The sequence below is a fragment of the Scomber japonicus genome, chromosome 22 (genome assembly GCF_027409825.1).
Source record: "Scomber japonicus isolate fScoJap1 chromosome 22, fScoJap1.pri, whole genome shotgun sequence".
Classification (NCBI taxonomy): Eukaryota; Metazoa; Chordata; class Actinopteri; order Scombriformes; family Scombridae; genus Scomber; species Scomber japonicus.
Window position 1 is genome coordinate 28,861,653 of NC_070599.1, and position 71,034 is coordinate 28,932,686.

The 71,034-nt window shown below is 45.5% G+C and overlaps 3 protein-coding genes and 1 long non-coding RNA gene across 4 annotated transcripts; 1 reads left to right on the top strand and 3 right to left on the bottom strand.

Annotated features, from left to right (window-relative positions):
- Positions 1–11,074: 11,074 nt before the first annotated feature.
- LOC128384156 (erythroid membrane-associated protein-like) lies at positions 11,075–20,598 on the bottom strand. The gene is made up of 5 exons (XM_053343745.1): positions 20,427–20,598; positions 17,989–18,354; positions 17,256–17,384; positions 11,731–11,771; positions 11,075–11,652 (listed from the first exon to the last, which is right to left on the bottom strand). The coding sequence occupies exons 1-4, from the start codon at positions 20,461–20,463 to the stop codon at positions 11,749–11,751; spliced, it is 555 nt and encodes a 184-aa protein (XP_053199720.1). The 5' UTR covers positions 20,464–20,598; the 3' UTR covers positions 11,075–11,652; positions 11,731–11,748.
- Positions 20,599–25,403: 4,805 nt separating this feature from the next.
- On the bottom strand, positions 25,404–36,494 carry zgc:158659 (uncharacterized protein LOC791141 homolog). The gene is made up of 27 exons (XM_053343627.1): positions 36,410–36,494; positions 36,154–36,257; positions 35,914–36,076; positions 35,567–35,776; positions 33,051–33,118; positions 32,691–32,819; positions 32,549–32,602; positions 32,341–32,450; positions 32,110–32,251; positions 31,154–31,239; positions 30,792–30,897; positions 30,430–30,582; positions 30,204–30,335; positions 29,976–30,100; positions 29,743–29,824; positions 29,497–29,661; positions 28,822–28,925; positions 28,551–28,650; positions 28,219–28,290; positions 27,806–27,912; positions 27,259–27,380; positions 27,079–27,157; positions 26,832–27,002; positions 26,196–26,313; positions 25,968–26,119; positions 25,731–25,879; positions 25,404–25,528 (listed from the first exon to the last, which is right to left on the bottom strand). Exons 1-27 carry the CDS (start codon positions 36,492–36,494, stop codon positions 25,404–25,406), a joined length of 3,213 nt encoding a protein of 1,070 aa, XP_053199602.1.
- Positions 36,495–62,797: 26,303 nt separating this feature from the next.
- Positions 62,798–64,780, top strand: LOC128384184 (uncharacterized). The gene is made up of 6 exons (XR_008324056.1): positions 62,798–62,917; positions 63,582–63,656; positions 63,746–63,805; positions 64,282–64,347; positions 64,560–64,604; positions 64,706–64,780. It is a non-coding gene; the product is annotated as an uncharacterized LOC128384184 (long non-coding RNA).
- Positions 64,781–68,329: 3,549 nt separating this feature from the next.
- ppp1r35 (protein phosphatase 1, regulatory subunit 35) lies at positions 68,330–70,688 on the bottom strand. Its single transcript, XM_053343277.1, has 5 exons — positions 70,497–70,688; positions 70,311–70,413; positions 70,023–70,144; positions 68,914–69,004; positions 68,330–68,628 (listed from the first exon to the last, which is right to left on the bottom strand). Exons 1-5 carry the CDS (start codon positions 70,686–70,688, stop codon positions 68,330–68,332), a joined length of 807 nt encoding a protein of 268 aa, XP_053199252.1.
- Positions 70,689–71,034: the final 346 nt, after the last annotated feature.

The window sequence follows — 71,034 nt, forward strand, 5'->3', positions numbered from 1 at the left end:
TCTATACGACTACACCCACAACTACACCCACTACTACACCTTTACTGCTTCCTGTTCCTGTCTCTATACGACTACACCCACAACTACACCTTTACTGCTTCCTGTTCCTGTCTCTATACGACTACACCCGTCACTACACCCGTTACTACACCCACAACTACACCTTTACTGCTTCCTGTTCCTGTTTCTATACTACTACACCCACAACTACACCTTTACTGCTTCCTGTTCCTGTTTCTATACTACTACACCCACAACTACACCCGTTACTACACCCACAACTACACCTTTACTGCTTCCTGTTCCTGTTTCTATACGACTACACCCACAACTACACCCGTTACTACACCCACAACTACACCCGTTACTACACCCACAACTACACCCGTTACTACACCCACAACTACACCTTTACTGCTTCCTGTTCCTGTCTCTATACTACTACACCCACAACTACACCCGTTACTACACCCACAACTACAGGAAGGAAGGAAGGACAGAAGGACACAGTGCCAACAGCTGAGTCCTTTGCTTCAGCACTAAGGGGGGGGGGGTTCAGGTCTCTATACTGAGGGGGGGGGTTGAGGTCTCTATACTGAGGGGGGGGGGGCTCAGGTCTCTATACTGAGGGGGGGGGGGTTCAGGTCTCTATACTGAGGGGGGGGGTTGAGGTCTCTATACTGAGGGGGGGGGGGCTCAGGTCTCTATACTGAGGGGGGGGGGGGTTGAGGTCTCTATACTGAGGGGGGGGGGGCTCAGGTCTCTATACTGAGGGGGGGGGGTTGAGGTCTCTATACTGAGGGGGGGGGTTGAGGTCTCTATACTGAGGGGGGGGGGTTGAGGTCTCTATACTGAGGGGGGGGGGGCTCAGGTCTCTATACTGAGGGGGGGGCTCAGGTCTCTATACTGAGGGGGGGGGGGCTCAGGTATCTATACTGAGGGGGGGGGCTCAGGTCTCTATACTGAGGGGGGGGGGCTCAGGTCTCTATACTGAGGGGGGGGTTGAGGTCTCTATACTGAGGGGGGGGGGCTCAGGTCTCTATACTGAGGGGGGGGTTGAGGTCTCTATACTGAGGGGGGGTTCAGGTCTCTATACTGAGGGGGGGGGGGGCTCAGGTCTCTATACTGAGGGCGGGGGGGGGGCTCAGGTCTCTATACTGAGGGGGGGGGGTTGAGGTCTCTATACTGAGGGGGGGGGGGCTCAGGTCTCTATACTGACGGGGGGGTTGAGGTCTCTATACTAAGGGGGGGGGGGCTCAGGTCTCTATACTGAGGGGGGGGGGGCTCAGGTGTCTATACTGAGGGGGGGGGCTCAGGTCTCTATACTGAGGGGGGGGGGTTGAGGTCTCTATACTGAGGGGGGGGGCCTCAGGTCTCTATACTGAGGGGGGGGGTGAGGTCTCTATACTGAGGGGGGGGGGGTTGAGGTCTCTATACTGAGGGGGGGGGGGCTCAGGTCTCTATACTGAGGGGGGGGTGAGGTCTCTATACTGAGGGGGGGGGCTCAGGTCTCTATACTGAGGGGGGGGGCTCAGGTCTCTATACTGAGGGGGGGGGGCTCAGGTCTCTATACTGAGGGGGGGGCTCAGGTCTCTATACTGAGGGGGGGGGTTGAGGTCTCTATACTGAGGGGGGGGGGCTCAGGTCTCTATACTGAGGGGGGGGGGCTCAGGTCTCTATACTGAGGGGGGGGGCTCAGGTCTCTACACTGAGGGGGGGGGGGCTCAGGTCTCTATACTGAGGGGGGGGGCTCAGGTCTCTATACTGAGGGGGGGGGGGGGCTCAGGTCTCTATACTGAGGGGGGGGGCTCAGGTCTCTATACTGAGGGGGGGGGGGGTCGTCCTGGTCTAGCTTCAGGTCCTGGTCTAGCCTCAGGTCCTGGTCCTGGTCTAGCATCAGGTCCTGGTCCTGGTCTAGCTTCAGGTCCTGGTCCTGGTCTAGCCTCAGGTCCTGGTCTAGCATCAGGTCCTGGTCCTGGTCTAGCTTCAGGTCCTGGTCTAGCCTCAGGTCCTGGTCCTGGTCTAGCATCAGGTCCTGGTCCTGGTCTAGCTTCAGGTCCTGGTCCTGGTCTAGCCTCAGGTCCTGGTCTAGCATCAGGTCTTGGTCCTGGTCTGGCCTCAGGTCCTGGTCCTGGTCTAGCATCAGGTCCTGGTCCTGGTCTAGACTCAGGTCCTGGTCTAGCCTCAGGTCCTGGTCCTGGTCTAGCCTCAGGTCCTGGTCCTGGTCTAGACTCAGGTCCTGGTCCTGGTCTAGCTTCAGGTCCTGGTCCTGGTCTAGCCTCAGGTCCTGGTCCTGGTCTAGACTCAGGTCCTGGTCTAGCCTCAGGTCCTGGTCCTGGTCTAGCTTCAGGTCCTGGTCCTGGTCTAGCTTCAGGTCCTGGTCCTGGTCTAGCCTCAGGTCCTGGTCTAGCCTCAGGTCCAGGTCTAAGCTCAGGTCCTGGTCTAGCCTCAGGTCCTGGTCCTGGTCTAGTCTCAGGTCCTGGTCCTGGTCTAGCCTCAGGTCCTGGTCCTGGTCTAGACTCAGGTCCTGGTCTAGCCTCAGGTCCTGGTCCTGGTCCTGGTCCTGGTCTAGCCTCAGGTCCTGGTCCTGGTTTAGCCTCAAGTCCTGGTCCTGGTCCTGGTCCAGCCTCAGGTCCTGGTCCTGGTCCTGGTCTAGGCTCAGGTCCTGGTCCTGGTCTAGCCTCAGGTCCTGGTCTAGGCTCAGGTCCTGGTCCTGGTCCTGGTCTAGCCTCAAGTCCTGGTCCTGGTCCAGCCTCAGGTCCTGGTCCTGGTCCTGGTCTAGCCTCAGGTCCTGGTCCTGGTTCTGGTCCTGGTCTAGCCTCAGGTCCTGGTCCTGGTCTAGCCTCAGGTCCTGGTCTAGCCTCAGGTCCTGGTCCTGGTTCTGGTCCTGGTCTAGCCTCAGGTCCTGGATCTGGTCTAGCCTCAAGTCCTGGTCCTGGTCCAGCCTCAAGTCCTGGTCCTGGTCTAGCCTCAGGTCCTGGTCTAGCCTCAGGTCCTGGTCCTGGTCTAGCCTCAGGTCCTGGTCTAGCCTCAGGTCCTGGTCTAGCCTCAGGTCCTGGTCCTGGTCCAGCCTCAGGTCCTGGTCCAGCCTCAGGTCCTGGTCTAGCCTCAGGTCCTGGTCTAGCCTCAGGTCCTGGTCTAGCCTCAGGTCCTGGTCCAGCCTCAGGTCCTGGTCTAGCCTCAGGTCCTGGTCTAGCCTCAGGTCCTGGTCCTGGTCTAGCCTCAGGTCCTGGTCCTGGTCTAGCCTCAGGTCCTGGTCCTGGTCCTGGTGTAGCATCAGGTCCTGGTCCTGGTCTAGCTTCAGGTCCTGGTCTAGCCTCAGGTCCTGGTCTAGCCTCATGTCCTGGTCTAGGCTCAGGTCCTGGTCCTGGTCCAGCCTCAGGTCCTGGTCTAGCCTCAGGTCCTGGTCCTGGTCCTGGTGTAGCATCAGGTCCTGGTCCTGGTCTAGCTTCAGGTCCTGGTCTAGCCTCAGGTCCTGGTCTAGCCTCAGGTCCTGGTCCTGGTCCAGCCTCAGGTCCTGGTCTAGCCTCAGGTCCTGGTGTAGCATCAGGTCCTGGTCCTGGTCTAGCTTCAGGTCCTGGTCTAGCCTCAGGTCCTGGTCTAGCCTCAGGTCCTGGTCTAGGCTCAGGTCCTGGTCCAGCCTCAGGTCCTGGTCTAGCCTCAGGACCTGGTCCAGCCTCAGGTCCTGGTCTAGCCTCAGGTCCTGGTCCAGCCTCAGGTCCTGGTCCAGCCTCAGGTCCTGGTCCAGCCTCAGGTCCTGGTCTAGCCTCAGGTCCTGGTCCTGGTCTAGCCTCAGGTCCTGGTCTAGCCTCAGGTCCTGGTCCTGGTCCAGCCTCAGGTCCTGGTCTAGCCTCAGGTCCTGGTGTAGCATCAGGTCCTGGTCCTGGTCTAGCTTCAGGTCCTGGTCCAGCCTCAGGTCCTGGTCTAGCCTCAGGTCCTGGTCTAGGCTCAGGTCCTGGTCTAGGCTCAGGTCCTGGTCCAGCCTCAGGTCCTGGTCTAGCCTCAGGTCCTGGTCCAGCCTCAGGTCCTGGTGTAGCCTCAGGTCCTGGTCTAGCCTCAGGTCCTGGTCCTGGTCTAGCCTCAGGTCCTGGTCTAGCCTCAGGTCCTGGTCCTGGTCTAGCCTCAGGTCCTGGTCTAGCCTCAGGTCCTGGTCCTGGTCTAGCCTCAGGTCCTGGTCTAGCCTCAGGTCCTGGTCTAGCCTCAGGTCCTGGTCCTGGTCTAGCCTCAGGTCCTGGTCTAGCCTCAGGTCCTGGTCCTGGTCTAGCCTCAGGTCCTGGTCTAGCCTCAGGTCCTGGTCCTGGTCTAGCCTCAGGTCCTGGTCTAGCCTCAGGTCCTGGTCTAGCCTCAGGTCCTGGTCCTGGTCCAGCCTCAGGTCCTGGTCCAGCCTCAGGTCCTGGTCTAGCCTCAGGTCCTGGTCTAGCCTCAGGTCCTGGTCCTGGTCTAGCCTCAGGTCCTGGTCTAGCCTCAGGTCCTGGTCCTGGTCTAGCCTCAGGTCCTGGTCTAGCCTCAGGTCCTGGTCCTGGTCTAGCCTCAGGTCCTGGTCCTGGTCCTGGTGTAGCATCAGGTCCTGGTCCTGGTCTAGCTTCAGGTCCTGGTCTAGCCTCAGGTCCTGGTCTAGCCTCATGTCCTGGTCTAGGCTCAGGTCCTGGTCCTGGTCCAGCCTCAGGTCCTGGTCTAGCCTCAGGTCCTGGTCCTGGTCCTGGTGTAGCATCAGGTCCTGGTCCTGGTCTAGCTTCAGGTCCTGGTCTAGCCTCAGGTCCTGGTCTAGCCTCAGGTCCTGGTCCTGGTCCAGCCTCAGGTCCTGGTCTAGCCTCAGGTCCTGGTGTAGCATCAGGTCCTGGTCCTGGTCTAGCTTCAGGTCCTGGTCTAGCCTCAGGTCCTGGTCTAGCCTCAGGTCCTGGTCTAGGCTCAGGTCCTGGTCCAGCCTCAGGTCCTGGTCTAGCCTCAGGTCCTGGTCCAGCCTCAGGTCCTGGTCTAGCCTCAGGTCCTGGTCCAGCCTCAGGTCCTGGTCTAGCCTCAGGTCCTGGTCCTGGTCTAGCCTCAGGTCCTGGTCTAGCCTCAGGTCCTGGTCCTGGTCTAGCCTCAGGTCCTGGTCTAGCCTCAGGTCCTGGTCCTGGTCCAGCCTCAGGTCCTGGTCTAGCCTCAGGTCCTGGTGTAGCATCAGGTCCTGGTCCTGGTCTAGCTTCAGGTCCTGGTCTAGGCTCAGGTCCTGGTCTAGGCTCAGGTCCTGGTCCAGCCTCAGGTCCTGGTCCAGCCTCAGGTCCTGGTCTAGCCTCAGGTCCTGGTCCTGGTCTAGCCTCAGGTCCTGGTCTAGCCTCAGGTCCTGGTCCTGGTGTAGCATCAGGTCCTGGTCCTGGTCTAGCTTCAGGTCCTGGTCTAGCCTCAGGTCCTGGTCTAGCCTCAGGTCCTGGTCTAGGCTCAGGTCCTGGTCTAGGCTCAGGTCTTGGTCCAGCCTCAGGTCCTGGTCTACCCTCAGGTCCTGGTCCTGGTCTTGGTCCTGGTCCTGGTCTAGCCTCAGGTCCTGGTCCAGCCTCAGGTCCTGGTGTAGCCTCAGGTCCTGGTCCAGCCTCAGGTCCTGGTCCTGGTCTAGCCTCAGGTCCTGGTCTAGCTTCAGGTCCTGGTCCTGGTCTAGCCTCAGGTCCTGGTCTAGCCTCAGGTCTAGCCTCAGGTCCTGGTCCTGGTCTAGCCTCAGGTCCTGGTCCTGGTCCAGCCTCAGGTCCTGGTCCTGGTCTAGCCTCAGGTCCTGGTCCTGGTCTAGCCTCAGGTCCTGGTCCTGGTCCAGCCTCAGGTCCTGGTCCTGGTCTAGCATCAGGTTCTGGTCTAGCCTCAGGTCCTGGTCCTGGTCCAGCCTCAGGTCCTGGTCCAGCCTCAGGTCCTGGTCTAGCCTCAGGTCCTGGTCCTGGTCTAGCCTCAGGTCCTGGTCCTGGTCTAGCCTCAGGTCCTGGTCCTGGTCTATCCTCAGGTCCTGGTCTAGACTCAGGTCCTGGTCCAGCCTCAGGTCCTGGTCCTGGTCTAGCCTCAGGTCTAGCCTCAGGTCCTGGTCCTGGTCTAGCCTCAGGTCCTGGTCCTGGTCTAGCCTCAGGTCCTGGTCCTGGTCTAGCCTCAGGTCTAGCCTCAGGTCCTGGTCCTGGTCTAGCCTCAGGTCCTGGTCCTGGTCTAGCTTCAGGTCCTGGTCTAGGCTCTGGTCCTGGTCTAGCCTCAGGTCCTGGTCTAGCCTCAGGTCCTGGTCTAGCCTCAGGTCCAGGTCCTGGTCCTGGTCTAGCATCAGGTCCTGGTCCTGGTCTTGGTCCTGGTCTAGCATCAGGTGCTGGTCCTGGTCTAGCCTCTGGTCCTGGTCCTGGTCCTGGTCTAGCATCAGGTCCAGCCTCAGGTCCTGGTCCTGGTCTAGCCTCAGGTCCTGGAGGAAGCAGGGAGGAAGGAAGGAAAGAAGGAAGAAAGTAAGGAAGTAAGGAAAGAGTGATGGATGGATGGAAGGAAGGAAGTAAGATCATGCCAAAATAGATGATATGGTGTTAGGTAGGAAGGAAGGTAGGAAAGGAGTAAGGAGGTAGGTAGGGAAGTTAACAGTCTCATCATGTTGTTGCTTGTATACGTTAACAGTCTCATCATGTTGTTGCTTGTATACGTTAACAGTCTCATCATGTTGTTGCTTGTATACGTTAACAGTCTCATCATGTTGTTGCTTGTATACGTTAACAGTCTCATCATGTTGTTGCTTGTATACGTTAACAGTCTCATCATGTTGTTGCTTGTATACGTTAACAGTCTCATCATGTTGTTGCTGCTTGTATACGTTAACAGTCTCATCATGTTGTTGCTTGTATACGTTAACAGTCTCATCATGTTGTTGCTTGTATACGTTAACAGTCTCATCATGTTGTTGCTTGTATACGTTAACAGTCTCATCATGTTGTTGCTTGTATACGTTAACAGTCTCATCATGTTGCTGCTTGTATACGTTAACAGTCTCATCATGTTGTTGCTGCTTGTATACGTTAACAGTCTCATCATGTTGTTGCTTGTATACGTTAACAGTCTCATCATGTTGTTGTTGCTTGTATACGTTAACAGTCTCATCATGTTGTTGCTGCTTGTATACGTTAACAGTCTCATCATGTTGCTGCTTGTATACGTTAACAGTCTCATCATGTTGTTGCTTGTATACGTTAACAGTCTCATCATGTTGTTGCTTGTATACGTTAACAGTCTCATCATGTTGTTGCTGCTTGTATACGTTAACAGTCTCATCATGTTGTTGCTGCTTGTATACGTTAACAGTCTCATCATGTTGTTGCTGCTTGTATACGTTAACAGTCTCATCATGTTGTTGCTGCTTGTATACGTTAACAGTCTCATCATGTTGTTGCTTGTATACGTTAACAGTCTCATCATGTTGTTGCTTGTATACGTTAACAGTCTCATCATGTTGTTGCTTGTATACGTTAACAGTCTCATCATGTTGTTGCTGCTTGTATACGTTAACAGTCTCATCATGTTGTTGCTTGTATACGTTAACAGTCTCATCATGTTGTTGCTGCTTGTATACGTTAACAGTCTCATCATGTTGTTGCTTGTATACGTTAACAGTCTCATCATGTTGCTGCTTGTATACGTTAACAGTCTCATCATGTTGCTGCTGCTTGTATACGTTAACAGTCTCATCATGTTGTTGCTTGTATACGTTAACAGTCTCATCATGTTGCTGCTTGTATACGTTAACAGTCTCATCATGTTGTTGCTTGTATACGTTAACAGTCTCATCATGTTGTTGCTTGTATACGTTAACAGTCTCATCATGTTGTTGCTGCTTGTATACGTTAACAGTCTCATCATGTTGCTGCTTGTATACGTTAACAGTCTCATCATGTTGTTGCTGCTTGTATACGTTAACAGTCTCATCATGTTGCTGCTTGTATACGTTAACAGTCTCATCATGTTGTTGCTGCTTGTATACGTTAACAGTCTCATCATGTTGTTGCTTGTATACGTTAACAGTCTCATCATGTTGCTGCTTGTATACGTTAACAGTCTCATCATGTTGCTGCTTGTATACGTTAACAGTCTCATCATGTTGTTGCTTGTATACGTTAACAGTCTCATCATGTTGTTGCTGCTTGTATACGTTAACAGTCTCATCATGTTGTTGCTTGTATACGTTAACAGTCTCATCATGTTGTTGCTTGTATACGTTAACAGTCTCATCATGTTGCTGCTTGTATACGTTAACAGTCTCATCATGTTGCTGCTTGTATACGTTAACAGTCTCATCATGTTGTTGCTGCTTGTATACGTTAACAGTCTCATCATGTTGTTGCTTGTATACGTTAACAGTCTCATCATGTTGCTGCTGCTTGTATACGTTAACAGTCTCATCATGTTGCTGCTTGTATACGTTAACAGTCTCATCATGTTGCTGCTTGTATACGTTAACAGTCTCATCATGTTGTTGCTTGTATACGTTAACAGTCTCATCATGTTGTTGCTTGTATACGTTAACAGTCTCATCATGTTGTTGCTGCTTGTATACGTTAACAGTCTCATCATGTTGCTGCTGCTTGTATACGTTAACAGTCTCATCATGTTGCTGCTTGTATACGTTAACAGTCTCATCATGTTGCTGCTTGTATACGTTAACAGTCTCATCATGTTGTTGCTGCTTGTATACGTTAACAGTCTCATCATGTTGTTGCTTGTATACGTTAACAGTCTCATCATGTTGTTGCTTGTATACGTTAACAGTCTCATCATGTTGTTGCTTGTATACGTTAACAGTCTCATCATGTTGCTGCTTGTATACGTTAACAGTCTCATCATGTTGCTGCTTGTATACGTTAACAGTCTCATCATGTTGTTGCTTGTATACGTTAACAGTCTCATCATGTTGTTGCTGCTTGTATACGTTAACAGTCTCATCATGTTGCTGCTTGTATACGTTAACAGTCTCATCATGTTGTTGCTTGTATACGTTAACAGTCTCATCATGTTGTTGCTGCTTGTATACGTTAACAGTCTCATCATGTTGTTGCTTGTATACGTTAACAGTCTCATCATGTTGTTGCTTGTATACGTTAACAGTCTCATCATGTTGTTGCTTGTATACGTTAACAGTCTCATCATGTTGTTGCTTGTATACGTTAACAGTCTCATCATGTTGTTGCTGCTTGTATACGTTAACAGTCTCATCATGTTGTTGCTTGTATACGTTAACAGTCTCATCATGTTGTTGCTTGTATACGTTAACAGTCTCATCATGTTGTTGCTTGTATACGTTAACAGTCTCATCATGTTGCTGCTTGTATACGTTAACAGTCTCATCATGTTGTTGCTGCTTGTATACGTTAACAGTCTCATCATGTTGTTGCTGCTTGTATACGTTAACAGTCTCATCATGTTGCTGCTTGTATACGTTAACAGTCTCATCATGTTGCTGCTTGTATACGTTAACAGTCTCATCATGTTGTTGTTGCTTGTATACGTTAACAGTCTCATCATGTTGCTGCTTGTATACGTTAACAGTCTCATCATGTTGTTGCTGCTTGTATACGTTAACAGTCTCATCATGTTGCTGCTTGTATACGTTAACAGTCTCATCATGTTGTTGCTTGTATACGTTAACAGTCTCATCATGTTGTTGCTTGTATACGTTAACAGTCTCATCATGTTGCTGCTGCTTGTATACGTTAACAGTCTCATCATGTTGTTGCTGCTTGTATACGTTAACAGTCTCATCATGTTGTTGCTTGTATACGTTAACAGTCTCATCATGATGATGGAGGACAGTGGCTGCTAGACTGGACTAGTGGAGACTAATGGGACTCCAGTCTGCCATGAATGCTACAGGATGCTCTTTAATGTCTAAATTAAATCAATTTATCAAACAGCTCTGGATTCAGGTTTGGTTCTTTAAGCAGCACTCATTCATTCATTCACTCATTCATTCATTCATTCATTCATTCATTCATTCACTCATTCATTCACTCATTCATTCATTCATTCATTCACTCATTCACTCACTCATTCATTCACTCATTCATTCATTCATTCATTCACTCACTCACTCATTCATTCACTCATTCATTCACTCATTCATTCATTCATTCATTCACTCATTCATTCACTCATTCATTCATTCACTCATTCACTCATTCATTCATTCACTCATTCACTCATTCATTCATTCACTCACTCACTCATTCATTCACTCATTCATTCATTCACTCATTCATTCATTCATTCACTCATTCATTCACTCATTCATTCATTCATTCACTCATTCATTCATTCACTCACTCATTCATTCACTCATTCACTCATTCATTCACTCATTCATTCATTCACTCACTCATTCATTCACTCATTCATTCACTCATTCATTCATTCATTCACTCATTCATTCATTCACTCATTCATTCATTCACTCACTCACTCATTCATTCACTCATTCATTCATTCATTCATTGCTTCGTTAATTACTGAATGACGATAATAATGTCTAGGATTGTGTGTCCGCTCTTCTTCTGCAGGTTCTACCAACTATAACTTCTTAGTATCTAGAACTGTATAACTGAACTGTAACTGGAACACCTGATCACATAAAGAACCGCCCCAGAGGCCTGTACTACGAAGCTGGATTTTCTCTTATCGAGGTAACTTCAGGGTTAACTACCACGCTGGTTCACTTCTTACCTGGTAAATCACCATGGTAACTGATGCTGAACGGCTAACCTGCTCCGGGGTAAATCACCATGGTAACTGATGCTGAACAGCTAACCTGCTCCGGGGTAAATCACCATGGTAACTGATGCTGAACGGCTAACCTGCTCCGGGGTAAATCACCATGGTAACTGATGCTGAACGGCTAACCTGCTCCGGGATAAATCACCATGGTAACTGATGCTGAACGGCTAACCTGCTCCGGGGTAAATCACCATGGTAACTGATGCTGAACGGCTAACCTGCTCCGGGGTAAATCACCATGGTAACTGATGCTGAACGGCTAACCTGCTCCAGGGTAAATCCCCATGGTAACTGATTGATTACATCACTCCTTCATTGAAAGACAAACATGGGGGTGAATACCTGGATGTTTATTAAAGCATTTCCATGGTAACAAACAAAATGAATTAAATGTACAAATTCAGTTATTTAGGAAATTTAACAAAGTTCAAACAAAGTTAGAAGCACTGTGGGCTGGGCTACTATCGCCACGGCAACCGCCAAGGCGGGTGATCTGGAGGGAGGAGGACATGGCGTTGTAATGGCGACGAATCCTGGTGTTGTCCTCAGCCTGCAGGGAGAGGTGGCGTTGTCATGGCGACGCGTCTTGGTGTTGTCCGCAGCCTGCAGGGAGAGGTGGCGTTGTCATGGCGACGCGTCTTGGTGTTGCCCTCAGCCTGCAGGGAGAGGTGGCGTTGTCATGGCGACGCGTCTTGGTGTTGCCCTCAGCCTGCAGGGAGAGGTGGCATTGTCATGGCAACGCGTCTTGGTGTTGCCCTCAGCCTACAGGGAGACGTGGCGTTGTCATGGCGACGCGTCTTGATGTCCTCAGCCTGCAGGGAGAGGTGGCGTTGTCATGGCGACGCGTCCTGGTGTTGTCCTCAGCCTGCAGGGAGAGGTGGCGTTGTCATGGCGACGCGTCTTGGTGTCCTCAGCCTGCAGGATCACATATAATCACTGATAATCAATAACATCCCATAATATATGTTCATTGAGGTTCGGAGGCAAACACACCTGTGATGCGTTCAGGTGTCACATGTCAACTGCTGATCTGCCTGCAAACACACGGACAGGTTAGTACTGGTTCTACTGGTTCTACTGGTTAGACACATCCATACTGGTTCTACTGGTTAGAAACATCCATACTGGTTCTACTGGTTCTACTGGTTCTACTGGTTAGAAACATCCATACTGGTTCTACTGGTTCTACTGGTTAGAAACATCCATACTGGTTCTACTGGTTCTACTGGTTAGAAACATCCATACTGGTTCTACTGGTTCTACTGGTTAGAAACATCCATACTGGTTCTACTAGTTAGAAACATCCATACTGGTTCTACTGGTTAGAAACATCCATACTGGTTCTACTGGTTAGAAACATCCATACTGGTTCTACTGGTTAGAAACATCCATACTGGTTCTACTGGTTCTACTGGTTCTACTGGTTAGAAACATCCATACTGGTTCTACTGGTTCTACTGGTTCTACTGGTTAGAAACATCCATACTGGTTCTACTGGTTCTACTGGTTCTACTGGTTAGAAACATCCATACTGGTTCTACTGGTTCTACTGGTTAGACACATCCATACTGGTTCTACTGGTTCTACTGGTTAGAAACATCCATACTGGTTCTACTGGTTAGAAACATCCATACTGGTTCTACTGGTTCTACTGGTTAGAAACATCCATACTGGTTCTACTGGTTCTACTGGTTAGAAACATCCATACTGGTTCTACTGGTTAGAAACATCCATACTGGTTCTACTGGTTCTACTGGTTAGACACATCTATACTGGTTCTACTGGTTAGACACATCCATACTGGTTCTACTGGTTAGAAACATCCATACTGGTTCTACTGGTTCTACTGGTTCTACTGGTTAGAAACATCCATACTGGTTCTACTGGTTCTACTGGTTAGAAACATCCATACTGGTTCTACTGGTTCTACTGGTTAGAAACATCCATACTGGTTCTACTGGTTAGAAACATCCATACTGGTTCTACTGGTTAGAAACATCCATACTGGTTCTACTGGTTCTACTGGTTAGAAACATCCATACTGGTTCTACTGGTTCTACTGGTTAGAAACATCCATACTGGTTCTACTGGTTCTACTGGTTAGAAACATCCATACTGGTTCTACTGGTTCTACTGGTTCTACTGGTTAGAAACATCCATACTGGTTCTACTGGTTCTACTGGTTAGACACATCCATACTGGTTCTACTGGTTCTACTGGTTAGAAACATCCATACTGGTTCTACTGGTTAGAAACATCCATACTGGTTCTACTGGTTCTACTGGTTAGAAACATCCATACTGGTTCTACTGGTTAGAAACATCCATACTGGTTCTACTGGTTAGAAACATCCATACTGGTTCTACTGGTTCTACTGGTTAGACACATCTATACTGGTTCTACTGGTTAGACACATCCATACTGGTTCTACTGGTTAGAAACATCCATACTGGTTCTACTGGTTCTACTGGTTCTACTGGTTAGAAACATCCATACTGGTTCTACTGGTTCTACTGGTTAGAAACATCCATACTGGTTCTACTGGTTAGAAACATCCATACTGGTTCTACTGGTTAGAAACATCCATACTGGTTCTACTGGTTCTACTGGTTCTACTGGTTAGAAACATCCATACTGGTTCTACTGGTTAGAAACATCCATACTGGTTCTACTGGTTAGAAACATCCATACTGGTTCTACTGGTTCTACTGGTTCTACTGGTTAGAAACATCCATACTGGTTCTACTGGTTCTACTGGTTAGACACATCCATACTGGTTCTACTGGTTCTACTGGTTAGAAACATCCATACTGGTTCTACTGGTTAGAAACATCCATACTGGTTCTACTGGTTCTACTGGTTAGAAACATCCATACTGGTTCTACTGGTTAGAAACATCCATACTGGTTCTACTGGTTCTACTGGTTAGACACATCTATACTGGTTCTACTGGTTAGACACATCCATACTGGTTCTACTGGTTAGAAACATCCATACTGGTTCTACTGGTTCTACTGGTTAGACACATCTATACTGGTTCTACTGGTTAGAAACATCCATACTGGTTCTACTGGTTAGAAACATCCATACTGGTTCTACTGGTTCTACTGGTTCTACTGGTTAGAAACATCCATACTGGTTCTACTGGTTAGAAACATCCATACTGGTTCTACTGGTTCTACTGGTTAGAAACATCCATACTGGTTCTACTGGTTCTACTGGTTAGAAACATCCATACTGGTTCTACTGGTTCCCACTCTGTCTCAGTCCCACTTTGTGTCAGTCCCACTTTGTGTCAGTCCCACCCTGTCCCAGTCCCACTCTGTCTCAGTCCCACTCTGTCTCAGTCTACTGTCTCAGTCCCACTCTGTCTCAGTCCCACTTTGTGTCAGTCTACTGTCTCAGTCCCACTCTGTGTCAGTCCCACTCTGTGTCAATCCCACTCTGTGTCAGTCCCACTTTGTGTCAGTCTACTGTCTCAGTCCCACCCTGTCTCAGTCCCACTCTGTCCCAGTCCCACTCTGTCTCAGTCCCACTCTGTCCCAGTCCCACTCTGTCTCAGTCCCACTCTGTCCGAGTCCCTCTCTGTCCCAGTCCCACTCTGTCAGTCCCACTCTGTCTCAGTCCCACTCTGTCTCAGTCTACTGTCTCAGTCCCACTCTGTCCCAGTCCCACTCTGTCTCAGTCCCACTCTGTCCGAGTCCCTCTCTGTCCCAGTCCCACTCTGTCAGTCCCACTCTGTCTCAGTCCCACTCTGTCTCAGTCTACTGTCTCAGTCCCACTCTGTGTCAGTCCCACTCTGTCTCAGTCCCACTCTGTGTCAGTCCCACTCTGTCTCAGTCTACAGTCTCAGTCCCACTCTGTGCCAGTCCCACTCTGTGTCAGTCCCACTCTGTGTCAGTCTACAGTCTCAGTCCCACTCTGTGTCAGTCCCACTCTGTCCCAGTCTACTGTCTCAGTCCCACTCTGTCTCAGTCTACAGTCTCAGTCCCACTTTGTGTCAGTCTACAGTCTCAGTCCCACTCTGTCTCAGTCTACTGTCCCAGTCCCACTCTGTCTCAGTCTACTGTCTCAGTCCCACTCTGTTCCAGTCCCACTCTGTCCCAGTCCCACTCTGTCTCAGTCTACTGTCTCAGTCCCACTCTGTCTCAGTCCCACTCTGTCTCAGTCTACAGTCTCAGTCCCACTTTGTGTCAGTCTACAGTCTCAGTCCCACTCTGTCTCAGTCTACAGTCTCAGTCCCACTTTGTGTCAGTCTACAGTCTCAGTCCCACTCTGTCTCAGTCTACTGTCCCAGTCCCACTCTGTGTCAGTCTACTGTCTCAGTCCCACTCTGTGTCAGTCTACTGTGTCAGTCCCACCCTGTCCCAGTCTACTGTCTCAGTCCCACTCTGTCCCAGTCCCACTCTGTCCCAGTCCTCTGTGTCAGTCCCACTCTGTCCCAGTCTACTGTCTCAGTCCCACTCTGTTCCAGTCCCACTCTGTCTCAGTCCCACTCTGTCTCAGTCTACTGTCTCAGTCCCACTCTGTCTCAGTCCCACTCTGTCTCAGTCTACAGTCTCAGTCCCACTTTGTGTCAGTCTACAGTCTCAGTCCCACTCTGTCTCAGTCTACTGTCCCAGTCCCACTCTGTCCCAGTCCCACTCTGTCTCAGTCTACTGTCTCAGTCCCACTCTGTGTCAGTCTACTGTCTCAGTCCCACTCTGTGTCAGTCTACTGTGTCAGTCCCACCCTGTCCCAGTCTACAGTCTCAGTCCCACTCTGTGTCAGTCCCACTCTGTGTCAGTCCCACTCTGTCCCAGTCTACTGTCTCAGTCCCACTCTGTCCCAGTCCCACTCTGTCCAAGTCCCACTCTGTCTCAGTCTACTGTCTCAGTCTACTGTCTCAGTCCCACTCTGTCCCAGTCCCACTCTGTGTCAGTCCCACTCTGTGTCAGTCTACTGTCTCAGTCCCACTCTGTCCCAGTCCCACTCTGTCTCAGTCCACTCTGTCCCAGTCTACTGTCTCAGTCCCACTCTGTCTCAGTCCCACTCTGTCCCAGTCTACTGTCTCAGTCCCACTCTGTCTCAGTCTACTGTCTCAGTCCCACTCTGTGTCAGTCCCACTCTGTCCCAGTCCCACTCTGTGTCAGTCCCACTCTGTCTCAGTCCACTCTGTCCCAGTCTACTGTCTCAATCCCACTCTGTGTCAGTCCCACTCTGTCTCAGTCTACTGTCTCAGTCCCACTCTGTGTCAGTCCTCTGTCTCAGTCCCACTCTGTGTCAGTCTACTGTCTCAGTCCCACTCTGTCTCAGTCCCACTCTGTCTCAGTCCCACTCTGTCTCAGTCCCACTCTGTGTCAGTCTACTGTCTCAGTCCCACTCTGTGTCAGTCCCACTCTGTCTCAGTCCCACTCTGTGTCAATCCCACTCTGTCTCAGTCCCACTCTGTGTCAATCCCACTCTGTCTCAGTCCCACTCTGTCTCAGTCTACTGTCTCAGTCCCACTCTGTGTCAATCCCACTCTGTCTCAGTCCCACTCTGTCTCAGTCCACTCTCAGTCCCACTCTGTCAGTCCCACTCTGTCTCAGTCCCACTCTGTCTCAGTCCCACTCTGTGTCAGTCTACTGTCTCAGTCCCACTCTGTGTCAGTCTACTGTCCCAGTCCCACTCTGTGTCAGTCTACTGTCCCAGTCCCACTCTGTCTCAGTCCCACTCTGTCTCAGTCCCACTCTGTCCCAGTCCACTCTGTCTCAGTCCACTCTGTCCCAGTCTACTGTCTCAGTCCCACTCTGTCCCAGTCCACTCTGTCTCAGTCCACTCTGTCCCAGTCTACTGTCTCAGTCCCACTCTGTCAGTCCCACTCTGTCTCAGTCCCACTCTGTCTCAGTCCCACTCTGTCTCAGTCCACTCTGTCTCAGTCCACTCTCAGTCCCACTCTGTCCCAGTCCCACTCTGTCTCAGTCCCACTCTGTCTCAGTCCACTCTGTCCCAGTCTACTGTCCCAGTCCCACTCTGTGTCAGTCTACTGTCCCAGTCCCACTCTGTCTCAGTCCCACTCTGTCTCAGTCCCACTCTGTCCCAGTCCACTCTGTCTCAGTCCACTCTGTCCCAGTCTACTGTCTCAGTCCCACTCTGTCCCAGTCCACTCTGTCTCAGTCCACTCTGTCCCAGTCTACTGTCTCAGTCCCACTCTGTCAGTCCCACTCTGTCTCAGTCCCACTCTGTCTCAGTCCCACTCTGTCTCAGTCCACTCTGTCTCAGTCCACTCTCAGTCCCACTCTGTCCCAGTCCCACTCTGTCCCAGTCCCACTCTGTGTCAGTCCCACTCTGTCCCAGTCCCACTCTGTCTCAGTCCCACTCTCTCAGTCTACTGTCCCAGTCCCACTCTGTCCCAGTCCCACTCTGTCCCAGTCTACTGTCCCAGTCCCACTCTGTCTCAGTCCCACTCTGTCCCAGTCCCACTCTGTCTCAGTCCCACTCTGTCTCAGTCCCAGTCTGTGTGTGTGTGTGTGTGTGTGTGTGTGAAGAGAACAAACCTTTCATATGTTTTTCTTTGTAGACTACACCAGCCAACACAAGAGCTACAATCAAAGTAAGGATGAAGAGGACGAGGAAGGTGATATACAGGTTGTGGAACTCATCACGCTTAGCTGCTAACTCTGCCTCTGCAACACAATAAACAACATGACTGTTAGTGACTTTGTTTAATCCTCCGGTGCCGTCTACGTGCTGGTTTCTAACACAGTGATTATGTTTAATGCTCCGGTGCCGTCTATGTGCTGGTTTCTAACATAGTGACTATGGTTCGTGCTCCGGTGCCGTCTACGTGCTGGTTTCTAACATAGTGACTATGGTTCGTGCTCCGGTGCCGTCTACGTGCTGGTTTCTAACACAGTGACTATGTTTAATGCTCCGGTGCCGTCTATGTGCTGGTTTCTAACACAGTGACTATGTTTAATGCTCCGGTGCCGTCTACGTGCTGGTTTCTAACACAGTGATTATGTTTAATGCTCCGGTGCCGTCTACGTGCTGGTTTCTAACACAGTGACTATGTTTAATGCTCCGGTGCCGTCTACGTGCTGGTTTCTAACACAGTGACTATGTTTAATGCTCCGGTGCCGTCTACGTGCTGGTTTCTAACACAGTGACTATGTTTAATGCTCCGGTGCCGTCTATGTGCTGGTTTCTAACACAGTGACTATGTTTAATGCTCCGGTGCCGTCTATGTGCTGGTTTCTAACACGCTGGGAGGATCTGAGCTCTACTGACCGTCTTCGCTGATGACCTGCAGGTCGACTTTATTACTGAACAGGGTATCTCGTCCCTTGCTGGCGGAGCAGTCGTAGACGGCTTGGTCCACCAATTGGATGTTCTTCAGGGTGAGGCTGAGGTCTCCGCTCTTCAGAGCATCCTGACTCAGAGACGTGCGTGACCTGTACTGCTGGCTCTGGTCATTGGGCTGGTCACGGTTGTCACGACGCACGTGGACGGTGATGTCAGGGTTGAGGCGTTTCCACTCCACCACAGTGTCTACAGTTAAAGGTAAAGTTACACCTGCAGGTGCCTTACAGGGCAGCAAGACAGACAGATCCCCCTCCTTCACCTCCAACGTCACAGCTGAGGCCTGCTGGGAAACTGAGGACACATAAACATCATCACTGACTGGAAGATACAGATATCAGGTTAATACTGTAGTTTATACTCAGATATCAGGTTAATACTGTAGTTTATACTCAGATATCAGGTTAATACTGTAGTTTATACTCAGATATCAGGTTAATACTGTAGTTTATACAGATATCAGGTTAATACTGTAGTTTATACTCATCAGGTTAATACTGTAGTTTATACAGATATCAGGTTAATACTGTAGTTTATACTCATCAGGTTAATACTGTAGTTTATACTCAGATATCACAGGTTAATACTGTAGTTTATACTCAGATATCAGGTTAATACTGTAGTTTATACTCAGATATCAGGTTAATACAGTAGTTTATACTTGAATATCAGGTTAATACAGTAGTTTATACTTGGATATCAGGTTAATACTGTAGTTTATACTCAGATATCAGGTTAATACTGTAGTTTATACTCAGATATCAGAGGTTAATACTGTAGTTTATACTCAGATATCAGGTTAATACTGTAGTTTATACTCAGATATCAGGTTAATACAGTAGTTTATACTCAGATATCAGGTTAATACTGTAGTTTATACTCAGATATCAGGTTAATACTGTAGTTTATACTCAGATATCAGGTTAATACAGTAGTTTATACTCAGATATCACAGGTTAATACTGTAGTTTATACTCTGATATCACAGGTTAATACTGTAGTTTATACTCAGATATCACAGGTTAATACTGTAGTTTATACTCAGATATCAGGTTAATACTGTAGTTTATACAGATATCAGGTTAATACTGTAGTTTATACTCATCAGGTTAATACTGTAGTTTATACTCAGATATCAGGTTAATACTGTAGTTTATACTCAGATATCAGGTTAATACTGTAGTTTATACTCAGATATCAGGTTAATACAGTAGTTTATACTCAGATATCAGGTTAATACTGTAGTTTATACTCAGATATCACAGGTTAATACTGTAGTTTATACTCAGATATCAGGTTAATACTGTAGTTTATACTCAGATATCACAGGTTAATACAGTAGTTTATACTCAGATATCAGGTTAATACAGTAGTTTATACTCAGATATCAGGTTAATACTGTAGTTTATACTCAGATATCAGGTTAATACTGTAGTTTATACTCAGATATCAAGTTAATACAGTAGTTTATACTCAGATATCAGGTTAATACTGTAGTTTATACTCAGATATCAGGTTAATACTGTAGTTTATACTCAGATATCAGGTTAATACTGTAGTTTATACTCATCAGGTTAATACTGTAGTTTATACTCAGATATCAGGTTAAATAGTTAGTTGTAGTTTATACTCAGATATCAGGTTAAATAGTTAGTTAGTTGTAGTTTATACTCAGATATCAGGTTAATACAGTAGTTTATACTCAGATATCAGGTTAATACTGTAGTTTATACTCAGATATCAGGTTAATACTGTAGTTTATACTCAGATATCAGGTTAATACAGTAGTTTATACTCAGATATCAGGTTAATACTGTAGTTTATACTCAGATATCAGGTTAATACTGTAGTTTATACTCAGATATCAGGTTAGATACTGTAGTTTATACTCAGATATCAGGTTAATACAGTAGTTTATAATCAGATATCAGGTTAATACTGTAGTTTATACTCAGATATCAGGTTAATACTGTAGTTTATACTCAGATATCACAGGTTAATACTGTAGTTTATACTCAGATATCAGGTTAAATAGTTAGTTAGTTGTAGTTTATAACAGTAGTTTGGGTATTTTATACATTAACTACAGACAGAAACGAGTCTGTAGTTTCATATCATTGTAAACAACCTGCTTGAATAAGAGGAAGGGATCCGCCCTGCACCGAGCAACGAGGAACTAACGGCCTCAAACACACCACGTTAAATACTGCGTATATATCTCGGGATAAATAGGCTACTGTAGTTTATATATATCTCGGGTTAAATACTGTAGTTTAGGCTATATACAGATATCTCGGGATAAATAGACTACTGCAGTTTTGGTTGTGACGCAGAGACACTTGTCTCACTGGAGGTTAAAGTCTTACCTTGCAGGAGAATCACAAACGCCGCTAAAATCTTCATCTTCAAAAGAACCTGAATAAAAACCTCGATGAAAGGATTAATGTTACCCGGTCGGTGAGAAACAAACTGCCGGTAAAAACACGTTTTAACGGCTGTCGGTCCGTCGTCGTCCGTCTCGGTTCGTCGCGGTCCGTCGTCGTCCGTCGTCGTCGCGCCCTCAGAAAGTTTACTTTCAGTTTCACAGGAAGTGATGTCAAAGTAAAATGACCTCATGTTCTGTTGGGTTTAACTGGTTCTTACTGGTTTTTACTGCAAACCATCAACAACACATAACGGCACCCCCGTTTTTACCGTATACCACATAGTACACGCGCACCTCATTACACGCGCACCTCATTGAACTACTGTATAAGACATTTCCCCGTTTCTCTTGTGTCATTACAGTAACATCAAATATAAAGATCTTGGTGGAAAACGGTTGTTTGACAGCACATGAATGAACCAGTCACTTACTAACTGAACCAAGGTAAGCTTATTACACTTTGTCTTTTTTTCTCAACATCAATTTCATTACAACATTTCTGTGTTTTAAGGTAAGAAGCAGTTTAACTAACTCCGCCCTGCTTCCAGGTTTCCTGCACATGCGCAGTGGTGTTTGTTTACATTGTGATGACTTCACAGATTCATGTCTGGAGGTGTCTCTTTTAAATAGTGTTTTTAGTTGAATCTGAAACACTGGGATGTAACTCTGTTCGTTTTGTCTCGGCAGCATCTAGTGGACATCAGAGGAAGTGCAGCTCACCTGTCAGGTATCACACAGAAAGCACAGCAAACCTGTGAGGATGTAGTTTTATATAGTCATGCTGTGCTCAGCATGGCGCCGCTCTAAACATGTGTAGGACCAGAATAGCTGGCAGAGCCCCGAGAAGGGTATCACATTCTGCTTTAATGCTTACTGAAGACATTTGACTGAAAGTATAAAAACTCTGCAGCAGAACTTTGTCTCTTGTCTCCTGCTTTCAGAGAATAAATGTATTCAGACAGAAACTCACATTATCAACACATGTTCACTTTTTATTGGAAAGTAAAACAATGAAACAGTGCAGACAGTCATAGATCAATAAGTGCTTCTTCGTCACAGGTGACCTGCTAAAGTCCAGGTAACCATCTACTGGCCTTCTGATTGGCCGGAGCGACGGCCGTGTCCCTCGTCTCCTCCGTTGTGACATTTGGAGAAAAAAGTCGTAAATATTTCAACAACACATCGAAATGTTTTAAATATAAAGAACGAAAAACTAAAACTGTGCAAAACATTTCAGAGTTTAAAGAAATAAAATGTTTGTATAAAAGTTGATACAGGATCAATATTCATCACTAATCAATACTGAACATTAAGAGACTGATCAGCCGTCATGCTCATTAAATACATCATCAGTTTAACACTTCTATCAATCAATCAGTCAATCAATCAATCAATCTATCAGTCATCAATCAATCAATCAATCAATCAATCAGTCAATCAGTCAATCAATCAATCACTTCTGGTGTAAATGATTAAAACATCTGCTCACTTCCTATGAGTCACTATGGCAACCAGCACAGTGGATGATGTCATAATAAATAGCTTGCAGCAGGGGGCGGGGCCAGGCCGCTCTGACCTCTGACCCCTGACTCCTGTCCTGAGCACAAACACAAACCTTCACAGTAAGCCCGTTTCCACTGAAGGAACCTCAGGGTAACGTTACGGGCCGTTGTGTCTCCACAGCAGGAAGCTCCCCGAAGGAACCGCTACCAGAACTTTTACGGGGTCTAACCGAGTCTCTGCCTCCGAGTCGGCACTCTGGGTGGGGCTCGAGGTTGACTCGGTGCTGATTGGGTAAACTCAAAGCAGGATATGGTGTCAACCGAAAGTGCTAAAATAAGCAGCATTTTTAAATGCAGAAGAAGAACAGTAGTCGAAAGCTTCCACCGTCATGAACATGAACACACAAACCAGAAATGAGTCAACCAGCTCAGCTCCTCCATGTTCACCCCCTCGTTGGCATTTTCTTTGTAATGTTTTTGGCGCGTCGCCTCGGTAACGGTCAGAGTCTGGTGGGTCCTATCAGGTCCTATTCTGCTATGGAGACACAACAGCTGGGAGGAATTTCCTGTAAAGGTCCCGCCTCCTATATTTTACCAGGAACTTCCTTAGTGGAAACTGAACTTTTAAAACCCGCCTGAGTAGCCCCACCCCCTACTGGCTGTCAGCCAATGGGACAGGAGGGGCTTTCACATGCTACGCTATGCTAACTAAACCTACCCACGATGCATTGCTCCAGTGCAACAGCTCAGCTAGCAGGCTAATAGCTAGCATAGCATGGCTAATTGGATACAGTGCACTAGAGGCTAACAAAGCTAACAGCTAACAAGCAGCTGATTGGTTGAGATTGTCGTGGAAAGACTTTGATCCCTGATAAAACTGATATGTTCCGATCAGCTGAGGCCGTCAATCAGCAAACGATCAATACCAGAAACTACGATCAATACAGCCAAGTATTGATCAGATCTGAGTCTCTGAAAGATGAGACATAAAAACACGAGCAGCTGAACTGTGTCTGAAAGCTTCATCACAGCTCGTCATCAAAGGATTTCACAATAAAAGTCATATTTCAAAAACAGATTATTTTAAATTGAAAAGATTTAATATTTTGAGAAAAAAGTTCAGTAGTAGTGATATTAAAAGTTCAATTTATTATAATATTTCTCACAGCTTCAGGCTGTCTGTATTGATCATGTGATCAATGCCAGTCATCATGTGATCAATATCAGTAATCATGTGATCAATAGTCTGAACATTAATTCACGTTGTGCTTTTCACAGAAACCTGACTGGTTCATTCGCTCTGATGTCAGCACAGTGACTCCGCCCACGCTGGTCAGCTCTGCCTTCCTATTGGTCAGAGCTCCTTTTGATTGTCATAATTAAAGTATTGATCAGTGATTGGAGGATTTATTGCTCTCTCAGTGACCACAGTGTTCACTTTGCTGGTTTCAATAAAGCTGGTTTCATTCAAATTCTCCCTACAAACAGTTAATAAAGTTATAGCTGCTTGTCAATAAAGTTTGATCCAAAGTGTTTGCTACAGAGCTAACATGCTAACATTAGCACCAACTGGAAGACGTTTACGACATCATCTTTTCCCAGCATGCCTTTGGCACCACTGACCCCTCTGACCGGTGACCCTGAGATTTGTGTTGCTATGACAACCATCCCACCAACATGACGTCATGATGCTTAAGTCTACGACAATCACACACCTTCATCATCGTCATCCTCACAGAGTAAACACAGTGTGTGTGTGTGTGTGTGTGTGTGTGTGTTATATATTTCCTGTCTCTTATCCAGGTCTCATCAGACTGAGCAGTGAAACCCAGACCTCCTTCTCTCCAGCTCAGCTCATCAGCTCCTCCTGGAGGATCCCAAACTGTTCCCAGACCAGCAGAGATATGTAATCCCTCCAGTGTGTTCTGGGTCTCCTCCCAGTTGGACCTGGAACTCCTCTAAAGGGGGGCGTCCAGGAGGATCCTGACCAGGAGCCCAAACCACCTCAGCTGGCTCCTTTCCATGTGAAGGAGCAGCGGCTCTACTCCTAGCCTCCCCCGGATGTCTGAGCTCCTGACCCGGTCTCTAAGGCTGAGCCCAGACTCTCTCTGCTTGGATCCAGCATCTCATTGTTTGGGTCACTACCCAAAGCTGGTGAGCAGAGGTGAGGGTTGGGACGTAGACTGACTGCTGAACTGAGACCTGCACCTTCAGGCTCAGCTCTTTCTACACCAGGACGGTCATCACTGCTGATGCTGCACCCATCCACCTGATGCTGCACCCATCCACCTGATGCAGCACCCATCCACCTGATGCTGCACCCATCCACCTGATGCTGCACCCATCCACCTGGTGCTGCACCCATCCACCTGTCAACCTCACGCTCCATCTGACCCTCACTGTGAACAAGACCCCCAGATACTTAAACTCCTCCGCTTGCGGAATCAACCCCCCCCCCCCACCCTCCCCCCAACCCTGAGGGGGCAGTCCACCTTGTTCCAGCAGAGCACCATGGTCTCAGAGTTGGAGGTGCTGACTCTCATCCGGACTGCTTCACATTCAGCTGCAAACCGTTCCAGAGCCTGTTGGAGGACTTCACCTGTAGAGTCCAACAGAACAACATCAACCGTAAACAGCAGAGAGGAGATTCTGAGGTCCCCAAACTGGACACTCTTCTCCCCCCAGCTGCACCTTGAGACTCTGTCCATGAAGACCACAAACAGGATCAGAGACCAGGGACAGCTCTGAACACAGCTCTTACAGAGGTTGTATAGGGACCCAATGGCTCGCAGCAGAGACCCTGGTACCCCAAACTCCCACAACACCTCCCACAAGGTCCCCCGAGGGTCACGTCCTAAGCTTCTCCAAGTCTACAAAGCACATGTAGGGTGGATGTGTGAACTCCCATGACCCCTCCAGTATCCTGCAGGGTGAAGAGCTGGTCCACTGGTCCACGGCCAGAATCCACATCGCTCCTCCTGAATCAGGTTCAACCATCAGCCGGAGCCTTTCAGCAGCAGCTTCTCCTGGAGGCTGAGTGATCCTGATAGTTGGAGCCTCCGGTCCCCTTTTTAAAAATAGGGACCACCATCCTGGTCTGCCAGTCCATGGGTCCCTGTCCCTCCATGACTGCCCCACAATGTCCAGAACCTTCAGCATCTCAGGGTGAATCTCATCCTCCCCAACACCCAGTCGACGTGTGTGTGTGTGTGTGTGTGTGTGTGTGTGTGTGTGTATTAATGCTCGTTAGGCATGTGTGTTATATATGTGTGTGTGTGTGTGTGTGTGTATTAATGCTCGTTAGGCATGTGTCTGATGGTGTATGTGTTATATATATATGTGTGTGTGTGTGTGTGTATTAATGCTCATTAGGCATGTGTCTGATGGTGTGTGTGTTATATATGTGTGTGTGTGTATTAATGCTCGTTAGGCATGTGTCTGATGGTGTGGAAGATCCAGTCCATCTTAGTGCTCCAGCCTCCATGATGAGCGTCGTTCATCTGTTTGGTGAAATACTCCAGCGCCTCCTGCTGGCTCTTCTCTGAGAGAAAGACAGACAGGAAGTGATGTGAGACAGGAAGTGATGTCATAGCGGATCATCTCTGGTCTCATGTCAATGAAAAAAATATTCAACAAGCAAGGTAGCCTCTCCTTCTCTGTACCTGTCTGTCTCACTACCTGTCTGTCTCTCTGCCTGTCTGTCTGTCTCACTACCTGTCTATCTTTCCATCTGTCTGTCTTACCCAGAGCCAGGGTCTTCCTCAGGTAGGCAATGTCATCGAAGCTCTGCAGTTCAGGCATCCCACAGCCGAGCAGGAGGGAGAACAGGTTGATGAAGAGGCTGGCGTGCTGCCGGATAGCCAGGTAAGCTTTATAACACATCTCCTGGAACCTGACACAAAGACCAGTAGATGCAGAGTGAGACAGACAGAGAGGCAGACAACAGAGTTATGGTACAACACGTGTGGTGGAGGTGAGACCTCTCAAACTCTTTGGTCTTGGTGGACTCCTGGACTCCTTTGCTGATTACTATCAGGAAGTCCTGCGTCAGCACGAAGGGAACTCGCTCCCGCTTGTAACCAAACTTCTTCTTCTTGTGATCCAGGAAGTGGCCGAAGTCGATGTGGAACAGCTGCAGGTAGAATCAGAGCTCAGGTGAGTCTCAGATGAGGCTCAGTGCAGCAGAACAGGTACAGGTCAGAACTCACCTGTCCGTTCTCCTTTACCATGATGTTGGAGTTGTGTCGGTCCCCGATTCCCAGAATGAACGTCGCTACACAATAACCTGCACATGACCTGGTGAACAGGTCGATGGCCCGATCATACCTGAGAGACAGACAGGAATGTGGTGAGACAAGTCAGACAGACAGGAGGGTGGTGAGACAGGCAAAAGGGTAGGTAGATTGGTAGAGAGGTAGGTAGATAGATAGATAGATAGATAGATAGATAGATAGATAGATAGATAGATAGATAGATAGATAGATTAATGGGTAGATCGGTAGATAGGTAAGTAGATGGGTAGACAGGTAGACAGGTAGATAGATAGATAGATAGATAGATAGATAGATAGATAGATAGATAGATAGATAGATAGATAGATAGATAGATAGATAGATAGATGGATAAATAGAAAAGTAAATTAATGGGTAGGTCGGTAGATAGGTAAGTAGATGGGTAGACAGATAGACAGGTAGATAGGTAGGTAGATAGATAGATAGATAGATAGATAGATAGATAGATAGACAGGTAGATAGATAGATAGATAGATAGATAGATAGATAGATAGAAGGGTCTGACAGGAAGCGGGGGGGGTGAGACAGACAAGCAGACAGACTAGCACTGACGCCTCTCCGCGGTTCTTGTCTTTGATCCAGTGGTGCAGTGTGTTGGAGTTGAACTGCAGCGCCCCCTTCAGGCCTCCTTTACACTGAATCTGCATGATGGTGAAACTGTGCTTCACCACCTCGATCAGACCCACACAGTCCCCAATGGACAGGCAGCCGTACGGCAGCATGCTGCACACACACAAACACATACAGTTAGCCAGCTGTGGTATGATGTCACAGACACTGATGATGTCACTGCTCTCACCGCAGGTCCAGGCCCTGATTCTGCCAGATGTTCTCCATGATCTTAATGATCTGCAGAGTCAGCATGTCCTGCCGCAGGTCTGCAACACACAGGATACTCATCACTATACGCACAACCCCTGTTAGCATGGTTAGCTTTCTTTACTGAAAACAGTGCAGTGGTTGGAACTGAGCTACATACCGTCTCCATTCTTGAAGATGATCTCGTTGTTGGTGAAGAGCAGCTCCGACATGATGTCGGGGTTTTCCCAGTTTAACCACAGAGGGCGCTTTGCTGATGACATGATCCTGCACTCCTCAAGCCTGGAGACACAACACTTTAATGCACTAGAGGTAGGTAGATGGGTAGGTAGGTAGGTAGGTGGGTAGGTGGCTAGGTAGGTAGGTAGGTAGGTAGGTAGGTAGGAAGGTAGTGGGTAGGTGGGTAGATGGGTAGGTAGGTAGGTAGGTAGGTAGGTAGGTAGGTGGGTGGGTAGATGGGTAGGTAGGTGGGTAGGTAGGCAGGTAGGTGGGTAGGTAGGCAGGTAGGTGGGTAGGTAGGTAGGTGGGTAGATGGGTAGGTGGGTAGGTAGGTAGTTAGGTGGGTAGATGGGTAGGTAGGTAGGTAGATAGATGGGTAGGTAGGTGGGTAGGTAGGCAGGTAGGAGGGTAGGTAGGTCGGTAGGTAGGTCGGTAGGTAGGTGGGTAGGTAGGTAGGAGGGTAGGTGGGTAGATATTTAAAGTGTTACCTGAGGTTTCCCAGCTGGTGAACAGGGTTCAGCGGAGAGACGAACCCTTGCAGAGCCTCCATGTAATCTGGCCGAGACATGTGCTCAACCAGGAACTTCATCTGAGTCTGACAACCAATCACAGCACATTAACACACCATCATCCACCAATCACAGCACACCATCATCCACCAATCACAACAGATTAACACATCATCATCCACCAATCACAACACATTAACACACCATCATCCACCAATCACAGCACAATATTAAACTATTATATCATTTCAAATGTGACAGAAAATGTTTCTATGATCGTTTTTCAAATGTATATTTGTGTGTGTGTGTCTGTGTGTCTGTGTGTGTGTGTGTGTGTGTGTGTGTGTGTGTGTGTGTGTGTGTGTGCGTGTATGTGTGTGTGTGTGTCATACTTTCTGTGTCTCATCCTTCTTCTCTTGTTTCAGAGTGTCTGTCAGGTTCACCAGTTTATCCATGGCCTCCACCTACACACACATACACACACACACACACACACACACACACACACATGCACACACAGACACACGCACACACACACACGCACACACACAGACACACACACACACACGCACACACACAGACACACACACACTCAGACACACACGCACTCAGACAGACAGACACACACAGAGACATGTCGTTAGCTGCAGTACTACACTGGGACACTGGGTGGCAGCTGCTTCAGATTAATGACCATGGTCATTCTGACCAATCAGAGCCTGACCTGTCGGTTCAGGTGTTTGAGGTACATGCCGCAGGCTCTGCAGAAAGCTTCCAGCAGCAGACCGAAGCGTCGGGACACGGTCTTATTGTGCATCTCTGACCTGTGAACAGTGTTTCTGTTAGCTTGGACACATTGAGTGACTAATCATGAAAACAGTTAACTAGCACATAAATGATTGATCCAGTCACATGTTGGCAATAAAGGTGAGATTTACAACACATGGGTGGACTGCTCCTTTAGTCAGATACAGATCACAGATAATCGTACTCACTTGAGATGCCAGAAGAAGAAGTGTCCTATCCTCTGATTGGTCAGAGCTTTCTTGATCAGGAAACGAGCCAGAGGATTGTCCAGGTACATCTCGTACTTTAACACCTGGAGAACACAGTTATTATAGACAGGTACATCTCGTACTTTAACACCTGGAGAACACAGTTATTATAGACAGGTACATCTCGTACTTTAACACCTGGAGAACACAGTTATTATAGACAGGTACATCTCGTACTTTAACACCTGGAGAACACAGTTATTATAGACAGGTACATCTCGTACTTTAACACCTGGAGAACACAGTTATTATAGACAGGTACATCTCGTACTTTAACACCTGGAAAACACAGTTATTTTTGTCTTGGAGATACGTGTGCTGTCAGATGATATCTAAATATCGTTGTGTATTTGGGGCTAGCATGACTCCCGCAGTGAGGATGACACAGGTTATAATTGTGTAGAAAGTAACAAAACTGTTAATCAAATGATAAAGTGAAGATGTCCGACCCATGCTTTGTAACGACAGGTGATAGACAGTGCCAGTGTGCTCAAGGTAGATGTGGCACCACACAGGCAGCTAAAAGAGGATTATATTCTACATATAGGTTATATCCTAAACTGATCAGGATGTAACTACACCGGTACCAGGTGCTATACCATGAGATGAGGATACCTGTACAAGCTGCAGCAGGTACTGTGACAGCTTGTCGTCTGTCAGGCCTTGAACCAGACAGCGCAGCGCAAACTCTCTGACCATCGGATCAGGAAAGTTACAGTCCAACAACTCCAGAGCTGATTCAGGCTCCATCAGAGGCCACTCCTTCAGCAGACAGTACATCTGAGGACGAGGAAGACAGACAGGTGAGTTTCACTAACATGTTCAGAGGATCCATCCTGACAGTAGAAGTGTGTTTTGTACCTGTGACACTTCGTCTCTGGAGTTCCATTTGACAGACAGAAGCAGCTTTGGAAGAGACTCTGGGATGTTTACACAGTAGTGTCTGCAGAGAGAGAGAGAGACAGGTAGGTACACAGAGCAGAGAGACAGGCAAAGTCAAAGATAGAGACAAAGGTAGGCACAGGTACAGACATCTGTGTCTCTACAGTAAACCCCGTCCCTCATATGTCTCCAGGTGAAGCCCCACTCCTCACCTGTGTCTCCAGAGGAAGTCCTTCTCTTGCTCAGAGAGCTCATACAGAGGATCTTTGGAGCAGAGAGACCGAAGCTGTTCTCCATCTGCTGCTGAAACACTGCTGTCACAGGCCAGACGACTGCTCTGAGAGACAGACAGGTGGGATTTTATTTATTATTTATTCATCACTACCAGACTGTGACAGTAGGTGTAGATATATATATATATATTTATGTATATATATTACCAGTCCGTGGCAGTAGTTGTAGCCGAGCTCTCGGCTGATGGTCCAGTTGGCGTGTTCTTCTATCTGCTGCTCATCAGGAAACACGACCGTCTGATTAAACCAGGAGAACTCCAGCTCTACACAGGGAGTCTCCTGCAGAGGATCAGAGGATCAGTCACATATTTCATCAGTTCAATCAGTATAAATCATATCTTTATTGGTGCTGATAGACAGACATGCTGCCTACCTTGTTGGGATTTGAACCAGCAACTCCGATCGGATTGAGCAGGTCTTCCAGGCCATGAGGGACAGGCCAGAGACTGAGAGCCACTTTACCTGAAACCAAGATGTCCTGATAGTCAAAGAGGTTCACATTCCCCCAGGCCAGAGGACAGTGCTCCTGAGAGACAGACAGGCAGACACAGAGAGACAGACAGAGAGAGAGAGAGAGACAGAGAAAGACAAACAGAGACAGACAGAGAGAGAGGCAGAGAGAGACAGACAGAGAGAGAGAGAAAGACAGAGAGAGAGAGACAGGTACTTGTCAGTTTGTTCTCTCACTCAGTCATTAGTCTATGTTGATATGTTCTGTGCTCTGTTCTATCCTACCTCCTTGGCTCCTTTCCTTCCCTTCACAGAGCAGATGGAAAGGCAAATTCTGGCTGAGCGAGGGAGGTCAGCCAGGTAGATGTCATAAGTCAGCCACTCGTTCCACCTGGAGACAGACATACAGACCGTAAGTGAGACAAGTAGACAGACAGACAGACAGACAAGCAGTGAGATAGATGTAGTTGACATTTTTGATCACATTAATATTTCCTACTTTATATCGTGCACTCACAGAATCTGGATTTGAAATTTAAACTGAGAAACATCTCCATAAATGTCAGTTGATTATTTGGCTCAGTCTCCATGGCAACAACAGGTTTCTACTGTTCAGCTTCACGGGACGTTAACGTGCAGTGTGTTACCTGGGGTTGGAGCAGGGGACTCTCTGTGTGTTGACGTTGTCACAAAGCGGTTCTCCACCGTGATAAATACCCGTCCTCACATAGATCTGCACACACACACACACCCGTTGAAGCAGCACAGTAATTCTCCATACTTCCACATCTGTTCTGTGTCTCACAGTTTTTTAAAACACAGGTTTTATGCACTTTAGATGTTTAGATACTGATTGGTCTCAAATGACTCTTGCCAGAGTTTTAAGAGTTTTAGACTTTTGTTTAATTGAGTGTATTTATATGTCTACTTGTGCTTCTGAAACCTTCTTAATATATTTGTAGGAATCTTATTTGTTTGTTTAATTAATTTATTCAGCAAACATATTGTGTTTAGAGTGGGGGAAACTGAATTTATTTCAAAGTATGCGAGAAATGACTATGAAATAATCCTGAACCCTGAATCACTTGAATACTTTCATCAACAAGAAGAACAAGGAGTCCTGCAGGAGATGGTGTTGGCCCCACAGAGCCTTGACCTCAACATCACGGAGTCTAAAATTACATGAAGAAACAGAAGCAGCTGAGACACAAAAATCCACAGAAGAAAAAGTGTGGCAACTTCTCCAAGATGGAGGAATAACTGGGGCTCATGGTTAAATAAGTTAATATTGAAATCACCCACTAGAAAACATACTTTACCTTCTCGGTTAATTTTGTCCAAAACACAAGCAAGACTAGAATTAAAATGTTCAGTGCTTGTGTCAGGAGGCTTATAAATGCAACCTATGATAACACACTTACCATCAAAATTATCACAAGGGGGTATTTCAAGAAACAATGATTGAACATTGCACTCAGAATTAAAAGTAAGATCATGTCTATTTTTGGATTGAAAATTATTATGTAGGTATATTGATACACCTCCTCCAGATCTTGCCGTCATGCTCAATCTACAAAGAGACACAAGACAAAGACAGACAGACCTTGTCGATGTCTCTGATATTGACGTTGACGTAGGTTGCACAGAGCAGCCGAACCCTCAGCAGAGTGTTGAAGGCCCACAGAGAGCGAGGAGGAGAACCATCACCTCCTCCTGGACATGGAGACGGCTGAGGAGTCCGGCGACTGAAACACAAAGAACAAACATCCTCTAACTGGCTGCAGTACACCTGTACAAGCTCCTAACTGGTTCACATGCTGATTGGCTGATGTACCTGTATGAAGGTGTGACAAAGCCGGAGGCAGGTAGCTGAGAGTAGAGACTATCTTTAGAGACCAGCATCAAGTGAGGAAGACGACCCACGATGATACAGGATCGGATATACTGCAGGCAGACAGACAGGCGAGATGTGAGACAGGTGGAGAGGTGAGCAGTGAGACAGGTTGGGTTTTAGAGCTTGTCCATCAGAATGAAGCTGGCACCTTGTACTGACTGAGAGGATACTTCTCCAACAGGTACTCATCACAGCCACACACCTAAGGAGACAGAGAGTGGTACATTACTGTCCTTCACCCTTGGACACAGTCAGACAGGTACACAGGTGGGTCAGACAGACGGGTGTACCTTCAGGATGTACTGTCCCTGGTACTCCTGGACACAGAGGCGGAGCTGCTGAGGTGAAAGGTGCATGGATCGGCTTTTTTTCCTGATGGACTCTGCTATTAGCTGCTCAGGTAGACTATCATGACTCACCTGTAGAAACATGCACAGGAAGAGGCAGAGACACAGTACATGAACCAACACCAACTTCAACTTAGCTTTATAATTGCTGTAATTAATTTATCCAGGAGGTACATTAAACTAATCTTTAATTAAACTAAACTGTCAGAATATTAAAGAATTCATGTTAAAGTAAATAAAGATTCAGTTCCTGCCACTGTCTCAAAAGAAGGACCTGACACAAACTGATGTACATGGTGTTACCTTCAGTGTATATTTCTGTTTGGAGTTGGACGGAGACACGATCACCCAGATAGTCACAATCAACCTCCCTGTAGACAGACAGGTAGAAAGAAAGACAGGTTGAGCATCATCTTACTTTAATTTAATCATTGTATCCCAACAGACATTGGATTCTGTTCCTTGAGAGGGTATAACAGACACAGGCCTCTACCCATTAGTTACCTCTGGATGAAGGCCTGTACCCATTAGTTACCTCTGGATGAAGGCCTGTACCCATTAGTTACCTCTGGGTGAAGGCCTGTACCCATTAGTTACCTCTGGGTGAAGGCCTGTACCCATTAGTTACCTCTGGATGAAGGCCTGCACCCATTAGTTACCTCTGGGTGAAGGCCTGTACCCATTAGTTACCTCTGGATGACGGTCTGTACCCATTAGTTACCTCTGGATGAAGGCCTGTACCCATTAGTTACCTCTGGATGAAGGCCTGTACCCATTAGTTACCTCTGGGTGAAGGCCTGTACCCATTAGTTACCTCTGGGTGAAGGCCTTTATCCATTAGTTACCTCTGGGTGAAGGCCTTTATCCATTAGTTACCTCTGGATGAAGGCCTGTACCCATTAGTTACCTCTGGGTGAAGGCCTGTACCTATTAGTTACCTCTGGGTGAAGGCCTGTACCCATTAGTTACCTCTGGGTGAAGGTCTGTACCCATTAGTTACCTCTGGATGAAGGCCTGTACCCATTAGTTACCTCTGGGTGAAGGCCTGTACCCATTAGTTACCTCTGGATGAAGGCCTGTACCCATTAGTTACCTCTGGGTGAAGGCCTGTACCCATTAGTTACCTCTGGATGAAGGCCTGTACCCATTAGTTACCTCTGGGTGAAGGCCTGTACCCATTAGTTACCTCTGGGTGAAGGCCTTTATCCATTAGTTACCTCTGGATGAAGGCCTGTACCCATTAGTTACCTCTGGGTGAAGGTCTGTACCTATTAGTTACCTCTGGGTGAAGGCCTGTACCCATTAGTTACCTCTGGATGAAGGCCTGTACCCGTTAGTTACCTCTGGATGAAGGTCTGTACCCATTAGTTACCTCTGGATGAAGGCCTATACCCATTAGTTACCTCTGGGTGAAGGCCTGTACCCATTAGTTACCTCTGGGTGAAGGCCTGTACCCATTAGTTACCTCTGGGTGAAGGCCTTTATCCATTAGTTACCTCTGGATGAAGGCCTGTACCCATTAGTTACCTCTGGGTGAAGGTCTGTACCTATTAGTTACCTCTGGGTGAAGGCCTGTACCCATTAGTTACCTCTGGATGAAGGCCTGTACCCGTTAGTTACCTCTGGATGAAGGCCTTTATCCATTAGTTACCTCTGGATGAAGGCCTGTACCCATTAGTTACCTCTGGATGAAGGCCTATACCCATTAGTTACCTCTGGGTGAAGGCCTGTACCCATTAGTTACCTCTGGGTGAAGGCCTGTACCCATTAGTTACCTCTGGATGAAGGCCTGTACCCATTAGTTACCTCTGGATGAAGGCCTGTACCCATTAGTTACCTCTGGATGAAGGCCTGTACCCATTAGTTATCTCTGGATCAAGACCTGTACCCATTAGTTACCTCTGGGTGAAGGCCTGTACCCATTAGTTACCTCTGGATCAAGACCTGTACCCATTAGTTACCTCTGGATAAAGGTCTGTACCCATTAGTTACCTCTGGATGAAGGTCTGTACCCATTAGTTACCTCTGGATGAAGGCCTGTACCCATTAGTTACCTCTGGATGAAGGTCTGTACCCATTAGTTACCTCTGGGTGAAGGCCTATACCCATTAGTTACCTCTGGATAAAGGCCTATACCCATTAGTTACCTCTGGATAAAGGTCTGTACCCATTAGTTACCTCTGGATGAAGGCCTGTACCCATTAGTTACCTCTGGGTGAAGGCCTGTACCCATTAGTTACCTCTGGATGAAGGCCTGTACCCATTAGTTACCTCTGGATAAAGGTCTGTACCCATTAGTTACCTCTGGATGAAGGCCTGTACCCATTAGTTACCTCTGGATCAAAGCCTGTACCCATTAGTTACCTCTGGATGAAGGTCTGTACCCATTAGTTACCTCTGGATAAAGGTCTGTACCCATTAGTTACCTCTGGATGAAGGCCTGTACCCATTAGTTACCTCTGGATAAAGGTCTGTACCCATTAGTTACCTCTGGATGAAGGCCTGTACCCATTAGTTACCTCTGGGTGAAGGCCTATACCCATTAGTTACCTCTGGATGAAGGCCTATACCCATTAGTTACCTCTGGATGAAGGCCTATACCCATTAGTTACCTCTGGATGAAGGCCTGTACCCATTAGTTACCTCTGGATGAAGGCCTGTACCCATTAGTTATCTCTGGATGAAGGCCTGTAGTGCAAGTGACTATCAGGCAGAGGACTGTACCCCTGAGTGACTGGACCAGTTGAAGACCTGTGTCCAATAGTCCTTGCATGAGGCCTCCAGGAGTCCTGGTCCTGCAGTTCATTCTGAGTCAGTACCTTTGTCCAGCTTGCTGTAGATGTGCTGAGGGAGCTGGGGACTGGATTCCACATTAGGGGGGTACACGTAGAGTGCCTGGCTATGGGCCCCACCTCCCTCCCTCTCCTCCATGGCCTCTCTGCACACGCTTAGTATGGAGCGGCGAAAGTCCTGAACCTCTGGATCCTTTAACATCTCAAATTCACAGACCGGCATCCCAATGGCAAACCCTGCACACAGGGACAGAGTTAGTGTGCGTGTGTGTGTGTGTGTGTGTGTGGGGCGGGGGGGTTAACATTGGTTATAAGATGTTTGGTGATAATCTGACAGTAGATGAGGTGATACAGGTGTGTCAGGTGACTGGTACCTATCTCCCGGTTCAGGATCTTTTCCTCCCGGTTCCCCAGAGGCTCGATGACCTTCAGGATCGGGTGAAACAGTCGAAGATCACACAGCCGTCTCGTCTCATCGTAAAACTCCTCCCTCTCTGCTTCCTGAGTTACACCCACAAAGATGTAACTTGACTCCTCCTGACCAATCAGAGAGCAGATATTATTACCAGTAGTAATAGGTGGAGGCGGGGGGGGTCAAAGGTCAGACTGAGTACCTGTAGCAGGTGATACAGCGGATACTTCCTGGCCTCCGTGAAGAGCTGCTGCTTGATGCTGATGAGAGGAGTCTCTCTGAGGCACTCCAGACTCACCATCATCCCTGAGGGTTTGAGAACAGCAGAACATCAGCAGAACATCAGCAGAACATCAACATCATCCCTCAGAAATGTTAGGAACAGTTAGAGAACAGCAGAACATCAGCAGAACATGTCTGAGCACAGGAGAACAGAGAACAGCAGAACAGAGCTGTACCATTGGGGAGGCAGCAGTCCACCAGGATGCGGGGGGGCATCAGATGGAGTCCCCATAGTTCCCCTGATGACGGTCTGGGTGCCATGGCAACCACCACTCAGCTCTGGGCTACCTGTGCAGACAGACAGGTGGACAGGTGTTCAGTCAACTCTAAACTGGACCGGGTTTGATCCGGTCTGACTCAGATCATAATCAGACCTGATCAGTCCTCTGTGGAGGCAGACCATGAAGATAATGATGAAGATGTTGAAACGCTGCATGCATCATCTTTAAAAACGTGAGCAGATGTTGAACATGAGGAAATGTTTCCTGAACCTGGTTCATCATGTGTGAAACGCTGCCACACATGAAACATTACAATAATGACTGTAGTAGTAGTAACATGAAACATTACAGTAATGACTGTAGTAGTAGTAACATGAAACATTACAGTAATGACTGTAGTAGTAGTAACATGAAACATTACAGTAATGACTGTAGTAGTAGTAACATGAAACATTACCGTAATGACTGTAGTAGTAGTAGTAACATGAAACATTACAGTAATGACTGTAGTAGTAGTAACATGAAACATTACAATAATGACTGTAGTAGTAGTAGTAACATGAAACATTACAGTAATGACTGTAGTAGTAGTAGTAACATGAAACATTACCGTAATGACTGTAGTAGTAACATGAAACATTACAGTAATGACTGTAGTAGTAGTAGTAACATGAAACATTACAGTAATGACTGTAGTAGTAGTAACATGAAACATTACCATAATGACTGTAGTAGTAGTAACATGAAACATCACAGTAATGACTGTAGTAGTAACATGAAACATTACAGTAATGACTGTAGTAGTAGTAACATGAAACATTACAGTAATGACTGTAGTAGTAGTGGTAACATGAAACATTACAGTAATGACTGTAGTAGTAGTAGTAACATGAAACATTACAGTAATGACTGTAGTAGTAGTAACATGAAACATTACCATAATGACTGTAGTAGTAGTAACATGAAACATTACCGTAATGACTGTAGTAGTAACATGAAACATTACAGTAATGACTGTAGTAGTAGTAGTAACATGAAACATCACAGTAATGACTGTAGTAGTAGTAACATGAAACATTACCGTAATGACTGTAGTAGTAGTAGTAGTAACATGAAACATTACAGTAATGACTGTAGTAGTAGTAACATGAAACATTACAATAATGACTGTAGTAGTAGTAACATGAAACATTACAATAATGACTGTAGTAGTAGTAGTAACATGAAACATTACAGTAATGACTGTAGTAGTAGTAACATGAAACATTACAGTAATGACTGTAGTAGTAGTAACATGAAACATTACAGTAATGACTGTAGTAGCAGTAACATGAAACATCACAGTAATGACTGTAGTAGTAGTAACATGAAACATTACAGTAATGACTGTAGTAGTAGTAACATGAAACATTACAGTAATGACTGTAGTAGTAGTAACATGAAACATTACCGTAATGACTGTAGTAGTAGTAGTAACATGAAACATTACCGTAATGACTGTAGTAGTAGTAACATGAAACATTACAGTAATGACTGTAGTAGTAGTAGTAACATGAAACATCACAGTAATGACTGTAGTAGTAGTAGTAACATGAAACATTACCGTAATGACTGTAGTAGTAGTAACATGAAACATTACCGTAATGACTGTAGTAGTAGTAACATACAACATTACCGTAATGACTGTAGTAGTAGTAGTAACATGACACATTACAGTAATGACTGTAGTAGTAGTAACATGAAACATTACAGTAATGACTGTAGTAGTAGTAGTAACATGACACATTACAGTAATGACTGTAGTAGTAGTAGCATGAAACATTACAGTAATGACTGTAGTAGTAGTAACATGAAACATTACCGTAATGACTGTAGTAGTAGTAGTACCATGAAACATTACAGTAATGACTGTAGTAGTAGTAGTAACATGAAACATTACAGTAATGACTGTAGTAGTAGTAACATGAAACATTACAGTAATGGCTGTAGTAGTAGTAACATGAAACATTACAGTAATGACTGTAGTAGTAGTAACATGAAACATTACAGTAATGACTGTAGTAGTAGTAACATACAACATTACAGTAATGACTGTAGTAGCTTGTCAGAACTGCAGCATCGTTCTTATTTCGTGACGTTCTGTGTTTCTTTAAATGTTTCTACGAGTCTCTTTGTGTTCATGTTTATCTTTGTTTGTGTCTATATTAAAACTTTCTATTAATATCTGTAACCTCTCTGCTGTCCACATGTCTTCTGATTGTCTTTGTGTGTTTTCACTGAAGCCGTCAAACAAAGAGCCGAAAGTAGGACACACACACACACACACACACACACACACACACACTGACAGACAAAAGCAGCGTGTGTGTGTGTGTGTGTGTGTGTGTGTGTGTGTGTGTGTGTGTGTGTGTGTGTGTGTGTGTGTGTGTATGCGTGTGTGTGTGTGTATGTGTATGTGTATGTGTATGTGTATGTGTGTGTGTGTGTATGTGTGTGTGTGTTTCCTGGCGCTGTGTGAGGAAGCTGACTTCCTTAGCTGTTGACCGGCTGATTTAAAGGAACAGTCCGTCATGTTTTCATCATCTGACACAAAACTTTCACAGCTTCACTGATTTGAGAAAAACTGTCCTGAGCAGTTTGAAAATCACCAAGAACACAATAATAATAATATTAATAATAATAATATTAATAATAATAATAATAACATGAAACAAACCCTACAGATTAACCCCCCCCCCCTTTGACTGACAGATGGCTTCACTAATCACTCTCAGATCACAACAGCAGGAAAACATCATCAGTAAACAGCAGAGCGCCCCCTACAGGCCAAACCCTTCATTACTACATCCCAGAGGAACTGTCCTGATGGGGGCGCTACACAACCACACCGCCTCTGTTAGGGGAAGAAGAGCTTTATGAAAATAATCAGAATAGTCTTTTATTTAGTGAAACTATCATGAAATCCTTTTCTCTAAACTAAACCTTTGTCCTGAGAGGCCCATGTGGGTAATGATCATTATTGTGTCTGTAAACATGCGTGGGGGGGGGGTGGCCGTTCATCACTGCAGCTTTAATTATTATTATTAGTATTATTAAACAACCCTAACCCTAACCCTTAGTAAACATGCGTGGGGGGGGGGGGCGTTCATCACTGCAGCTTTAATTATTATTATTAGTATTATTAAACAACCCTAACCCTTAGTAAACATGCATGGGGGGGGGCCCGTACATCGCTGCAGCTTTAATTATTATTATTAGTATTATTAAACAACCCTAACCCTTAGTAAACATGCGTGGGGGGGGGGGGGGGGCGCTCATCGCTGCAGCTTTAATTATTATTATTATTAGTATTAATAAACAACCCTAACCCTTAGTAAACATGCGTGGGGGGGGGGGCGTTCATCGCTGCAGCTTTAATTATTATTATTATTAGTATTAATAAACAACCCTAACCCTTAGTAAACATGTGGGGGGGGGGGGGGGGGGGGCGTTCATCGCTGCAGCTTTAATTATTATTATTAGTATTAATAAACAACCCTAACCCTTAGTAAACATGCGTGGGGGGGGGGGGGGGTGAGGGCCCTAACCCTAACCCGTTCATCGCTGCAGCTTTAATTATTATTAATATATTTAACACAATTTGTGTTTTATGATTTCCTTTTTATGGTGTGTGTGTGTGTGTGTGTAGGTGTGTGTGTGTGTGTGTGTGTGTGTGTGTGTGTAGGTGTGTGTGTAGGTGTGTGTGTAGGTGTGTGTGTGTGTGTAGGTGTGTGTGTATGTGTGTGTATATATGTGTGTGTGTGTGTGTGTGTGTGTGTGTGTGTGTATGTGTGTGTGTGTGTGTGTGTATGTGTGTGTGTGTGTGTGTGTGTGTGTGTGTGTGTGTGTAGGTGTGTGTGTGTGTGTGTGTATATGTGTGTGTATTATATTATATTATATTATTATATGTTACTGAACAGTTCTGAGATCAGTGATCATTTATCTGTTTCTGTTTTTATTTATTATTTATTATTATTTATCATCTGCAATATCTGTAGATTGATTATAGATCACATCTGTAGGTTAGAGACATATTGATCATAGATCATATTGATCATAGATCATATTGGTTATAGATCATATTAATTATAGATCACATTGATTATAGATCATATTAACTATAGATCATATTAATTATAGATCATATTGGTTATAGATCATATTGATTATAGATCATATTGGTTATAGATCACATCTGTAGGATGGAGACAGCACTCCTCTCCTCATGACCTCAGACTATGATATGGTTGCCATGACGACGGGAGTGGGAGCATCCGCGAAGATGAGATGAGAAGAAAGAAAGAAAGAAAGGAAGAGAGAAGGAGAGAGACAGCTGCTTTATTCCGTCTCACTCTCTGTGTGTCTGTCTCACCTGAGCTCGTGCCTGCCGGTCCAGCGGCGCCTGTCTCCGGTCATAGCATCTGTCTGTCTCTCTGTGTCCTCCTGTCTTTGTCTCGCGTTATTTCTCAGCCGCTGGATCCATCAGACCTCCGTTCAGCACAAAGAGGCCCGTTATACACCGATACCGTCAGCACCGGAGACCTGTCTGTCTGTCTGTCTGTCTGTCTGTCTGTCTGCCTGCCTGCCTGTCTGTCTGTCTGTTAGCCGGTAGCAGCAGCAGCGGCGGCGGCGGAGGAAGAGGAGGATGAGGATGAGGATGAAGAGGAGGAGGGCAGCTGCTGCTCGGCGGAGCTGCAGAACAATGTGGTGGAGGAGGGGGGGTGCAGAGGGTGGAGGGGTTTAGGTGTGGGCTCATCCTGTCCTCTTCCTCTCTTAAAGGGCCAGCAGCCTCACACAGCTGCTGCAGCAGACAGGAGCTCTCACTCTGTCACAGAAACACAGACCAGTTCACCCGAACCCAGTCACAGGACGTCACTGACCCGAACCCAGTTACAGGACGTCACTGACCCGAACCCGGTCACAGGATGTTACTGACCCGAACCCAGTTACAGGACGTCACTGACCCGAACCCAGTCACAGGACGTCACTGACCCGAACCCAGTCACAGGACGTTACTGACCCGAACCCAGTTACAGGATGTCACTGACCCGAACCCGGTCACAGGACGTCACTGACCCGAACCCGGTCACAGGACGTCACTGACCCGAACCCAGTCACAGGATGTTACTGACCCGTCACTGACCCGAACCCGGTTACAGGACGTCACTGACCCGAACCCAGTCACAGGACGTCACTGACCCGAACCCAGTCACAGGATGTTACTGACCCGTCACTGACCCGAACCCGGTCACAGGACGTCACTGACCCGAACCCGGTCACAGGACGTCACTGACCCGAACCCAGCTACAGGACGTTACTGACCCGAACCCAGTCACAGGACGTTACTGACCCGAACCCAGTCACAGGACGTTACTGACCCGAACCCGGTTACAGGACGTTACTGACCCGAACCCAGTCACAGGACGTTACTGACCCGAACCCGGTTACAGGACGTTACTGACCCGAACCCAGTTACAGGGCGTTACTGACCCGAACCCAGTTACAGGATGTCACTGACCCGAACCCGGTCACAGGACGTCACTGACCCGAACCCGGTCACAGGACGTCACTGACCCGAACCCAGTCACAGGATGTTACTGACCCGTCACTGACCCGAACCCGGTTACAGGACGTCACTGACCCGAACCCAGTCACAGGATGTTACTGACCCGTCACTGACCCGAACCCGGTTACAGGACGTCACTGACCCGAACCCGGTCACAGGACGTCACTGACCCGAACCCGGTTACAGGACGTCACTGACCCGAACCCAGCTACAGGACGTTACTGACCCGAACCCAGTCACAGGACGTTACTGACCCGAACCCAGTCACAGGACGTTACTGACCCGAACCCGGTTACAGGACGTTACTGACCCGAACCCGGTTACAGGACGTTACTGACCCGAACCCAGTTACAGGGCGTTACTGACCCGAACCCGGTTACAGGACGTTACTGACCCGAACCCGGTTACAGGACGTTACTGACCCGAACCCAGTTACAGGGTCACTGACCCGAACCCGGTTACAGGATGTTACTGACCCGAACCCAGTTACAGGGTCACTGACCCGAACCCGGTTACAGGACGTCACTGACCCACCACAGAGCTGCACAGACCTGGAGTAGACCTGGACCACAGCATACATAGAACTGTTCTGATAGAACAGAGTACCTGCTGGCTGTGTGCTGTCATCTCTGACTGTCTGGGTTCTGTGGTGCTTTCATTTGTGGTGGGAAAGATGATGATGTGCTGGTACTTAACCAACAACACACACACACACACACACACACACACACACACACACACACACACACACACACACAGAGACACACACACACACACACACACACACACTGGTTGAGGTTCGAACCCCAAACACAGCTGCCTCTACTCACTGACTCTGAGTTTAGACTTTATTTCTTTATTTGTATTTTTCTACAGAAAAATCAGTCTTCAGTCATAGAAGAAGAAGAAGAAGAAGAAGAAGAAGAAGAAGAAGAAGAAGAAGAAGAAGAAGAAGAAGAAGAAGAAGAAGAAGAAGAGACAGTATTGGTCCAAACACATGAATGAAGCAGGCAGACAGGTATCATCATCTAACGTTGAGCTCTGATCAGACACAGGAAGTCATCACGTCATCACTGCTGAATAAAAGCTTCTTAGTGATCCTGTAGAAGCAGAACTACAGCCTCAGCCAGTCAGCTTTGTACCAATAACAACACAACACCAACAGATTAAGAACATCAGGCGGTCTCCTGCATCAGTAAAATCATGAAAACACTCTCAGACAGACTCTAAAACCCTCCACTGTAGGTCACCAGATGGTTTCCTTAGAGGGCTTAAAGAGAGTCTGCTCTACTGCTCTCCTCCACCCCTCTACTGCTCTCCTCCTCCTCTCCTCTACTGCTCTACTGCTCTCCTCCTCCCCTCTACTGCTCTCCTCCTCCTCTCCTCTACTGCTCTACTGCTCTCCTCCTCCCATCTACTGCTCTCCTCCTCCCCTCTACTGCTCTACTGCTCTCCTCCTCCCCTCTACTGCTCTCCTCCTCCCATCTACTGCTCTCCTCCTCCCCTCTACTGCTCTACTGATCTCCTCCTCCCCTCTACTGCTCTACTGCTCTCCTCCTCCCATCTACTGCTCTACTGCTCTCCTCCTCCCCTCTACTGCTCTACTGCACAGGCCCTTCATGTTTAACACCTTCACACAGTTCATAGAAACACTGAGTCTGTCAGGCTCAGCTTCTCCTTCAGCTTCTCCTTGTTACAGTCCTTCAGCTTCTCCTTGTTACAGTCCTTCAGCTTCTCCTTGTTACAGACCTTCAGCTTCTCCTTGTTACAGTCCTTCAGCTTCTCCTTCAGCTTCTCCTTGTTACAGTCCTTCAGCTTCTCCTTCAGCTTCTCCTTGTTACAGTCCTTCAGCTTCTCCTTGTTACAGTCCTTCAGCTTCTCCTTCAGCTTCTCCTTCAGCTTCTCCTTCAGCTTCTCCTTGTTACAGTCCTTCAGCTTCTCCTTCAGCTTCTCCTTGTTACAGACCTTCAGCTTCTCCTTGTTACAGTCCTTCAACTTCTCCTTGTTACAGTCCTTCAGCTTCTCCTTCAGCTTCTCCTTCAGCTTCTCCTTGTTACAGTCCTTCAGCTTCTCCTTGTTACAGTCCTTCAGCTTCTCCTTGTTACAGTCCTCAGCTTCTCCTTGTTACAGACCTTCAGCTTCTCCTTGTTACAGTCCTTCAGCTTCTCCTTCAGCTTCTCCTTGTTACAGTCCTTCAGCTTCTCCTTCAGCTTCTCCTTGTTACGGTCCTTCAGCTTCTCCTTGTTACAGTCCTTCAGTTTCTCCTTGTTACGGTCCTTCAGCTTCTCCTTGTTACAGTCCTTCAGCTTCTCCTTGTTACGGTCCTTCAGCTTCTCCTTGTTACAGTCCTTCAGCTTCTCCTTGTTACGGTCCTTCAGCTTCTCCTTGTTACGGTCCTTCAGCTTCTCCTTGTTACAGTCCTTCAGCTTCTCCTTGTTACAGTCCTTCAGCTTCTCCTTGTTACAGTCCTTCAGCTTCTCCTTGTTACAGTCCTTCAGCTTCTCCTTGTTACAGTCCTTCAGCTTCTCCTTGTTACAGACCTTCAGCTTCTCCTTCAGCTTCTCCTTCAGCTTCTCCTTGTTACAGACCTTCAGCTTCTCCTTGTTACAGACCTTCAGCTTCTCCTTGTTACAGTCCTTCAGCTTCTCCTTGTTACAGTCCTTCAGCTTCTCCTTCAGCTTCTCCTTCAGCTTCTCCTTCAGCTTCTCCTTGTTACAGACCTTCAGCTTCTCCTTGTTACAGACCTTCAGCTTCTCCTTGTTACAGTCCTTCAGCTTCTCCTTGTTACAGTCCTTCAGCTTCTCCTTGTTACAGTCCTTCAGCTTCTCCTTGTTACAGTCCTTCAGCTTCTCCTTGTTACAGACCTTCAGCTTCTCCTTCAGCTTCTCCTTGTTACAGTCCTTCAGCTTCTCCTTCAGCTTCTCCTTCAGCTTCTCCTTGTTACAGACCTTCAGCTTCTCCTTGTTACAGTCCTTCAGCTTCTCCTTCAGCTTCTCCTTCAGCTTCTCCTTCAGCTTCTCCTTGTTACAGTCCTTCAGCTTCTCCTTCAGCTTCTCCTTCAGCTTCTCCTTGTTACAGTCCTTCAGCTTCTCCTTCAGCTTCTCCTTCAGCTTCTCCTTCAGCTTCTCCTTGTTACAGTCCTTCAGCTTCTCCTTGTTACAGACCTTCAGCTTCTCCTTGTTACAGTCCTTCAGCTTCTCCTTCAGCTTCTCCTTCAGCTTCTCCTTGTTACAGACCTTCAGCTTCTCCTTGTTACAGTTCTTCAGCTCCTCCTTGTTACAGTCCTTCAGCTTCTCCTTCAGCTTCTCCTTGTTACAGTCCTTCAGCTTCTCCTTGTTACAGTCCTTCAGCTTCTCCTTGTTACAGACCTTCAGCTTCTCCTTCAGCTTCTCCTTGTTACAGTCCTTCAGCTTCTCCTTCAGCTTCTCCTTGTTACAGACCTTCAGCTTCTCCTTGTTACAGTCCTTCAGCTTCTCCTTCAGCTTCTCCTTGTTACAGTCCTTCAGCTTCTCCTTCAGCTTCTCCTTGTTACAGTCCTTCAGCTTCTCCTTGTTACAGACCTTCAGCTTCTCCTTGTTACAGTCCTTCAGCTTCTCCTTCAGCTTCTCCTTCAGCTTCTCCTTGTTACAGACCTTCAGCTTCTCCTTCAGCTTCTCCTTGTTACAGACCTTCAGCTTCTCCTTGTTACAGTCCTTCAGCTTCTCCTTCAGCTTCTCCTTCAGCTTCTCCTTGTTACAGTCCTTCAGCTTCTCCTTGTTACAGTCCTTCAGCTTCTCCTTGTTACAGTCCTTCAGCTTCTCCTTGTTACAGACCTTCAGCTTCTCCTTGTTACAGACCTTCAGCTTCTCCTTCAGCTTCTCCTTGTTACAGACCTTCAGCTTCTCCTTCAGCTTCTCCTTGTTACAGTCCTTCAGCTTCTCCTTGTTACAGTCCTTCAGCTTCTCCTTGTTACAGTCCTTCAGCTTCTCCTTCAGCTTCTCCTTGTTACAGTCCTTCAGCTTCTCCTTCAGCTTCTCCTTCAGCTTCTCCTTGTTACAGACCTTCAGCTTCTCCTTGTTACAGACCTTCAGCTTCTCCTTGTTACAGTCCTTCAGCTTCTCCTTGTTACAGACCTTCAGGAGGGAACCACTGAGCTCTGTAGCTCCAGGGGGGCTCAGATGGAAGTCAGGGAAAGTGTCTGTGTCTCCTCTGCTGTAACTCAGGAGCAGCCAGACCGACCGCAGACAGAGAGAGAGAGAGAGACAGACAGACAGACAGAGAGAGAGATCAAAGCTGTGAGACATTAAATATTATGTTCTGTTTTTTTACAGCAGTTTTTTTCTAAAGAGGAAATGAAAGTTCATTAATAACTGATGAATTATACGACTGACGGCGACAGAAACAGGAAGTAAAAACAGGACGAATCTGATGCTTTTATTTTAAATTCCTCATGAGGCCAATTTCAATGATCGACCTGCAAAGAAACTTTAGAGTTATAATTCTCTGTATGTTTCTGAGACAACTTTTGATTTCAATCAATCTTTATTTATAAAGCTCCAAATCACATCAGAGTCATGTGAAGGCTCTTTCTACATAGAGCAGGTCTAAACCCAACTCTTCAGGTTTCATTTAAAGAGACCCAGCTTTCTTGGATGCTTCGTAGCCTCCTGCCCGAGGGGAGAGGGACAAACAGTTCATGTGCCGGGTGGGTGGGGTCTTTCATGATGCGGGCAGCTCTGTCCCAGGTGGGTGGGGTCTTTCATGATGCGGGCAGCTCTGTCCCAGGTGGGTGGGGTCTTTCATGATGCGGGCAGCTCTGTCCCAGGTGGGTGGGGTCTTTCATGATGCGGGCAGCTCTGTCCCTGCATCTGCTGGTGTAGATATCTGCCAGGGATGGGAGGCTGCAGCCGATTATCCTCTACCGCTGACTACCCGCTGCAGCGTTTGCTTTTCTGCCACCGTGCAGCTGCTCTACCACACGGTGGTGCATGATGTTAGCACGCTCTCTACTACACACCTGTTAGCTCTCCACCACACACCTGTAGAAAGAGCTGAGGATGTTGGCATTCAGTCCCGCCCTCTTCAGCTTCCTTAAGAAGTACAGCCGCTGGTGGGCCTTTTTAATAATGTTTGTGGTGTTATGCTGCCAGGTAAGTGAGAAGCAGGACAAAGAATCTACGTGTGTTTGGTCTCTGAGAAGGAAACCAAACCGCTGCTGGACTCTGGAAAGAGAACATCACACCTTAGCTCCAGCAGAACCATCACAGAACCATCACACCTTAGCTCCAGCAGAACCATCACACCTTAGCTCCAGCAGAACCATCACAGAACCATCACACCTTAGCTCCAGCAGAACCATCACAGAACCGTTCTTTATTCTCAGAGACTGTCAGAAGAATATTCTGCATGTTGGAGCTGAACCTTCGTACAGGAGTCCACAGAACCGATGTGAGGAGAGGAGAGGAGTTCATACTCCAGGGGGTTCAACTGAATGACGGGAAGATGCTCCTCTCTTCTTCACAGAGGAATCACACTGTGAAAGAATAAATTCTTACACCCCCCCCCCACCCTTACCCCCCCCTCACCCCCCACCCCGTTTTGAGTTTGACGTGTGACAGAGACATTTGAAGGATTATAGAGCCGTAAATCAAAAGGAGAGCAGAACACAGTTTATTCTTGAACCATTTGAGCTCAGTCTCAGATGAGTGTTGTTCTACATGCATCCACTAGGTGGCAGTTATCAGAGGGAGAACATGATCAGATGATGAGCAGTTATCAGAGGCTCCTCCTCCCCTCCTCTCCTCCCCTCCTCTCCTCTCATCCTCCTCCTCCTCTCCTCCTCCTCTCCTCCTCACATTATCAGTATATCAGACTCTATGTTGAGTTTCCTCTTTTCTTTTTTAGCAGAATGATTAAAAATGAGGAAACAGACTAAACTCCTCTCCTCTCCTCTCCTCCTCTCCTCTCCTCTCGTCCTCTCCTCCTCCTCTCCTCCTCTCCTCTCCTCCTCCTCTCCTCTCCTCTCGTCCTCTCCTCCTCCTCTCCTCCTCTCCTCTCCTCCTCTCCTCCTCTCCTCTCCTCTCCCCCTCTCCTCCTCCTCTCCTTGCATATCAGTATATCAGTATATCAGAGTCTACGGTTTCCTCTTTTCTTTTTTAGCAGAATGATTAAAAATGAGGAAACAGACTAAATTTAAATATTGAGTTTCCTGTTTTCTGTGAAGTGACGCTTGTGGCAGACAGATTCATGTTTATTCAGCGTGAAGAGGACCTGACTCTGACCCTGAGCCTTGATTCAAACATGACAAACACTGTTTTTATCTTTATCTCATGAAAGAAAGATACTAACCCCTCACCCCTCACCCTAACAGTGTTTATTAAAGCGATGGTGGAGACGAGGGTCAGCGTTGGACCTGCGGCGGCGGCGCCTCGAGGAGAGGAAGTGACCTCATCCCACCGCAGGACGTTTGACACACAGACACACATGAAACACATTAATACGATTATTAATATTCATATTAATGTTAATAAATAAAAAGAGAGGAAGGGGAGACCTCTCTACTGATGGTCTCTGAGCTCAGCTGATTAAACTCTGGAAGGTTTCTGTCGTGTTTCTTCAGTTTGAGCGATGATGAAACATGGAGGCCCAGAAACAGGAAGGTGAAGTCTGAGCTGATCTGGCGTCAGCGTTCAAACCGCTGCTCAAGACAAAGAAAGAAAGAAATCAGGAAATGGGAAGAAAAGGTTTTCATCTGTGTGAGTTTAGAAAAGAAGAAAAGCAGAAGTGGTTGCCACTCCTCGTCCAGACATCATGAAGAGTTCATCTGTGTTTCTGCTGCTCGGTGAGTCCAACACATTCACTCCTTTACTGCTCCTTAACTCCTTTACTCCTCCTTTACTCCTTCATTCCTTCACTCCTCCACTCCTTCACTCTTTCACTCCTTCACTCCTTCACTCCTTCACTCCTTTACTCCTTCATTCCTTCATTCCTTCACTCCTTCATTCCTTCACTCCTTCATTCCTTCACTCCTCCTTCACTCCTTCATTCCTTCACTCATTCACTCCTCATCCAGACATCATGAAGAGTTCATCTGTGTTTCTGCTGCTCGGTGAGTCCAACTCCTTCACTCCTTCACTCCTTTACTCCTTCACTCCTTTACTCCTTTACTCCTTTACTCCTTCACTCCTTCACTCCTCATCCAGACATCATGACGAGTTCATCTGTGTTTCTGCTGCTCGGTGAGTCCAACTCCTTCATTCCTTCACTCACTCCTTTACTCATTCACTCCTTCACTCCTTCACTCCTTCACTCCTTCACTCCTTTACTCCTTCACTCCTTCACTCCTTCACTCCTTTACTCATTCACTCCTTCACTCCTTCACTCCTTCACTCCTTCACTCCTTTACTCCTTCACTCCTTCACTCCTTCACTCCTTTACTCCTTCACTCCTTCACTCCTTCACTCCTTCACTCATTCATTCCTTCACTCCTTCAGTCCTTAATAACTTTATTCTGTATAGCTCCTTTCATGAAACCCAAGGTTGCTTCACAATAACAGAAACTCACATTTACCTGTCAGAAATCTTCAGGACCAACAGAGACTTAAAAGAGTCCAGAGTTGGTGCTAGACGAATGTTAGGAGGGAGTTCTACACCGAAGGCCCTGCTCCCGAAGGTTTGCTCCTGGGGCGGGGGGGGGGGGTGGACAGGAGGCCCAGGTCCTGTGAAGGGTGGTAGACATGGAGGAGGTGAGTTAGGTACTGGGCAACGCCATGAAGAGATTTAAAGGTGAGGAGAAGAAGTTTAAAAGTGATGCAGAACTTACCTGGAAGCCAGTGCAGCTGTTTGAGTGTGTGTGTGGGGGGGGGGGGTGGTGGTGGGGGGGGGTGATGTGCTGCAAGGGTGTAGTTCGAGTGAGAACCTTGGCATCTTCACTCCTTCACTCCTTCACTCCTTTACTCCTTCACTCATTCACTCCTTCATTCACAAAGACATGAACAGTATACTCCTTCATGAGCGGTGTTGGGCACGTTACTTTTAAAAGTAATTAGTTATAGTTAAAGTTACTTCTCCCAAAAAGTAACTGAGTTAGTAACTGAATGACTCCATTATAAAAGTAACTAGTTACCAGGGAAAGTAACTAAAGCGTTATGTCTGTGTGTTTGGGTTAGGGTTAGTGTTGTAGTGGTGTGTGCCGTTGAGAGATGCTTCATTAGGTCAGAGTTGCTTGTAACGGACGCTCTGATATATAATGTACATTTCACATGTATGTTCCCGCCTTTTACCTCCAGGACATTAAAGTAGTGTCTCTACTTCCTGTTTAAAAACCTTTCCCTCCCAACTCACCATTGCTGCAGCTTCTGCTAGTGTGTGTGTGTGAGGCTGCCTCTGATTGGCTTACCATGAAATCTTACTCTGCCTTAACCAATCATCATCACTGTTGTCCCGCCCCTCCCGTCTTTTGTGGCTGAGAGCAAAGTTGGATGAGAACAGGTTCACTGAGTAGATTAGCTTCAGTTTGTAACGTGCCTCATTTCATTAAGTAACGTAACGGCGTTGTAACCATGGAAACAGTAATTAGTTACATTACCCGTTACTGAGAAAAGTAACGCCGTTAGTAACGCCGTTAGTAACGACGTTAGTAACGCCGTTTATTTAAACACGATACTAACCCTAACCATCACTGCTCATGAGTAAAGTGCATTAAATGAAGTCATAGCTGCTGAAGGAGGAAAGAGGAAGTACCTCAACCTAAAGAGTCTCAGAAAAAAAGAGAAGAAAGAAGCAAAAGACAGAGAGTCATAAAATGAGTTAAAGAAAAAGAAAGAAAAAGAAAAAAGAGAGTTTACAGTGATACACGATAAGAGAGTTATTATATATTATATGTATTATATATATTATATATGTTAAGATTGTTAAGATTAAGAAGGTCTGTAAGATTCACCTCATACCCGGTTAAACCCGATCAATAGGAGAAAGCAGACATGGGAGAGGCGGTTCAGGTCCAGTTAAAACCCTGACCCGTGTACATGGAGTCACCTATCCAGATGCCAGATCTCAGTTAGAACCAGGGAGGAGCTGGTTCTGGTTCTAGAGTCACCTATCCAGATACCAGATCTCAGTTAGAACCAGGGAGGAGCTGGTTCTGGTTCTGGAGTCACCTATCCAGATGCCAGATCTCAGTTAGAACCAGGGAGGAGCTGGTTCTGGTTCTGGAGTCACCTATCCAGATACCAGATCTCAGTTAGAACCAGGGAGGAGCTGGTTCTGGTTCTGATCAGCACAGTGTGAAGACCAGGGGACTTAAAGGGGGGCAGCCTCGTTAGGATTCAACCTAAACATGTAGTCCAGGCACCGCTCCGTCCTGTTTAATGGGTTCTGTGGTTCTGTGGTTCTAAGGAGAGAGCAGGGTTCTGTGGTTCTGAGGAGAGAGCAGGGTTCTGTGGTTCTGAGGAGAGAGCAGGGTTCTGTGGTTCTGTGGTTCTGTGGTTCTAAGGAGAGAGCAGGGTTCTGTGGTTCTGTGGTTCTGTGGTTCTAAGGAGAGAGCAGGGTTCTGTGGTTCTGAGGAGAGAGCAGGGTTCTGTGGTTCTGAGGAGAGAGCAGGGTTCTGTGGTTCTAAGGAGAGAGCAGGGTTTTGTGGTTCTGTGGTTCTGAGGAGAGAGCAGGGTTCTGTGGTTCTGAGGAGAGAGCAGGGTTCTGTGGTTCTGAGGAGAGAGCAGGGTTCTGTGGTTCTAAGGAGAGAGCAGGGTTTTGTGGTTCTAAGGAGAGAGCAGGGTTCTGTGGTTCTGTGGTTCTGTGGAGAGAGCAGGGTTCTGTGGTTCTAAGGAGAGAGCAGGGTTCTGTGGTTCTAAGGAGAGAGCAGGGTTCTGTGGTTCTGTGGTTCTGTGGAGAGAGCAGGGTTCTGTGGTTCTAAGGAGAGAGCAGGGTTCTGTGGTTCTAAGGAGAGAGCAGGGTTTTGTGGTTCTAAGGAGAGAGCAGGGTTCTGTGGTTCTGTGGTTCTGTGGAGAGAGCAGGGTTCTGTGGTTCTAAGGAGAGAGCAGGGTTCTGTGGTTCTAAGGAGAGAGCAGGGTTTTGTGGTTCTAAGGAGAGAGCAGCGTTCTGTGGTTCTGCAGCAGCTTTTATAGTCGAGGCGGTCTTTATCTTTTTTAGTATCGAGGCCTCAGACAAAGAGGAAGGAAGCTGCTCCTGTCCTCAGCATCACACGTCGAGCAGTGATGGTTGAAGCTCATCGTAGGCCTCATAAACCTCACCCGTCAGGACCCGAGTCTTTACCGGACCCGGGTCTTTACCGGACCGGATATTTCTACTAGCTTCAGCTGTTTGCTCCACAGTAATTGGCTGAGTGAACCAGCTGATCCTCTGACAGGGTGCTGAGTGAACCAGCTGATCCTCTGACAGGGTGCTGAGTGAACCAGCTGATCCTCTGACAGGGTGCTGAGTGAACCAGCTGACCCTCTGACAGGGTGGGAAGACCAAGGAGTCAGAAACGAGTCCAGTTCCTGCTGTTCAACGTGGGACTGATGCATAGAGCGTCCCTGAATGCACCGTTTATCTCTCCTGAGTCTGTTAACAGTAAATCTCTCTGAACTCTTTCAGCTCTGAGCCTCTTTATCTTTAATGTATCTCACCAGCATGCGTCCGGCCTGGTTTCCTGTGTGTGAGGCTGCCTCTGATTGGCTTACCATGAAATCTCACTCTGCCTTAACCAATCATCATCACTGTTGTCCCGCCCCTCCCGTCTTTTGTGGCTGAGAGCAAAGTTGGATGAGAACAGGTTCGCTGAGTAGATTAGCTTCAGTTTGTAACGTGCCTCATTTAATTAAGTAACATAACGGCGTTGTAACCATGGAAACTGTAATTAGTTACTTTACCCGTTACTGAAAAAAGTAACGCCGTTAGTAACGCCGTTTATTTAAACACGTTACTAACCCTAACCCTAACCATCACTGTTCATGAGTAAAGTGCATTAAATGAAGTCATAGCTGCTGAAAGAGGAAAGAGGAAGTACCTCAACCTAAAGAGTCTCAGAAAAAAAGAGAAGAAAGAAGCAAAAGACAGAGAGTCATAAAATGAGTTAAAGATGATACACGATAAGAGAGTTAGTATATATTATATGTGTAAATCTCTCTGAACTCTTTCAGCTTTCAGCCTCTTTATCTTTAATGTATCTCACCAGCATGCATCCGGCCTTGATTCCTGCCGAGCCCTAAACGATGCAGACTCAGCTTTGTGGGTTAATGAAGCATTTAATTCACATGTGAGTCTAGTTAAGGTGATCAGACCCTAACCCTGCTTAGTAATGCTAGTCACCCAGCTTCCTCTTCAGGTGCAACATCGCCCTAACCCTAAACCCTAACCCTAAACCCTAACCCTGCTTAGTAACGCTAGTCACCCAGCTTCCTCTTCAGGTGCAGCATCACCCTAACCCTAAACCCTAAACCCTGACCCTAAACCCTAACCCTGGTTAGTAACACTAGTCACCCAGCTTCCTCTTTAGGGGCAACATCACATTTCTAGGATTTAATAACCCTCTGGTTTTGATTGGATGATGCGTCCCCTTGTACTCCATCAACGTTTAACTCACATTATTATCTGTTTTCATTCTGACATCAGTTGTTAAATGTTCCTGAAGTGGGAGCATGAACTAAATTTGGGTGTTCCAAACAGAGCTTCACCCATGGGTGCTTAAACAGCAACTAGAACAGCTGACCTCTGACCCGTAGTGAGGGTTAGGGTCTATGTGCTGACCTCTGACCTGTAGTGAGGGTTAGGGTCTATGTGCTGACCTCTGACCTGTAGTGAGGGTTAGGGTCTATGTGCTGACCTCTGACCTGTAGTGAGGGTTAGGGTCTATGTGCTGACCTGTAGTGAGGGTTAGGGTCTATGTGCTGACCTCTGACCTGTAGTGAGGGTTAGGGTCTATGTGCTGACCTCTGACCTGTAGTGAGGGTTAGGGTCTATGTGTTAGGGTCTATGTGCTGACCTCTGACCTGTAGTGAGGGTTAGGGTCTATGTGCTGACCTCTGACCCGTAGTGAGGGTTAGGGTCTATGTGCTGACCTCTGACCTGTAGTGAGGGTTAGGGTCTATGTGCTGACCTCTGACCCGTAGTGAGGGTTAGGGTCTATGTGCTGACCTCTGACCTGTAGTGAGGGTTAGGGTCTATGTGCTGACCTGTAGTGAGGGTTAGGGTCTATGTGCTGACCTGTAGTGAGGGTTAGGGTCTATGTGCTGACCTCTGACCTGTAGTGAGGGTTAGGGTCTATGTGCTGACCTCTGACCTGTAGTGAGGGTTAGGGTCTATGTGCTGACCTGTAGTGAGGGTTAGGGTCTATGTGCTGACCTCTGACCCGTAGTGAGGGTTAGGGTCTATGTGCTGACCTCTGACCCGTAGTGAGGGTTAGGGTCTATGTGCTGACCTCTGACCTTTCTGACCCGTGTCCTCCTGCTGCAGGTGTGTCTGTGCTGCTGCTGTCTGGTTCCACTGATTCAGCAGGTGAGTTCCAGCTTCCCAACAACAATCATCAGTAACCATGACGACGACGGTTCCCAAACGTTAAAGAAGTCATTTCAACCCAAACCATCATCTTCCTCCCAATAAGTGAGTCTAATAATCTGTCTGTGTGTCCTTCAGTCTCTCTGAGTGTCAGTCCAGACCTTCAGCAGTTCTTCACCAAAGAGTCTGAACTGACTCTGAGCTGTGATGGAGACGGACGGACAGCTGATGGATGGACGGTGAAGAGGACCGTAATACAAAACGACACAAAACAGACTGGACAGTGTGGTGGTGTTGGTCAACAAGACTTTGGGAGGATTGAAGGTTCTAACTGCATCATCTCAGCTCCCTTTCCATCAGATTCTGGAGTTTACTGGTGTGAAAGATCTGGAGAGAGAAGTGAAGAGATCAACATCACAGTTACTGGTAGATATGATTCTGTAACTCTGTCTCTATATGACTGTAACTCTGTCTCTATGTGACTGTAACTCTGTCTCTATGTGACTGTAACTCTGTCTGACTGTAACTCTGTCTCTATGTGACTGTAACTCTGTCTCTATGTGACTGTAACTCTGTCTCTATGTGACTGTAACTCTGTCTGACTGTAACTCTGTCTCTATGTGACTGTAACTCTGTCTGACTGTAACTCTGTCTGACTGTAACTCTGTCTCTATGTGACTGTAACTCTGTCTGACTGTAACTCTGTCTCTATATGACTGTAACTCTGTCTCTATATGACTGTAACTCTGTCTCTATGAGACTGTAACTCTGTCTGACTGTAAATCTGTCTGACTGTAACTCTGTCTCTGTATGACTGTAACTCTGTCTCTATGTGACTGTAACTCTGTCTCTATATGACTGTAACTCTGTCTCTATGTGACTGTAACTCTGTCTCTATGTGACTGTAACTCTGTCTCTATGTGACTGTAACTCTGTCTCTATGTGACTGTAACTCTGTCTCTATTTGACTGTAACTCTGTCTGACTGTAACTCTGTCTCTATGTGACTGTAACTCTGTCTGACTGTAACTCTGTCTCTATGTGACTGTAACTCTGTCTCTATATGACTGTAACTCTGTCTGACTGTAACTCTGTCTCTATGTGACTGTAACTCTGTCTCTATATGACTGTAACTCTGTCTGACTGTAACTCTGTCTGACTGTAACTCTGTCTCTATGTGACTGTAACTCTGTCTGACTGTAACTCTGTCTCTATGTGACTGTAACTCTGTCTCTATATGACTGTAACTCTGTCTCTATGAGACTGTAACTCTGTCTGACTGTAAATCTGTCTGACTGTAACTCTGTCTCTGTATGACTGTAACTCTGTCTCTATGTGACTGTAACTCTGTCTCTATATGACTGTAACTCTGTCTCTATGTGACTGTAACTCTGTCTCTATATGACTGTAACTCTGTCTCTATGTGACTGTAACTCTGTCTCTATGTGACTGTAACTCTGTCTCTATGTGACTGTAACTCTGTCTCTATGTGACTGTAACTCTGTCTCTATTTGACTGTAACTCTGTCTGACTGTAACTCTGTCTCTATGTGACTGTAACTCTGTCTGACTGTAACTCTGTCTCTATGTGACTGTAACTCTGTCTCTATATGACTGTAACTCTGTCTGACTGTAACTCTGTCTCTATGTGACTGTAACTCTGTCTCTATATGACTGTAACTCTGTCTCTATGTGACTGTAACTCTGTCTGACTGTAACTCTGTCTCTATGTGACTGTAACTCTGTCTCTATGTGACTGTAACTCTGTCTCTATGTGACTGTAACTCTGTCTCTATTTGACTGTAACTCTGTCTGACTGTAACTCTATCTCTATGTGACTGTAACTCTGTCTCTATATGACTGTAACTCTGTCTGACTGTAACTCTGTCTCTATGTGACTGTAACTCTGTCTCTATATGACTGTAACTCTGTCTCTATGTGACTGTAACTCTGTCTGACTGTAACTCTGTCTGACTGTAACTCTGTCTCTATGTGACTGTAACTCTGTCTGACTGTAACTCTGTCTGACTGTAACTCTGTCTCTATGTGACTGTAACTCTGTCTGACTGTAACTCTGTCTCTATGTGACTGTAACTCTGTCTGACTGTAACTCTGTCTGACTGTAAATCTGTCTGACTGTAACTCTGTCTCTGTATGACTGTAACTCTGTCTCTATGTGACTGTAACTCTGTCTCTATATGACTGTAACTCTGTCTCTATGTGACTGTAACTCTGTCTCTATGTGACTGTAACTCTGTCTCTATGTGACTGTAACTCTGTCTCTATGTGACTGTAACTCTGTCTCTATTTGACTGTAACTCTGTCTGACTGTAACTCTGTCTCTATGTGACTGTAACTCTGTCTCTATATGACTGTAACTCTGTCTGACTGTAACTCTGTCTCTATGTGACTGTAACTCTGTCTCTATATGACTGTAACTCTGTCTCTATGTGACTGTAACTCTGTCTGACTGTAACTCTGTCTCTATGTGACTGTAACTCTGTCTCTATGTGACTGTAACTCTGTCTCTATGTGACTGTAACTCTGTCTCTATTTGACTGTAACTCTGTCTGACTGTAACTCTGTCTCTATGTGACTGTAACTCTGTCTCTATATGACTGTAACTCTGTCTCTATGTGACTGTAACTCTGTCTGACTGTAACTCTGTCTCTATGTGACTGTAACTCTGTCTGACTGTAACTCTGTCTCTATATGACTGTAACTCTGTCTCTATATGACTGTAACTCTGTCTCTATGTGACTGTAACTCTGTCTGACTGTAACTCTGTCTCTATGTGACTGTAACTCTGTCTCTATATGACTGTAACTCTGTCTCTATGTGACTGTAACTCTGTCTGACTGTAACTCTGTCTCTATGTGACTGTATCTCTGTCTGACTGTAACTCTGTCTCTATATGACTGTAACTCTGTCTGACTGTAACTCTGTCTCTATGTGACTGTAACTCTGTCTCTATGTGACTGTAACTCTGTTTGACTGTAACTCTGTCTCTATGTGACTGTAACTCTGTCTCTATATGACTGTAACTCTGTCTGACTGTAACTCTGTCTCTATGCGACTGTAACTCTGTCTCTATATGACTGTAACTCTGTCTCTATATGACTGTAACTCTGTCTCTATATGACTGTAACTCTGTCTGACTGTAACTCTGTCTCTATGTGACTGTAACTCTGTCTCTATATGACTGTAACTCTGTCTCTATGTGACTGTAACTCTGTCTCTATGTGACTGTAACTCTGTCTCTATATGACTGTAACTCTGTCTGACTGTAACTCTGTCTCTATGTGACCGTAAATCTGTCTGACTGTAACTCTGTCTCTATGTGACTGTAACTCTGTCTCTATGTGACTGTAACTCTGTCTCTATATGACTGTAACTCTGTCTCTATGTGACTGTAACTCTGTCTCTATATGACTGTAACTCTGTCTCTATGTGACTGTAACTCTGTCTCTATATGACTGTAACTCTGTCTGACTGTAACTCTGTCTCTATATGACTGTAACTCTGTCTGACTGTAACTCTGTCTCTATGTGACTGTAACTCTGTCTGACTGTAACTCTGTCTCTATGTGACTGTAACTCTGTCTGACTGTAACTCTGTCTCTATGTGACTGTAACTCTGTCTCTATATGACTGTAACTCTGTCTCTATATGACTGTTACTCTGTCTGACTGTAACTCTGTCTGACTGTAACTCTGTCTCTATATGACTGTAACTCTGTCTCTATGTGACTGTAACTCTGTCTCTATGTGACTGTAACTCTGTCTCTATATGACTGTAACTCTGTCTGACTGTAACCCTGTCTCTATGTGACTGTAACTCTGTCTCTATATGACTGTAAATCTGTCTGATTGTAACTCTGTCTCTATGTGACTGTAACTCTGTCTCTATATGACTGTAACTCTGTCTGACTGTAACTCTGTCTCTATGTGACTGTAACTCTGTTTCTATGTGACTGTAACTCTGTCTCTATATGACGGTAACTCTGTCTCTATATGACTGTAAATCTGTCTGACTGTAACTCTGTCTCTATGTGACTGTAACTCTGTCTCTATATGACTGTAACTCTGTCTCTATATGACTGTAACTCTGTCTCTATGTGACTGTAACTCTGTCTCTATATGACTGTAACTCTGTCTCTATGTGACTGTAACTCTGTCTCTATGTGACTGTAACTCTGTCTGACTGTAACTCTGTCTCTATGTGACTGTAACTCTGTCTCTATATGACTGTAACTCTGTCTGACTGTAACTCTGTCTCTATGTGACTGTAACTCTGTCTCTATATGACTGTAACTCTGTCTCTATGTGACTGTAACTCTGTCTGACTGTAACTCTGTCTCTATTTGACTGTAACTCTGTCTCTATGTGACTGTAACTCTGTCTCTATGTGACTGTAACTCTGTCTGACTGTAACTCTGTCTCTATGTGACTGTAACTCTGTCTCTATATGACTGTAACTCTGTCTCTATGTGACTGTAACTCTGTCTCTATGTGACTGTAACTCTGTCTGACTGTAACTCTGTCTCTATGTGACTGTAACTCTGTCTCTATGTGACTGTAACTCTGTCTCTATGTGACTGTAACTCTGTCTCTATGTGACTGTAACTCTGTCTCTATATGACTGTAACTCTGTCTCTATATGACTGTAACTCTGTCTGACTGTAACTCTGTCTCTATGTGACTGTAACTCTGTCTCTATGTGACTGTAACTCTGTCTCTATGTGACTGTAACTCTGTCTCTATGTGACTGTAACTCTGTCTCTATATGACTGTAACTCTGTCTCTATGTGACTGTAACTCTGTCTGACTATAACTCTGTCTCTATTTGACTGTAACTCTGTCTGACTGTAACTCTGTCTCTATATGACTGTAACTCTGTCTCTATGTGACTGTAACTCTGTCTGACTGTAACTCTGTCTCTATGTGACTGTAACTCTGTCTCTATATGACTGTAACTCTGTCTCTATGTGACTGTAACTCTGTCTCTATGTGACTGTAACTCTGTCTGACTGTAACTCTGTCTCTATGTGACTGTAACTCTGTCTCTATGTGACTGTAACTCTGTCTCTATATGACTGTAACTCTGTCTCTATGTGACTGTAACTCTGTCTCTATGTGACTGTAACTCTGTCTCTATGTGACTGTAACTCTGTCTCTATGTGACTGTAACTCTGTCTCTATGTGACTGTAACTCTGTCTCTATATGACTGTAACTCTGCCTGACTGTAACTCTGTCTCTATGTGACTGTAACTCTGTCTCTATGTGACTGTAACTCTGTCTCTATGTGACTGTAACTCTGTCTGACTGTAACTCTGTCTCTATGTGACTGTAACTCTGTCTGACTGTAACTCTGTCTGACTGTAACTCTGTCTCTATGTGACTGTAACTCTGTCTCTATGTGACTGTAACTCTGTCTCTATGTGACTGTAACTCTGTCTCTATGTGACTGTAACTCTGTCTCTATGTGACTGTAACTCTGTCTCTATGTGACTGTAACTCTGTCTCTATGTGTCTGTAACTCTGTCTGACTGTAACTCTGTCTGACTGTAACTCTGTCTCTATGTGACTGTAACTCTGTCTGACTGTAACTCTGTCTCTATGTGACTGTAACTCTGTCTGACTGTAACTCTGTCTGACTGTAACTCTGTCTCTATATGACTGTAACTCTGTCTCTATATGACTGTAACTCTGTCTGACTCTAACTCTGTCTCTATATGACTGTAACTCTGTCTAACTGTAACTCTGTCTCTATATGACTGTAACTCTGTCTCTATGTGACTGTAACTCTGTCTCTATGTGACTGTAACTCTGTCTGACTGTAACTCTGTCTGACTGTAACTCTGTCTCTATGTGACTGTAACTCTGTCTCTATGTGACTGTAACTCTGTCTCTATGTGACTGTAACTCTGTCTGACTGTAACTCTGTCTCTATGTGACTGTAACTCTGTCTGACTGTAACTCTGTCTCTATGTGACTGTAACTCTGTCTGACTGTAACTCTGTCTCTATGTGACTGTAACTCTGTCTCTATGTGACTGTAACTCTGTCTCTATATGACTGTAACTCTGTCTCTATGTGACTGTAACTCTGTCTCTATGTGACTGTAACTCTGTCTGACTGTAACTCTGTCTCTATGTGACTGTAACTCTGTCTGACTGTAACTCTGTCTCTATGTGACTGTAACTCTGTCTGACTGTAACTCTGTCTCTATGTGACTGTAACTCTGTCTCTATGTGACTGTAACTCTGTCTCTATATGACTGTAACTCTGTCTCTATGTGACTGTAACTCTGTCTCTATATGACTGTAACTCTGTCTGACTGTAACTCTGTCTCTATGTGACTGTAACTCTGTCTGACTGTAACTCTGTCTGACTGTAACTCTGTCTCTATATGACTGTAACTCTGTCTCTATGTGACTGTAACTCTGTCTCTATGTGACTGTAACTCTGTCTGACTGTAACTCTGTCTCTATGTGACTTTAACTCTGTCTCTATATGACTGTAACTCTGTCTGACTGTAACTCTGTCTCTATATGACTGTAACTCTGTCTCTATGTGACTGTAACTCTGTCTCTATGTGACTGTAACTCTGTCTCTATGTGACTGTAACTCTGTCTGACTGTAACTCTGTCTCTATGTGACTGTAACTCTGTCTGACTGTAACTCTGTCTCTATGTGACTGTAACTCTGTCTCTATGTGACTGTAACTCTGTCTCTATGTGACTGTAACTCTGTCTCTATATGACTGTAACTCTGTCTCTATATGACTGTAACTCTGTCTCTATGTGACTGTAACTCTGTCTCTATATGACTGTAACTCTGTCTCTATGTGACTGTAACTCTGTCTCTATGTGACTGTAACTCTGTCTGACTGTAACTCTGTCTGACTGTAACTCTGTCTCTATGTGACTGTAACTCTGTCTCTATGTGACTGTAACTCTGTCTCTATGTGACTGTAACTCTGTCTGACTGTAACTCTGTCTCTATGTGACTGTAACTCTGTCTCTATGTGACTGTAACTCTGTCTCTATGTGACTGTAACTCTGTCTCTATGTGACTGTAACTCTGTCTCTATATGACTGTAACTCTGTCTCTATGTGACTGTAACTCTGTCTCTATATGACTGTAACTCTGTCTCTATGTGACTGTAACTCTGTCTCTATGTGACTGTAACTCTGTCTGACTGTAACTCTGTCTGACTGTAACTCTGTCTCTATATGACTGTAACTCTGTCTCTATGTGACTGTAACTCTGTCTCTATGTGACTGTAACTCTGTCTGACTGTAACTCTGTCTCTATGTGACTTTAACTCTGTCTCTATATGACTGTAACTCTGTCTGACTGTAACTCTGTCTCTATATGACTGTAACTCTGTCTCTATGTGACTGTAACTCTGTCTGACTGTAACTCTGTCTCTATGTGACTGTAACTCTGTCTGACTGTAACTCTGTCTCTATATGACTGTAACTCTGTCTCTATGTGACTGTAACTCTGGCTCTATGTGACTGTAACTCTGTCTCTATGTGACTGTAACTCTGTCTCTATATGACTGTAACTCTGTCTGACTGTAACTCTGTCTCTATGTGACTGTAACTCTGTCTCTATGTGACTGTAACTCTGTCTCTATGTGACTGTAACTCTGTCTCTATATGACTGTAACTCTGTCTCTATATGACTGTAACTCTGTCTCTATGTGACTGTAACTCTGTCTCTATATGACTGTAACTCTGTCTCTATGTGACTGTAACTCTGTCTGACTGTAACTCTGTCTCTATGTGACTGTAACTCTGTCTGTTGTTCAGATATTCCCTTTAAGCTGGAGATCCCTGCTCTTCCTGTGCTGGCAGGAAGTGATGTCACTCTGCGCTGTAGGACCAGAGATGGTTCCACACTACCAGCTAATTTATTAAAGAACGGTGCAAATATCACATCTAACCCTAAAGGAGAGCTCACCATCAGTAACGTCCAACAGTCTGATGAAGGTCTCTACTCGTGTTCTGTTGATCTGGCTGGAGAATCTGCAAGGAGCAGGCTGAGGGTCAAAGGTCAGTACACTGACATCACTTCCTGTTTATATGACAGTAGAGTTAATAAACTGATTAACCCTAACCCTAACCCACTGAACTACTGATCTACTGATTCCTCCTCCAGCTGCTCCTACTACCTCTCCTCCTCTCTCAGCCTCTCCTCCTTCTCCTCCTCTCTCAGCCTCTCCTCCTTCTCCTCCTTCTCCTCCTCCAGGATCCTCCACCATCACCACCGCCATCCTAGCATCGCTGGGTTCTCTGGTTCTTCTGGTTCTGCTGCTGGTTGTGGTTCTGCTGCTGTGGAGGAAACAAACAGATACCAAAGATCAACCACGTCTCCATGGTAACCAGACCCTAACCCTAACCCGTCTCCATGGTAACCACACCTTCATCAGGACCCTGAACCGTGTCTCTGAAAACCAGGATCACAATCACTTAGTTCAGGGTCCTGATCCTTCATCGTTATTATCATATATATTATCTATATTATCAGACTCTTATTATGATATATATAATATATATGATCAGAGTGTTATTATAATATTATATTATTATATTATATATTATCAACATTCAGAGGATGTGAAACGCTGCTCTGAGCCTCAGCTGTTTCCTCTGAACGAAGCAAACGTCCCCTTTAGTTTGATCATTAACACGTGATGCTGTCAGTGTCACTCAGTTAATTAAAGAAACTGTGATTTATTTTTTCATAACTTTCATATTTTATTCTAACTTCCATCATGTTTCCTCCTGAAATGTGTTTCAGCTGCTGGTTTGTAACTCACGTCATCTTAGTTCAGCGAGGATTCAAACCTAACCCTCGAGATTAAAGTATTACTAAATATGATGTCACTGACTGATAGTTTACATGTTGATGATGTCATTGACTGATAGTTTACATGTTGATGATGTCATTGACTGATAGTTTACATGTTGATGATGTCACTGACTGATAGTTTACATGTTGATGATGTCACTGACTGATGATGTCATTGACTGCTCCTCAGAAGACACTGACGCACCTCCACCTGCAGACCCCACCTACGCTGACGTCACCATCACTCAGGCAGCCAATAAGAGAAGTACGTCATACCTGTCAATCAACCTGACTGACAGCTTCTAGCCCCGCCCCTCTGAAAACTAACAATCTTATTGGTCCGTTTCATTTCAGGGAGGAAACCTCCTGTTGAGCCGGAGACGATTTACTCTGGAGTCAACACACACACTGCAGGTACACACACACACACACACACACACACACACACACACACTGCAGGTACACACACACACACACACTGCAGGTACACGCACACACACACACACTGCAGGTACACACACACACACACACACACACACACACACACACTGCAGGTACACACACACACACACACACACACTGCAGGTACACACACACACACACTGCAGGTACACACACACACACACACACACACTGCAGGTACACACACACACACACTGCAGGTACACACACACACACACTGCAGGTACACACACACACACACACACACACACTGCAGGTACACACACACACACACACTGCAGGTACACACACACACACACACACACACACACACACACACACACTGCAGGTACACACACACACACACACACACACACACACACACACACACTGCAGGTACACACACACACACACACACACACACTCTAACAGACTGAACTCTCTTTCAGGTCCTGCTGATGTCACCTACGGTCAGGTTGTCATCAGAGGTCAGGGGTCAACTGGACAGAGACCTGGTAACCATGACAACCATACACACACACACACACACACACACAACTTTTTTTCCCTGTAGATGTTAGTGACGTGTGACATCACTAGTTCTTAATTTATACATAACCAAAACTCTGTGTGTGTGTCTATGTGTGTATGTGTGTGTGTGTGTTTGTGTATGTGTGTGTGTGTGTGTGTGTGTGTGTGTGTGTGTGTATGTGTGTGTGTGTTGCAGCTCAGCCATCAGAGCCAGATGTTGTGTACTCCTCAGTGAGAGCAGGTAACACACACACACACACACACACACACACACACACACACACACACACACAGTATATTACCATGACAACAGAACAAACAGTTGCTTTTATTTTGAAACAGGAAATTGAGGACTCTGGTTTCCGGTTACACCGACAGCTGATTGGACGATTCTTCTCACTGTGTTATTGATGCTGTTCATATTTTAATATTTTAATATTTTAATATTTTAATATTTTAATTATTATAAATATTTAGTTTGATGTGGTCAGGGTTCTGGTCTGGGAGGGTTAGGGTTCTGGTCTGGGAGGGTTCTGGTCTGGGATGGGAGGGTTAGGGTTCTGGTCTGGGAGGGTTACGGTTCTGGTCTGGGATGGGAGGGTCAGGGTTCTGGTCTGGGAGGGTTCTGGTCTGGGAGGGTTCTGGTCTGGGAGGGTCAGGGTTCTGGTCTGGGAGGGTTCTGGGTTGATGTGATGTTTTATCAGCTGTAATATTTGTGTTCACTTTGACCCACGGCGACACCTGGTGGCCACAGTCTGTCATTACACCTTATTATTAAATATTATAAACATTAAATATTATAAATATTAAATATTATAATCATTAAATATTATAAATATTAAATATTATAATCATTAAATATTATAAATATTAAATATTATAATCATTAAATATTATAATCATTAAATATTATAATCATTAAATATTATAAATATTAAATATAATAAAAATTAAATATTATAAATATTAAATATTATAAATATTAAATATTATAAATATTAAATATTATAAATATTAAATATAATAATCATTAAATATTAAATATAATAAAAATTAAATATTATAATCATTAAATATTATAAATATTAAATATTATAAATATTAAATATTATTAGGGCTGTCAGCGTTAACGTGTTAATCGCGATTAGATTAATGCAATCCATAACGCGTTAATTTTTTTAATCTCATTTTAATGTTGCAAGCCTTTTTGTCCCTTCTACTCCCCCGTAGACGGCTCCTCTAGCTGTAGCGCTATGCTTTGAAGTGGCCTCCTGCAGTAAACCTACCGCGCTGATGGAAAGTAAGAGAGCTACTGGACTTTTGAACGGCTTGTTTAACTTTAAAACACTTCCAGACGCTTCAGTTGACAAGTCAAAAGTAAAATGCAACCTGTGTCAAACGGAGTTTAACTACCACCGGAGTACGTGGAGTTTGAGTTAGCACCTCCACGCTAAACACCCAGGTGCAGCCAAGCCAGCCTCAGCTCCACCAAAGGACCATTTTGGAGTGTGGGAGTCGCAGCAGAGCCGTGATTGATTCCCAGTTAAGACACTCTGGTAAGAAATGCTTTACATTATGGGCTTAAAACTGCCTTCAAATGGAAAATAACAGGATTTAAACTCTTCAACAGGCAGGGATGGAAAATGAGATGTAAGTAAAATATTTCCACTCATATTTTTAATATATTGTAACGTCCCTCAATAACACCGAGACGTTAGCCGGTTTAGCTTTTTATTACCCAGCCTACTGCGGGCGTAGCTCCTTATTAGCCACACACGTGCTGCCGAGGCTAACAACAACAACACACCTGCACGCTGCACGTCTCTCAAGACACGTTCACAGACACTCGGGAAAAACAGCACTCTAACTGAACAGAACAGAAACTGGTTTAAACTCTCACATTTATAACACAAACAGTAACATGCCCAGTTCTTACAGTATTTAGGATTTTATGAGTTGTGTCTCCACCAGGATGCGTTTCCCTTATTAAGGTATAAAATGGTGATAATGATAAAAACACTTAAACGTGTTATTTAACGTAGTAAAGTGAAACATTCTGGTCTTTAATATCACACATACTAGTTTCTATCAAAGTATAAACCTACATACCACAAGCAGGATGTTACAGAGTCTGTCTCCTGGTGCACGCTGCCTCTGTAACGGTTAAACATGCAATTCAAAATGTGATTAATTGTGATTAAATGAATGGTTTGTGGTTTGACAGCCCTAATATATATCTGTATGTATATCTACTGCAGGATGGTGTTACTGTATATATGAGACTAGTTATTATTATCATGATAGCATATATTTAATATTTAAAGGCTTTAATGTTTTAAACTCTTATTGTGTAAATATCTTCATGTGTAATTCTGACTTCCTGTAAATGATCCGGCTCATGTGATTAATGTCAATAAAATAATTAACTGGACCAATCAGCTGATTAGCATAACCCTGCTAACCCTTTATTAATAATGTTCATTTCTTCACTTCATGCATCAACACAAGTCTTTTAGTATTTAGGATTCATTATATAGTTTATTATTCTGTAGTTTATTATATATAGTTTATTATTCTGTAGTTTATTATTCTGTAGTTTATTATATATAGTTTATTATTCTGTAGTTTATTATTCTGTAGTTTATTATATATAGTTTATTATTCTGTAGTTTATTATTCTGTAGTTTATTATAATGATTTATTATATATAGTTTATTATTCTGTAGTTTATTATTCTGTAGTTTATTATATATAGTTTATTATTCTGTAGTTTATTATAATGATTTATTATAATGAGTTTATTATATAGTTTATTATTCTATAGTTTATTATTCTGTAGTTTATTATAGTTTATTATTCTGTAGTTTATTATATATAGTTTATTATTCTGTAGTTTATTATTCTGTAGTTTATTATATATAGTTTATTATTCTGTAGTTTATTATAGTTTATTATTCTGTAGTTTATTATATATAGTTTATTATTCTGTAGTTTATTATAGTTTATTATTCTGTAGTTTATTATATATAGTTTATTATTCTGTAGTTTATTATATATAGTTTATTATTCTGTAGTTTATTATATATAGTTTATTATTCTGTAGTTTATTATATATAGTTTATTATTCTGTAGTTTATTATATATAGTTTATTATTCTGTAGTTTATTATAGTTTATTATTCTGTAGTTTATTATATATAGTTTATTATTCTGTAGTTTATTATATATAGTTTATTATTCTGTAGTTTATTATATATAGTTTATTATTCTGTAGTTTATTATAGTTTATTATTCTGTAGTTTATTATATATAGTTTATTATTCTGTAGTTTATTATATATAGTTTATTATTCTGTAGTTTATTATATATAGTTTATTATTCTGTAGTTTATTATATATAGTTTATTATTCTGTAGTTTATTATAGTTTATTATTCTGTAGTTTATTATATATAGTTTATTATTCTGTAGTTTATTATAGTTTATTATTCTGTAGTTTATTATATATAGTTTATTATTCTGTAGTTTATTATAGTTTATTATTCTGTAGTTTATTATATATAGTTTATTATTCTGTAGTTTATTATATATAGTTTATTATTCTGTAGTTTATTATAGTTTATTATTCTGTAGTTTATTATATATAGTTTATTATTCTGTAGTTTATTATAGTTTATTATTCTGTAGTTTATTATATATAGTTTATTATTCTGTAGTTTATTATATATAGTTTATTATTCTGTAGTTTATTATAGTTTATTATTCTGTAGTTTATTATATATAGTTTATTATTCTGTAGTTTATTATAATGATGAACAAGAAGAAGAGCGAGGCTTCTGATTGGACAGGAATGACATCATCACACAATGACCGAAACAACTTTATTGAAACTACAAACTCATCGAAATACACAATCAGAGGGGGGGGGCAGTCCTCCCAGCCAATCAGAGAGCGGGGGGGGGGGGGGGGTCAGGCCTCCCAGCGGCTCCTCCGGCTGTAGAGGTCAAAGGTTGCGGCGGCGGGACACGTTGATGGGCGGAGCTTCATCTTCATTGGCTCCTCCTCCAGTGGGAGGGGCTTCTGTCTGAGCAGGTCAGAGGTCATGAAGAGGAGGGGGGAGGGGCCGTCTGCTGCCTTGTTGTCATGACTACGGGGGGGCGGGGCCAGCAGCAGCCTATCCTGCAGCACCTGGCTGATCAGCTGATCCTGCTGCACGTCAACGCTGACCAATGAGGTGAAGAGGAGCTGAGAGCGAGAGACATTCACTCCTAGAGAGAGAGAGAGAGAGAGAGACAGAGAGAGAGAGAGAGAGAGAGACAGAGAGAGACAGAGAGAGACACAGAGAGAGAGACAGAGAGAGAGAGAGAGAGAGACAGAGAGACAGACAGAGATAGAGAGAGAGACAGAGAGAGAGAGAGAGAGACACACACAGAGAGAGAGAGAGAGAGACAGACAGACAGACAGACAGAGAGAGAGAGACAGAGACAGAGAGAGAGAGAGCATCACATCTGTACTTCTCTACTAACTACTAACTAGTATCTTTACGTTCTAACCTTCAGTCGCTCTGCTGTTGATCAGGTTTTTGGTCCTCTCTGACTTCCGTAGAGTCTCCTGAACGGCCTTCTGGGAGTTAAACTCCGCCCCCTGCAGGAACACAACAATGGTTACCATGGTAACAAACCTTACTGATAACCTTGGTTACCATGGTATCGCTACTGATAACCTTGGTTACCATGGTAACGCTACTGATAAACTTGGTTACCATGGTCATGCCATTGATAACCTTGGTTACCGTGGTCATGCTACTGATAACATTGGTTACCATGGTAATACTACTGATAACCTTGGTTACCATGGTCATGCTATTGATAACCTTGGTTACCATGGTCATGCTACTGATAACGTTGGTTACCGTGGTAATACTACTGATAACGTTGGTTACCGTGGTAATACTACTGATAACCTTGGTTACCGTGGTCATGCTATTGATAACCTTGGTTACCGTGGTCATGCTATTGATAACCTTGGTTACCGTGGTAATACTACTGATAACCTTGGTTACCATGGTAATACTACTGATAACCTTGGTTACCATGGTCATGCTATTGATAACCTTGGTTACCATGGTAATACTACTGATAACCTTGGTTACCATGGTCATGCCATTGATAACCTTGGTTACCGTGGTCATGCTACTGATAACATTGGTTACCATGGTAATACTACTGATAACCTTGGTTACCATGGTAATACTACTGATAACCTTGGTTACCATGGTCATGCTATTGATAACCTTGGTTACCATGGTCATGCCATTGATAACCTTGGTTACCATGGTCATGCTACTGATAACGTTGGTTACCGTGGTAATACTACTGATAACGTTGGTTACCGTGGTAATACTACTGATAACCTTGGTTACCATGGTAATACTACTGATAACCTTGGTTACCGTGGTCATGCTATTGATAACCTTGGTTACCGTGATCATGCTATTGATAACCTTGGTTACCGTGGTAATACTACGGATAACCTTGGTTACCATGGTAATACTACTGATAACCTTGGTTATCATGGTAATGCTACTGATAACCCTGGTTACCATGGTAACGCTACTGATAACCTTGGTTACCATGGTAACATATTGATGACCAGTGAGAACCTGCAGTGACTGAAGCTCCGCCCTCAGGGCCAGTGTGCTGTGTAGCTCCGCCTCCTCCAGACATCCTGGATCCTCATTGGACGATGGGGGAGGAAGCTCTGCCCTCTGTGTGGGGGATCCACCTATCAGAGGAGAGGAAACTGTCACTGATGCAAACACCACTGTGGTGCAGAGTGATGATGTCATAAACTGTCTACATGGATTCATTGATGTTCAGTCAGATTGGACCAAACATTAAAATCAACCACAAAAAATTACAAAAACACACAGGAAGTGATGTCACGTTACCATGGCGACCACCTCTTGTCCTCCTCAGGCTGCTGGTTGGCTGCTGAGGCAACACGTCACTGCTCTGTGGGATGTGAGGCTCCGGTGTTACCGTGACGACCACCTGTACAAACACACAATGATGTCATCACTAGAGTGACATCATCACTACAGACTGACGTCATCGCTACAGAGTGACGTCATTACCTTTGAGTTCCTCTTCCTTCCTGTCTGGAGGGGGCGGGGCTTCCTGTGGGGGGGTCCAGTCTTGGGGGCGGGGCTGACAGTGACAGAGAGGTCGAGCTCAGGGCAGCCAATCAGAGAAGAGGAGGAGGGGAGGGGGAGGGGGGCGGGATGAGGGGAGGGGGGAGGCGAGAGGAAAGAGGCGGAGCTCTTCATCCTGTCAATAAAGAAACAAGCAGGGTAATAAAAATGGAGGAGAGGAGGAGGAGAGAGGAGGAGAGGAGGAGGAGAAGAGGAGGAGAGGAGAAGAGGAGAGGAGGAGGAGGAGAAGAGAGTAGGAGAGGAGGAGGAGAAGAGAGTAGGAGAGGAGAAGAGGATGAGAAGAGGAGGAGAGGAGGATGAGAGGAGAGGAGGAGGAGAAGAGAGTAGGAGAGGAGAAGAGGATGAGAAGAGGAGGAGAGGAGGATGACAAGAGAGGAGGAGAAGAGGATGAGAGGAGAGGAGGAGGAAGAGGATGAGAGGAGAGGAGAGGAGGAGAAAAGGATGAGAGGAGGAGGAGAGG

Excerpts from the sequence above, each read along its gene's own strand:
- LOC128384156 (XM_053343745.1), bottom strand. The coding sequence starts at position 20,463 with ATGAAGATTTTAGCGGCGTTTGTGATTCTCCTGCAAG. Across the intron at positions 18,355-20,426 it reads GTTTGTGATTCTCCTGCAAG|TTTCCCAGCAGGCCTCAGCT; the intron begins GTAAGACTTTAA and ends ATGTGTCCTCAG. Across the intron at positions 17,385-17,988 it reads GCAGGTCATCAGCGAAGACG|AGGCAGAGTTAGCAGCTAAG; the intron begins GTCAGTAGAGCT and ends ATTGTGTTGCAG.
- ppp1r35 (XM_053343277.1), bottom strand. The coding sequence starts at position 70,688 with ATGAAGAGCTCCGCCTCTTTCCTCTCGCCTCCCCCCTCCCCTCATCCC. Across the intron at positions 70,145-70,310 it reads GACAAGAGGTGGTCGCCATG|GTGGATCCCCCACACAGAGG; the intron begins GTAACGTGACAT and ends CTCCTCTGATAG. Across the intron at positions 68,629-68,913 it reads CAACAGCAGAGCGACTGAAG|GAGTGAATGTCTCTCGCTCT; the intron begins GTTAGAACGTAA and ends CTCTCTCTCTAG.
- zgc:158659 (XM_053343627.1), bottom strand. The coding sequence starts at position 36,494 with ATGGCACCCAGACCGTCATCAGGGGAACTATGGGGACTCCATCTGATG. Across the intron at positions 33,119-35,566 it reads CTACAGCAAGCTGGACAAAG|GGAGGTTGATTGTGACTATC; the intron begins GTACTGACTCAG and ends GTCTGTCTACAG. Across the intron at positions 28,291-28,550 it reads TCAAACACCTGAACCGACAG|GTGGAGGCCATGGATAAACT; the intron begins GTCAGGCTCTGA and ends ATGTGTGTGTAG.